Genomic DNA, 72,089 nt, shown 5'->3' on the forward strand with positions numbered 1-72,089 from the left:
TCCATCAGTTTGCGGATGGCTCAACGAGCTAAGGGATTGTTGCACGTCAATCAGTTTCAAAAAGGTGCACCAGAATTTCAAAGTAAATTGGAGGCCGCTGTCTGAGATTACACGAGTGGGACATCCATGGATTTTATAGATGTGAGTGAGGAACATTTTAGCAAGTTGTTAGCCAGTAGGAATTTTAGTGCAAGGGATAAAATGAGCTTGTTTGGAGAACAAGTCAGTGACAGTCGAAATGCCAGTTTTATTCTTGCTTTCTGGTAAATCCCCAATGAAATCCACGGCAATTTCTTTCCATGGGGCATTGGGGGAGGTGACGAGTTGTAAAAGCCCTTGCGGTTTGCCCCCCTTTCATTTAGCTTGAGCACAGGTGTGGCATGATTTGATGTGAGATTGAATGTCAGAGTGCAGGGTGGGCCACCAAAATTGATGCCTCACCAGATGGAGAGTGTTTGTAAATGCAAAGTGCCCTGAAGATTCGCTATCATGGGAATGCTGCAAAATTTTCAGGTGAAGTGATTCTGGTACATAAATCTTGCCGTTGCAATATCAGACCTTGTCAATTTCAGTCAATTGGGCTTTGTTACATTGTAGCCATGGATCATTAAGTAGTGCCTGAAGCAGTTCCTCTTTTAGATCAGGCTGTACTTTCACTGTCTCAGCTGCTGCTTGTTTGCGCATTACACAAGCCAAGCCAAGTTGTGTTTGGGAAAAAGCGGTGTCTACCACAGGAGTGGTATTTGTGTGATACTGAGGGAGCTGAGAAAGTGCATCTGCAAGGAAGTTCTTCCTCCCAAGGAGGAAATTAAGGGTAAAATTAAAGCGGTTAAAAAACTGAGCCCATCAAATTTGTTTCCCATTCAATTTTCTTGGAGTTTGGAGGGCTTGTACATTTCTGTGGTCAGTCCATACCTCAAAAGGATGGGGAGCACCCTCTAGGAGATGGCACCAGTGAGTGAGGGCAGATTTGACAGCAGAAGCCTCTTTCTCCCAAATTGGCCAGTTGCGCTCAGAGTCAGAAAATTTCCTTGAGAGGTAAGTGCAGGGGTGGGGAAAACCAGAGTCATATTTTTGAATCAGAACAGCTCCGATGGCTGCATCAGAAGCATCAGCTTGCACAATGAAAGGGTGTTGTGGATCGGGATGAGCAAGTAGAGGTTCTGTAGTGAAAAGAAATTTCAGCTGGGCAAATGCCTCTTGGCATTTAGGGGACCAATTAAGTTTGGCACCAGGGGAAGTAACTTTATGAGTCTCCCACCTCCCTCTCATTTTCAGTAAATCAGTCAACAGCAAGACGATTTGAGCAAATTGTGGAATGAAATTCCTGTAATAGTTGATAAAGCCTAAAAAACTTTGAAGTTGCCATCTGGTGTGGGGGCGTTCCCAGCCCAAAATGTCTTGTACTTTTGCAGGGTCCATTTCAACTCCCTCTGATGATATGCAGTAGCCCAAGTAGTCAAGCTGAGATGTGTGAAACTCACACCTGGACAATTTGGCATACAGTTTGGCATTTCTTAACTTCTGCAAGACTTTTTAAACAAGATTTACATGATCTCTTAAGTTGTCAGAATATATTAAAATGTCATCCAAATAAACCAACACTCCCTTATACAAATGCTCGTGGAGAACCTCATTAATGTATTCCATGAACACACCAGGGGCACCCGCCAACCCAAAAGGGAGAACCTTATATTGATAAGAACCCAGAGGGCAATTGAAGGCGGTTTTCCATTCATCCCCCTCCCGGATGCGAATGCGAAAATATGCTTCACAAAGGTCCAGTTTTGTAAAAAAAATTCCCATTAGAAAGATGTGCGAGCATATCTTTCATAAGAGGCAAAGGGTATTGATTGTTTATGGAGATGGCATTTATTCCATGGTAATCGGTACATAAACTGAGGGAGCCATCATTTTTAGCCCTGAAAAGGACTGGAGTAGCCAAAGGGGAGCTGGCTGGCTCGATGAAACCCCTTTGCAACTTTTTGTCAATGAACTCCCTTAGGACCTGTTTCTCAGTCTCTGTCATTGCATACATTTTGGGTTTAGCAGCTTTGCTTTTGGGTCAATCTCGATGGCACAATCAGTCTTTCTGTGAGGCAGTAATTGATCGCATTCTTTTTCATCAATCACATCAAGAAAATCAGCATACTCAGCAGGAATGTCTGAGGGTTGATTTGAGTCTTTCTGTTGTTGTTGATTCAGCCATGTGCCAGCTGTGTTAATCCAGTGCCAGGGGGTAATGAACAGGTTGCCGTCTCCTTTTTTAAAAAGCAAGGCACCCGACTTCCAAGCCACTTGTGGTTTTCTATGTTTAAGCCATGGGAGCCCAAAGAAGATGGAGTAGTTGGCAATAGGAGCCACAATAAATTGCAATGTCTCTTTGTGCCCCCCCCCTCTCATCGTTACAGTCTACATTCTAAATTCAACAGGGCCCCCATGAGGTACCGAGCCATCCATCTGTGTGAAAATGATGGGATGGTTTAATTTTTTAGTCTTGAGGCTCAGAGTGTTAATTAATGTGGGGTGTATTAAACATTTGGTGCACCCCGAGTCTAGCATGGCTGTTAAATTTGCTTTATGCTGGATTCTTAATTTTGTTATCTCAACCCTTACTAGCAAGGTGGAACAGTCATCACTCACCAAAGGGTCTTTGAGGTGTTCCTCCTCTGGAGTAGGCACGCTGTGCCCTTTCAAATTCACCTGCTCGTGGGTGCAATTTAGAACAGGTGGAACTCGTTTCCCGCCAGTGTCATCTCCTCTGGGTCAGAATACTCCACAGATTCCACCAGAGGCTGTACATCTGGGTCTTTTCAGGCCATCACAGTCACTCCAGCTGCTTTGCGCTTGATAGGAGGAGTTTTGGTGAGTTTTGCTGGTCCTTTAGTTGCGCCTGGATCTGGGTGTGGGCACGCTGCTGCTCGATGGGTGTATTTCCCACACTTAAAGCAACCCAGTCTCATTAGCTGTCAGTCTCTTGGATCATCCCAGTCCCAGAATAGCTGTCTCTGGGCAAAAGGGAATTGCCCCAATGCTGGAGCACTCCTGCCTTCTCCTTGTGCATGCTGCTGTCTTCTGAATTGGTATTGGATGTTTTCTACCTCTGCTGCCAAACAGATCCACTCCTTTAAGGTAGTGGGATCACCATGGCAGAGGGATATTCCTTTGGAGGTTTGGGTTATGTAATGATTGCAGTAGTCGATCTTGGTGGTCTCTGACCAGTCCAGCACCTTTCCAGCAAGGGCTTTAAACTCCATAGCATATTCTGCCACTGTTTTTCCCTGTTGCTTGAGTTGCTGGATGCCCCCCTTAGCCTTCATTTTTTCCAGCGGGTCCTCAAACCGTTCTCTTAGCACGTGCATGAAGTCTCGCAGGCTTCCCAATTCTGGTACTTGGGCATCATGCAGCTGCATGAACCATTGAGCTGCAAGCCCCATCAATCTGGCTCCCACTTGATTCACCTTCTTGTACACATTTGGAAACATGGACCCATACTCCTTCATGTAGATGGAGATGCTGGTTAAGAAAAATGCCAATTGGTCTGGGTCGCCATCAAATTTGACTTGGACGTCTTTTGGAGACACAGCGGGTGTCATTCCTCCTATGGCAGGTCTTCCCCATGCTCCTTGGCTTTCATTGAAACCCTCACTCCTCCGGTGTCTCAGTCGTAATTCGAAACCACTAAAGGGGCTTATGGTGTGCCGTCTTCCCTGGGAGTCTGGCGAAGCCCCCTTAGACAAGTGGGTAAATATTTCAGCCAGGGGGCATGCCATATTTTTGAGGGTTCAGGACACCTGCTGCAGAATTACTTCCATGGCAGACATTCTTGCCCCCATGGCTCAAATCTCCTGCAGAGTTCCATTCAATTCACGGAAGGTTCCCTGTGACCCTGGGCTCCACACCTTCACTTGAGCTTCCACTGGTAGTGGGGGATTCTGCTTTGATTGCGAGGGACCCATCTGGGGCTCTTTGATGATTATGCTTGGAGTTTGTGGGTCTCCCACAAAGTTGAAGGCCAGTAGGGCACTCTCCAGCTCCATGGTGTCGAGTTTGGGTTCACCCACGCACTCGCTCTCCCTGCTTTCCAAACTCTCCTCCATCTCAAACTTTTATTCCTCTGCTTTTGTGTATAGCACAGTTCTCTCAGGCAATGGCAGAGGTGAAAGTTGCTTGGCTCAAGCTTTCCCATCTTTTGGCATGATATGTGGACTCTCAGCTGAGCAATGTCTCAGGAAGAGTTTTCTCACATATGGATTCACAGCTTAATGTCAGCACCTCAACATTCAAGCGTTCACAAATTCATAGTCAAGAGGCTTGAGTTCCTTTAACTGTTTAATGAAGCATAATGCAAGGTGCAGAGACCAAGCTGCGAATAAAGAGTTCCCGTGCAAACTTAACTTTTAAAACTACATTCCCTTAACCAGTCCCCTTTCCCATGAAACCATACAACCCCCTCCCCCTTTAAACAGGTGGTGTTTTTGCTGTATTGCAACTTTATGTCCTTGATATTCCAGGTAGCCATAATAAATATAACAATGTACTTCACTCTCCATCTTCACACCCCTCCCACCTGGCGACATCCAGTCTATCCCTTAGATAAGGAAATGATGGCAGATGCCTTGACAAAGGATTTCACAAACCTTTGATCGGGGACCCTGACAGGAAGCCTTTGACAATTTAAAGTGACTGTTCACTGCTGAACCAATCTTGTGCCATCCCGATCCCATGAAACCATTTGTCATTCATGCTGATTCTTCTGATGTTGTAATTGGGGTGGTATTGTTCCAAAAAAATGAGAAAGGAGAATTACAGCCATGTGGTTACTTGTTAAAGAAATTTAATGATACAAAACGCAGATGGCATGTTTGGGAGGAAGAAGCATTTGCTGTACACTGGGCTTTGTTGACCTGGAGACATCTGTTAGAGGAGGCTGCAGAGCCTTTCAAAGTCTGGACTGATCATAAGAAACTGGAAGCTTTTAAAACTAGGTGGTGGTTGAACACCAAGCAGATACAATGGGCTCAGTTTTTCAGCAGGTTTAATTTCATTCTAAAGTATTTGCCTGGGGGGGAAACTTTCTGGTGGATGGTCTTTCATGCTTACCTCAACACAATATCCAAAAAGAGGAAGTGGTGGATCCTGTGTTTCCTGAGCAGCAATTAGGTTTAGCAGTGGTTACTTGGATGCAAGTGAAAGAGAAAGCAGAGAAAACAGAAGTGCCTTATGATTTGAAACAGAGCCAACTTACGGAGTGTAAAAGTGACCCATGGCTGTGTGAAGATAAAGCCTCCTTAACAGAAAGAGATGAAATATGTTGGGTAGAGGATAAGATTTACATGCCAGAAAACTTATGAAAGAAAATTTTGCTACACAGTCATGATGCCAAGTCACCTGGGCATTTTGGTCTGGGAAAAACCTTGCATTTACTTCTCAGACAATTTTGATGGCCTAACATGTGGCAAGATGTAAAAGCTTATGTAGCTAGCTGCCCAACTTGTGCTGCCTCAAAAAGGAAGGGAGGACAACCCCAAGGACTGTAGCAGCTGGTAGCTAATCCCACCACATCCTGAAAGGAGATTGCGATGGACTTTGTGGGAGAACTGCCAGAGAGTAGAAAGAAAACTGTGATCTGGGTTGTAACTGAACTTTTTTCCAAGCAAGGACATTTTATTCCGTGCTCAGGCATGTCAACTGCTAAACAATATGCTTTTTATTCAGCATATATATCAACTTCATGGCATACCTTTTAGAATAGTGAGTGACCTCAGCCCTCAGTACACCTCACAGTTTCGGAGATCATTTTTACAATTAGTTGGTGCCACACAAGCCCTGTCATCATCACATCACCCAGAATTGGACGCAGGCTGTGAACAATTGAATACTACTCTAGAGCAATCTTTAAGATGTTACATAAACAATCAACAAGATGACTGGGTGGATTTATGACCCTTTCCTGAGGTCGCTTATAATAATTCTGTCCACCAGAGTATGGGATTGTCTCTGTTTCAAATAGTGTATGGCCAAGAATTTGTCCCTATTCCTGAATTACCTGAACAACCATGTAAATCCCACTCTGCCAGTGCACGGATGAAGCTAATAAGTGCTCAGTGGCCAATAATCCAAAAAACCCTTGCTGCTGCTAAGGAAAACTACAAAAAAAACATGCTGACAGCAAAAGTTCTCCAGAATGGGAGTTTAAGGTGTGAGAGAAAGTGTACTTATCTACAAAAAAACTTATGATCATTGCAACAGTCAAAGAAATTGGGTCTGAATTTTATAGGCCCTTTTGAAATTGAAAGTTATCAACCCAGTGACTGTGAAGTTAAAACTTCCAAAGAATTTAAAAAGGATCCACCCTGTTTTTCATTGCAGCCTGTTAAAACATGTGCAGAGAGCCTCTCAGTGGCATCCTGAACAACCAACTCCTGCTCCCACCATGATCAATGGAGAACAACATTTTGAAGTAAAAGAAATTTAAATGCCAGAAAACATTGTGGCAAATTTCAGTATTTGATCCAATGGAAACATTTCCAGGACCATGAGTGGGTGGATAGTTGTCATGTGAAGTCTTCAGATCTTGTAAAGAAGTTTCTGCCAAATATCCTAACAAACCAAAACCTTATGTGCTATACTTTTATGAATGTATGTATGAATCAATTTGGTTATTTTTCTTTCAGGGGGGGCACTATGTCAGAATCCATGATCAAAAACTGCTGGATCATTGATCATGTTCTCTGCCATTTGAGTCAATGCATCTCAAGCACTGAATGGGAGGGGGATTGTTGCTGAGGGTGAAAAAGAATTACATTTCATCTAATGATGGGGTCATATCAGCTGGAGATGCCTGGGCCTGGAATGCTGGACTGTTGGTGGAAGGGGGAAGGAATGTGGAGGGGGTTATGACATGCCTGTGTGCTTTTAATTAGGTAATTTGCACGGGAAAACCTTAGTTGTGGCTTTTTGTTTCTATTCTATTCTATTCTATTCTATTCTTCAAGAAATCTGAAATCTGCATTTTATATGGATGCATGAGTTAGAACCTTATTGAGACAATTGTGTCAGATCCTTAAAATTGGCTGCTGGAGAGGATGTGTCCTGGTCTTTTTGTTTCTTCCTTAGCTTTTCTACTCTCTCTTTGGAATGGTCTGTAAATGTGGTTTATCTCTAGGTGTCTATTGATAGCTGATTTGTCTGAATGTCAAGCTTCCAGGAATTAATAGACCACACACTCACTTGCACTGATGCTGCTACCTAGTTGGTTAATGAAGGTAAAGGGTAAAGGTTTCCCTTGACGTAAAGTCCAGTCGTGTCCGACTCTAGGGGGCGGTGCTCATCTCCGTTTCTAAGCCTTAGAGCTGGCGTTGTCATAGACACTTCCAGGTCATGTGGCCAGCATGACTCACGGAACGCCGTTACCTTCCCGCCGAAGCGGTACCAATTAATCTACTCACATTTGCATGTTTTCGAACTGCTTGGTGTGCAGGAGCTGGGACTAGCAACGGGAGCTCACCCCGCCGCGCGGTTTTGAACCGCCGACCTTCCGATCGACAGCTCAGCGGTTTAACCCGCAGCGCCACCGGGTCCCAATGAGTTGGTTAATGAAACGTCTGCACAAAGACAGCCAAGCTCAGAGAGCACCAAGGCCTGCACAGTTCAACCCTGATATGCATATATTCCCTTCCATTGGAATGTCCTGAGCATACCTTGTGGTGAAACTGTGGTCAGGCTGTAAAGTCTTCCCTGGAACTGTTGTGGGATCAACACAGGACACAAAGAAAAATAATCAAGGCTGACTGCAGTATTAATTCATTCAGTTGATACAGTGTGCACTGAAAGGGAAATTCACCAAAGAAGGATGGGTGTTTCTCCTGCCAACAAAAGGAATACACTAACATTATACACATTTCTGAAAAGGGGAAGGGAAAGGTAACACATGCATACTAATGAGCAGTAGATCTCTGGGGTTGCCTTTTGCCCCCTCTGCTAACTACTTCAGAGAAAGCAATTGTCTTAGTGAAGAAAACAATCAGGTCATATGGAAGTGGGAGGCAGTAATGTAGGGGTGCCAGATGCAGGAAGGAAGATTCACTCTTCTGGGGCAACTGGAATGGGCTGTCATGGGAATCGATAGATGAACTTGCCATAAATTGAATTCAAAAGATATATTATTATGCTTTTAGTCTATTATTAAAACTGTTGTATTAGTTAGTATAATGTCTGCCCTTATACTAAATAATACAACAGTTTTAATAATCTTTATAAACCCAAAAAAGAAAAAGCATTTTGAAACAATGACCTTAAATTAATTCTAAACACCATCCAAATAAACATCTTTTTTTAAAATACTCTAATAATCTTAATCCATATCCTTAAAAACAAATACCATCAGTCAAACCCCAAAAGTGAACCAGATAAACATTCTTTAACCCTTATCCCACTTCAAAATGGGATGCAAAGCATTAACATACTGTGTCCCCACAATGTGAGCAGAGATTTTCTCTTGAAAAAATCAAAAGGCCCAACTTCTCTTCAGAAAAAAACTTTATTACATAGGGACCTCTTATTTTTCATAACATTTCACCAAAAAGCCAATTTTACTTATGGCTTGCAGATCCCTCTCTCTGTTGAATCTCTCCAACTCCACTATCCAATATTCATCCAGCATCTCAAGTTAAATCCCAATCTCATTGTTAGAAGAAACATTTCTCTCATATCTGAATTCCCCCATTTCATCCACTACATCCCGAACGAAATGACACATTTTAAAACTCATATTTTCCACAATGTCCTCAATATCTTGTATTAAAACGTGATAGGAGTCAGAAATGATCTGTTTAAAATCTTGATGGAAGTCAGAAAAGATCTGCTTAAAATCCTTGATTTCTCACACAGTAGATTAGGGTGCCCGTAGGAGCTTAACCAGTGAAAGTTAAAGACAGGAAGAAGTTGCAGAATGTGTTTACACAAGCAAAAAGGAGATATGCAGACAGTTCCCAAGAGAAAGTAGAAAGAGAAAACTGAAAGTTCAAATCAGCCAATTCAACATGTAGGATCATGTTAAAACCTTCAGATTTAGTACAAAAATAATAACAGGGAGTCTATTACTTACTCTCGATTCTCCTCAATATTTGGAGACAAAATGAAGTCCAAAACATAAAAAGAGTTTTTTTTTAAAAATCCCAAAAATAACAATAAGAACCAAGACATCCCACTACTCCTTGCTGTACACATACTTAAAAACAATATAAATAGGTTGATTTAGAAATGGCGTGGCAACTCTAATTATCCCTTTAAGGCTATAGCTTGGCTTGGAACATAGTGATGTCCCTGCCTGCCAGATAGCTCTTATGAGTGGAAAGGGAACACTGTTTGCAATCTTCTGGCTGCAAGCAGCCATCTGGAGGACAGGTGGATTGATTCCAGGTTCTTTCCTTTTTCCAGGAAACACTCCTAGGCTTAAGGGAAACCTATCTGAGCCCGAAAAAAATACACCATTGTCAGCTCTGCATGCTGTACCAAGGGCACAGCTGTACAGTCTGTCATGTGCCCACTCTATGTCCAGCACATTCTTCACATTTCAGTTTGATTTAGCCTGCTCCATTCATTAGAAAAACTTTCCCCACATTATATTTCAACATGCAACCCAATTGGGTCATTCTAGGACAACATTCAAAGTTAAGCTATACATTGTCTACTGAATGATCAGTTACAGTGTGTTGGCCATATCAGGCAAGGCAGCAGATTTGTTTTGTGGCTTGATTTAAAAGTTACATAGTAAAAGCTACTTGACTTAAACTGTTGTACGGGGAGAAGGAGGACTGATTAAGCACTATTTGAGGAGTTTCTATGGGGGAAACCTAAAAGGAATAATCTCCCTGTTCCAAACAAACTGAACAGTAGAGGATCAGTGAAGATTTCCTTCACGTGTTGTAAGCTAGAATACTTCTTAGACTTTTCTGTTCAACACATACAACACAAAATAACACAGAAGGTACAACTATAAAGAATGGAAATAATGGAAATTGAAAAGAAGAAATGCTGCGCGAGACTAAGAATGGAAATAGGAGTGTTTGTGTTTGTACTATTCACATTTTCTCTTTCTTAATTGTTCCCTGTTGGTTATCTCAGCCCTAAACAAGAGCATTCCAAAAAGAGATCCATATCAGCCATTTTCCACCCTCCCCATTATAGATTATGAACAACCCTTTTTTCCCCATAAATGGAATCAGGACTTTTTAAGCCATTTGATTCTATTGATTTTTTTTTCATCCAAATCCAAGCTAGACCCATGCCCTCTTCATATCTCACACTTTAAATTTTAATTCACTGAGGGCTAATTTGCTCAAACACATGAAAACTCTTTTCTGCCTCCCTAAAATCAGTGACTAAATTAACTAAAAAAGAAGGGGTCTAAAAGAGAGAAATAAGTAAAAGAGGAGTTTGGGTTGTCCATTCTTAATTGTTTCTCTTTATTAGTTGCTCCTTGTTGTTTAGGTCTGGCCTGAGAATAATTATGTAACATTTGGGGAAATATATGCAGCCCAGCAACCCAGCACTAGAGGCCAAAATGGAGAAAACCTCCACAGCCACCATGTATTTCCCTTTGGTGCTCAGGTAGGAGGGAACAAAGGAGAGCCACACACTGCAGAAGATCAGCATGCTGAACGTGAGACATTTGGCCTCGTTGAAACTGCTGGGGAGCTTCCTGGAGAAAAAAGCTACTGTGAAACTGGCAGCAGCCAGAAAGCCCATGTAGCCCAGGACACAGTAGAACATGGTAGCTGAGCCTTCATTGCACTGCAAGATGATTTCCTCAATTTCTGAATGGGTGTCAACATCAGGAAACGGTGGAAATGTGAAGAGCCACACTGTGCAGATGCCTGCCTGAATCAGGGAACAAGAAAGAACAATGGAAGTGGCCAGTCCTTTTCCCACCCATTTCCTCATCCTGGATCCTGGCTTGGTGGCTATGAAAGCCAGAACCACAGTGATGGTTTTTGCTAGCACAGAAGACACAGCCACTGAGAAGATGATGCCAAAGCTAATTTGTCGGAAGAGACATATTATATTTCCAGGTGCAGCCAGGAACTGCAGTGAGCAAAGGAAGCAAAGGAGGAGGGAGATGAGCAGAAGATAGGTGAGATTTCGGTTATTGGCCTTGACAATGGGAGTATGGTGATACTTCAAAAATGTTGCCAGCACCACAACCGTGCAGAAAGAAAAGGAAAGTGCCAGAATGACTAATCCTATTCCCATTGGTTCTTCATAGGTCAAGAAAGATATTTTCTTGGGAATACATGAATCCTGGTCCTTTTTTGGATATTGATCTTCTGGGCATTTGGAGCAGTCATCCTGATCTAGAATTTAAATATATAAACGTACATACATTTGTTCTATAGTCATACTAGTATGTTTTTTGTTTTTTTGTTTTTTCTGGAAACAAGAGATTCCCTGACATTCTCTATCTGACTTCCCACTCTTGCATTTAGTAGGCACAGGAGAACATGGGAATTCTGTGCTAAAGGACAGAATGATAAATACTCATGACTTCATTTAATCATTTTTTTTTTTAAATTTTCTATTCCATGTTTATTATTTTTATAAATAGTTCAAGGTGGTGAATAGAACTAATGGTCTTTCATTTTTATTTTTTCCCCCACAACAACAACCCTTTGTTGTGAGTTGGGCTGAGAGAAAGCAACTGGCCCAAGGACACTGAGCTGGCTTTCATGACTAAGGCAGGACTGGAACTCACAGTCTCTGATTTCTAGCCTGACGCCTTAACCACTAGACCAAATTGGTTCTCATGCCTATTGATTACTTGTGCTTCAAATTGGGGGTCTCTGTGTATTTCTTTAGTTTTACTGATACATCAAACTTCAGCAGGGCCTTCTAGAGAGCATTACTGAAAATAATATAAATAAAAATAAATATAATAGGACTGTCTTCCTAAGAGATAATATATTTGTAATATTCTTCATTTTTTATAGTAGTGCTCATGTCCAAAAATATAAGTTTTGCTGAAGGAAAAGGAGGATAGGCATTCTATATTCAAATCACATTAAACATTTGTGAAGTTTTGTTCATCAAGTGGAATAGATTTTGTAAAAGTTGGAGGTGACATTTTGCTAAGAAAAAACAGGAGAACATAATCCAGATATAAGAGAAATGGAATGCTTTAGCATTTTAATTTAATCAACTTGGTTAATTGTTTGGTGGGTTTGCTTTTGCTTTTGTTTTTGTTTTTGTCTAAACCACATCAAGGTTTTGTTAATGAGAAGTAATATACAAAAACTTTAGTTAGATTCAGAAATAAGGAAAGGTACCCTAGAATGATATTGCTGAGTCACCTAGGCCCCCTGTTCATATGATGCCAGCCAGGTTTAAACCCTTAACTCTGCCTGTAGTCTTCCTTTTAAAATGTTTAGGAACCGTTTGTGGAAAGGGCAAAATATGCTAAGGACAAAGAACATAATTCAACTCCCATATTTACATGTTGATGGATCTGCCTGGGGGCACCTGCAGAACCATCAGTCAACTTGAATCATGATGCCTCTTACCCTTCTGGCTTGACATTTTCTCTTTGGGACACGGAAGGCAATCATAGCAGCAAAACGGCTTCCCCTCCTGCTTTCTCCTGAAATAACCAGGGAGGCAGCTCTCAGTACACTCGGAAACAGGCAGGGTCTGGAACATAAAAGAAAGAAGAAAACGTTTGCATTCAATCATGTATTTTGAAAAAAGAAATGTAAAATCATGGTTGATTGCTATTTTGGCAAATAAAGAATGCTAATTGTAAGGACCTGGGTTTATTTTCATCAACCTCATCATCAAAACTATTCAAAACTGAATTCTGTTTTCAGTTCTACCAATTATAAAGTTAAACTTGTTTCGTCTAAAGAGAGAAATACCTTAGGCTCAGGCCATTCCCCATTGATGAAATTATTTCAGTGGGACTCATCAATGCTTAAGTCTTTTTTCAAGACACTGAAAAGTATCCAGTCTTACTCTTGGGTAATACAGAAATTTAAAATTAAATTAAGGAGGAATAAACTTTTTGAGACTTATATGAATAAGACAGAATCTAATGCAGGATACAATGAAAGCATTTGAAAGAGGTCTTTTGGAAGCTAATAATTCTAAGTAATTTTAATATTATTACTAGTAAATTGATTTATGTAATGCCTTAAGTATATCTGATGAACCTAAGGAACGGGAAATCTGGTAAATCTCCAGGTATTTTTAAATTTCAAAGAATATGCAAAACATTTGATGATTATTAGCTCAATATTCTTTTCTACTTTTTAATATCTTAAGTGGTGGAGAGGTATCAAAATCATGAAAAGAAATTTAAATAACATTTCAAGCCAAAGCAGGTAAAAATCCAGAATGCGTTGACTTACAGAGATCGTTTTCTCTTTTTAATCAGATCAATCTTGCCATAGGCTTTATGTTGATGTAGCCTCTAGGATGGTGTTACCTTTCCCACAGATAATGACTGGAACAAACAATGCAGAAGGAGTTGAAACTACTGCATCACCTAAAGGTTGCAGGCATTGCAGAAGGATAATAGGGTTGATGGCGTCCTTGATAAGTGCCATTTCTCATCTTAGCTACAGAATAAATAATCCATAAGTAACTGCTTGGGCCAAAGGATTAGAACAATATATTTTCATTCAATTTATTTGAAATTCAATGTCTTCGAATAATATGTTTCAAAAAGTTAATTTGAGTTTTTCCCTACACATCTAAGAGAACCAGTATGATTGATTCATTATTATTAGAATATAAAATGAATACTGATAATGCCAGAAAACATTTTATTATTTATTTTATTATTTCTTTATTTAATTACCATCCTTTTTTAAATATATTAATATACTTTATTATTCAAAACCTCATCAAAAGCCAGAGCTGAGGCAGGCATTTTGAGGGAAAAGACAGAGATTGGTCTTTTCTGCTGATAAGGCATATAACCTCCCCCAAATTCGAAAAAGCAGTGGACAATCAATTCCTAACGAACTCTGCTCTACACTTGTAGAGTTGGTTATAAATTAGACCACAGCCTACTTCTTGGTATGATAGAATAATGGGGGATAGAAAGTAACAGTACCAGATGGTTCACAGTGGCTGACCCACTGCTCTCAGTGTGTGGTCCTTAAATGAAATACAGCTATGTGGACAGAAGCATACAGGGGTACCTCAAGGTCCTGTCTTGGGCCCAGTGCTCCTCAACAGCTTCATAAAGGCCCTAGATGAAGGGATTGAGGGGACTCATCAAATTTGCAGATGACACAAAGCTGGGAGGGATTGCTAATACTTCAGAAGGTAGACCCAAGATTCAGAAGGATCTTGACAGACTTGAGCATTGGGCCCTATTCAAGATGAAGTTCAATGGTGAGAAATGTGACATACTACACTTAGGCAGGAAAAACGAGATGCAAAAGTACAAGATGGGTAGAAGCTGGATCAACAGTAGTGCTTATGGGAAGGATCCTGATGTTCTGGTGGACCACCACTTAAGAATGAGTCAGCAGTGTGCTGCAGCTGCCAAAAATGCCAATGCGTCCTGGACTGCTTCAACAGAGGGATAGTATCAAGATCCCAGGAAATGACAGTAGTGCTCTATACCAGCCTGGTGAAACCACAGCGGGAATACTGTGTTCAGTTCTGTCACTACAGTACAGAAAATGGTGCTGAGGCCCTAGAAAGAGTGCAGAGAAGAGGAACAGAAATGATAGGGGTCTGGAGGCTTAATCCTATGAAGACAACTAAAGGAGCCAGCTAAGTTGTGTTTAATGAAAAGAAGACTGAGGGGAGTTGTGATGGAGTCTTCCAATACTACTACAGGGAAGAGGGAAATAATAAAGAATAAACAGAGATTTTGTCTTTTTTTCTGATCAAAGAAGTCAATTTAATCATCTCAGTAAGTTCCATCATCTTTACCAATCATTTCTCAATTGTGGCTAGTGCTGAACCTTTCCATCTTTGTTGATACAGTATTCTTGCTGCAGTTATCATATACAAAAACAAAGTTCCATGCCTTTTTCCAACTCTTTGTCCATCAATCCCAGATGAAAAACTCCTGGTCTCAATTCTTTATTATACCTTAAAAATCTCTGCATTAGTGTGGGTATTGGAATCCAAAATTTTCTAGCTCTTTTACATGTCCAACAAACATGATAAAATGTCCCTTGTTTTTCACATTACCAGCATAAATTTGAAATGCCTTTTGACATTCTAGACAATATCTCTGCTGATATATAGCAATTGCCCCTCATTTTATATAATGCTCTTGAAGATTATCAATAGAATAAATCCCAGTCCTTTCAGCCACATATTTTCCCATTGTTCCATCTGTATATTATAACCCAATTTTTTACCCAACTTTATCATACATTCTTTCACTTGTTCTTCTTTTGTTTCAAATTTCAATAAAGTTTTTACAATTTACCAATTACATTTTCATCCTTGGTACACAATTCTGTTTCAAACTCAGACTTACAAGGTTCAAGAGGATCCACATTAAACGTGACTTATCTTACCACCAATGTCCATGCTACCCAAATCTCAGATCATATCTTTCTAACTGCAAAACTCTTCTCTTTCTCCACAACCCACTATTTGACCCAAACCAAACAGGAAGCTGAAAAACACAATTTCCAACCAGGTAACCCAAGCTTCCTCTTTCCTTTGTGTCTTATAGCACATTACTTTAAGTTTTGTTTTTTTCACCTGCCACATAAATCTAGATATATGCTTCTGCCACTGTTGAAACCATGCATCCGTTGTCAAAACAGGTATTGTCAGAAACAAAAACATTATTTTAGGCATGGATTCAAGCCTTGTGGCTTAACCACTCACCAAACTCGCCCTCATCCTTTACAGTAATTTAGGTGTAGAAACGTTATATATATATTCCTGACATTTTAAGCTTTACAGCAATATATGCTTGGAAAACCAATACTAATATCTGTAATCAATTAGGTATCCCTGCTTTTCAGAAATTTAGAACTCTTCCCTTGCTTACAGTTCCACCCAGTATTTGATATTCCTTCTATGTTAAATGATTTAGAGCTACTCATTGGCTATCATCCCAATCATTTAAACAAAACCACCTACATCCACAACCTACTTCATTGAAAGTGCTGTGCCAGGTGATGGCTTCCTTGTGAATGGTGAACATTTTGTCTTCAGCAGCCCAGGGATCCAGCTTCCCAACTTTCACTCGGTGGAAGGACTGGTTTGGGAATGTGACCCAGTTCTCCATATCCAGTTCTGTAATCAGTTCTCCCTTCTTGTCAAATGAAATTTCATCTCCGACACTATTGTTAAATGAGACTCTTTTTAAGAAGAAGTGAAGCTGAACATGAAAAAGTATACAAAAAGTAATCATCATTAATTTATAGAATTATATGATACCATATAAATATTTTTACTTGTAACACTTTTTATATGTTCTTACTCTAATGTGTTAGTGTTCCTCTCAAGGATGGTTATCTGTGGTCCTTGGTCAAAAATCACTCTCTTACAGTATACTAACACTCAATAATTAAGAATAATCCAGCTCAATAAAACCATACATATTTTATTTAAGTGACTGATTGATCAGATTTATATAGTCACCCAAAAATTCCAAAATTGAAAAAATGCTTAGATATTTGGCAGTTATCTTGTTGAATGTGAACCATATCTTGATTCAGAATAATTTTGTCCAAATCTGTAAATAAGTAAAAAAAAGAAAAAAATATTTCTCAAGGTGGGATAAGTTCCAGTTATCATTACTGAGATGGATTTTTGTGATTAAGATGAAAGTTTTACCTAGGATGTTGTCTTTTTTCAGACAATACCAGTTTTCATAATGGAAATACCTTTTAAACAATGACAAAAGGACGTGTCTCAGTTTATTCGGCAAGGGAAGAAAAGAAGAATAAAGTATAAATTGTATAAATAGTTGTTATAAATGTAAAAAAATAATGTCTCCACATGTACCTTTGTGGTTAGCACAACAGGAAGCCTTTTTTAGAAGAGAGATGATTGGGAAACCGACATTGTTGAGATATACAGAGTTGCTAACTTTTGTGGAAAGAGAACTGAAACTTTAAACAAGGGAACCATTGCACAACTGAAGAAATGATTCAATTAGGATAAAATGACTAACAATTTTGTCAATAAAAAAACTTCAAACTCAGTTTGAAGTACACTAATGTACTAAGGATGAGCATGGCATTACTAAGATGTACAAAATGTTACTGCCAATGAATTTGGAATTTGGGCAAAGAATTTTAGATATAATATTATGCTTGATCAGTGGGAAAATATGTGGAATAAAGGCTTGAAATTCACGTTGAATTATATTTTCAAAGATATTTTTTATAAAATGATGTATTTTTGTTATTTAACACCTTTAGGGATCTTGTCAAAGATGTATAAAGGGGTATCATAGGTTTGTTGGAAATGTTTCCAAGGTGAAGGTACCTTCTGTCACATTTGGTGGACATGTGGGAAAGCTAAGAAATCTTGGGAGCAAATATGTAATATAATCCAAAAGACCCTTAAAGTTGATATACGATTGGAACCAGAACTCTTTCTTTTGCCCTTGATGGACCAAGGACTTGAAAAAAAAATGGAACTTTGCTTCTGTATATGACAAAAACAGCAAGACTTTTGTATGTACAAAGATGGAAGGATATACAAATTCCCACAGAGGAAGAATGGATGGTGCAAGTATCGGAATTGGTGGAGATAGCAAAACTGACAGCACTGATAAGAGAAAACACTGTGCCTGGATTTGTATTTCTAAGTATCTCTGCACCTTTTTAGTTTGTCCTTTTGCTGTTAGTTCTTTCTTCATGCTTTTCTTTAAAAAACGTATTTTATCTGTACTTTGAAACTCTATTAAAGCCTTTTATAAAATAATTTAAAAAACAGTAGATATACAGTATAAAAGAATAATTTAAAAAGATAAACAACAACATTAAAACTAGAGAAGAACTAAAACCAAACTATATACAAACACCAAGCAGAGAGAATGAGTACATCTCCCTCAATAGTGGAGACATCTAGACAAGTCTCCCGTTCATTGGGACCCCCAAGCCAGGTTGCATAACCAGGTCTTGAGGGACCTACAGAACAAGAAAGGGGATTGAGTTGACCCAAGGTTAGGGGGGAAGAATGTTCCACAAGGTGGGCACCACAGCAGAGAAGGCCCACCACCTGGGACCCACCAAATGTAGGTCCCTCGTGGATGGTATCTACCACATGCCTTCTCTGCAACATCTAATGGGCAGGGCTGATATTCTAATATCAGTTAAATATACAATACAAAATATACAATTAATGTACAAATATATAGATATAATCAAGCTTGCCATATTTTTGCAAGAACTTTTAGAAGCTTATCCCCTATTGTTATTAGAGATAATACAACCAGGAAATATCAGATCAATTTAATATCTAAAGTAACTTTTAAAATTAATCAGCTATGGAGACGAATAGGCAGGAGTTGGACTTAATTTTTCGAAATGTCATCATTATCTTTCTCTAATGCTAAATAGTCAGCCATTGATGCTTTTTGATTCAGTAAATAATGAAATCCATAAAAATGAAAGTGTCCATTTTTCCACATTGTATATGATGCCATGATGGGAATTGGAAGATAAAGGATTGTGTTATGGATAGATATCATCTGAAATCAGAAGGATCCTTACAATCAGGTTATTAAATTATACAGGGATGTGTGGGGTGATTAGGAGGGGAAGAAGAGGAGGCAAAAATAGATTGACAGGAGATTCAGTCAGATTGGGAGCCCATAGGAGAACATAGATTTTGGAAAATGCTGCAGATGTTGTCTCAGCAAGTGGTTACTCTGGTCTTCTGACTGAGAGACTGAAAAATAGATTGCAAATTGATACATCTGGGTTTTTTTCCCCCTTCTCTTTTTCCTCTCTCTCTTTCACTGAATATCTCTCCCATTTGCCTTGAAAGAGCAAGAGCCATTTGGCTGGGCTTCACATAGTTGATTTCTGAGTCTTTTTGCTGAATTCTAGAACAGCTTCTAGATGTTATACACAATCTGTGCCACACACATAAAAACTTTTTCTCTCTGCATACTTTCTCCTTCGCAGGCCTTATTCTCTGCACAAACTACTTCAAACTGTCTATTATCATTTAAGACTACTTTTCACTACATTTTATTGGCTCTCATTCTCTTTTCTGACTGTCTTTCCTACCCTGCAGAGGAGACATACAATTTGGATGCAGCCTGCTCAGGTTCTCTGCCATGGTCTTTTGCGGAATATGGGCAAGACTTCATTTCTCATGCATGCACTAGAGTCTCAGAACTTTCTGATAGGGAGTATAGAAGCAGAAGAAAAAAAATATTTTCGTTTATATACTTCTATCCTGTACTGCAAGATGCTTTCTCATTTCTTGCATTTCATTCACAGGCTAAGTACTTTCATCTTCTGTTAGACTCTCATCTCCTAGCCTTCTAAACAGACATGTTTTTTGAAAGCATAGTCCTTTATTCATTGAGTGTGAAAGCAATTTCCAAATATGTGTGGACTGATCTAAATCTCCAAAGGAAAAAAGAGATAAAGAAGAAACATGGAAGACATTTATAACTTTCCTTCTAAATCTCACTGCTCTTTGTGATCAGGAAGCTGTGAGATGTTGGAGAATCTGGGCAATTCAAATCCCATTTCCAACACATTTGATTATTCATAAAATTACCTGCCATGGCTGGAGATCCTGAAGATTGAGTTTTCTACCATTCAACTTTCCCCTGTGCTGTTGTTGGCCCAACTTCATGGCATGTAAAGCATGTGCCACAGCATACACTGCATTGTATATACTGTAACTATCACTGGTCATCCTCATTTCAAAAAAGGCCCCAGGAAGGCTCTCCAGTTTCTCCTTCCCTGTACAAATGTCCTCAGTTTCCTCATTCCCAGATAGTTTTGGAAACACACAGCCAAATGCTTGCTCCCACACATCTTTGAGGAAACCATCCTCTTTTGATGAGAAATGGTTCCTTGTCTGGAGAAAATGCTGGAATCCTGCAACTTCATTTGAGTAAGGTGCAAAGGTCAGAGCACCATGGAGGACCTGGATATCCCAGCTCTTCTGATAAAAGAATGATGCAAGACCCATTTGGGAAGCCACGATCCACACCTTACCTTTTGGCTTTATAGAAACTAATTCCATTTCAGGTAGACGTAATACCCATCTTAAATTTAAAAGATACTTATCATTGATTATGACAGCATTGGCTTTGCTGTTAATAACAAGATGAAAGGTTTCTACAAGCCATTTCAACCCATCAAAAAAATTTGTGATATATACTGCTCTCAGTTGTTCCAAGAAAGCAATGCAGATGCCATGGAGAGAAAACATTGAAAAGATTAGGTGCTCAAATTCTCCTCCAAGTCCTTTCACAAGTACTCCAACCCAAGTCCACCTGAAGTGCAAAAGTAATTGAATAATCCCCTTGTAACGGAGTTCTTCACCTGGAGCCATGTGGTAGTAGAAAGGACTTTTATTTGTAGTAGAGCTTGTTCGGAACTATGGAAAAAAAATATTAGATAGGTAAGTAGAAAAGACAGGGGAAAAACATGACTGACCAAAGAAAATGTATTAGTTGCTGGTCCCAGCTGTGGTTGGTAAGTGAGGAGTATCTGTAGGTGGAGAAAGCGCTACCTTTCCCACACTGAAAGAAAAGCAGGATTTAAATCTAATACTAAAGTAAAATATAAATAAAAAGAACTGCAGAAACATTACATAGTTGTTTTTTTTTTTTTTATCACATTAGCAACTTGCATGAGAACTCTAGAGGAATCAAAAATTCCTGCCTAATAGATAATATTAGGTGCAAAGATTACTGCAGATGCTGACTGCAGTCAGGAAATCAGAAGACGCTTAATCCTTGGGAGAAGAGCAATGACCAATCTCGATAAAATAGTTAAGAGCAGAGACATCACACTGACAACAAAGGCCCGCATAGTTAAAGCAATGGTGTTCCCTGTAGTAACATATGGCTGCGAGAGCTGGACCATAAGGAAGGCTGAGCGAAGGAAGATCGATGCTTTTGAACTGTGGTGTTGGAGGAAAATTCTGAGAGTACCTTGGACTGCAAGAAGATCAAACCAGTCCATCCTCCAGGAAATCAAGCCAGACTGCTCACTTGAGGGAATGATATTAAAGGCAAAACTGAAATACTTTGGCCACATAATGAGAAGACAGGACACCCTGGAGAAGATGCTGATGCTAGGGAGAGTGGAAGGCAAAAGGAAGAGGGGCCGACCAAGGGCAAGATGGATGGATGATATTCTAGAGGTGACGGACTCATCCCTGGGGGAGCTGGGGGTGTTGACGACCGACAGGAAGCTCTGGCGTGGGCTGGTCCATGAAGTCACGAAGAGTCGGAAGCGACTAAACGAATAAACAACAACAATAGATAATATTTAATTGTTGATAATTGTTAATCTTGAAAGTGAATAATAGTCACACCAAATACTGAAATTGAATTTGTTTTATTTTATTATATATTAAATACATTTTCTTAAATATCCTCCACAGAGAAAGGTGCATGACAGTTAATTATATCTTAAGATCCTGCAATCCCCTACATCTGAAAAGACAAAGCCAATGAATCTTACCTGTGGAACTTTGTAAGTGTCTAAAATATCTACCATATCAACAGCATTTCCAGGATCAATAGTTCCGACAACCGATATGTGTTTGTTCAGAATGTGACACTTGTAATTGGGAACAAATTGGCTCTGACTGGAGAAAAGTTCCATTGCAGCATGATATGTCTGTGACCAAGCATAGCTATCAAGGATTCTGAAGCCCAGGCTGATATTAGGTAAAAGCTGGAGGGCTTCATTGATCTTCAACACAGCAAATATCATGGCCAAGATATGCTGATAATACTTAGTCAGGACGCTGCAAAGGGAAAGAGATGTGGAATCAAATGAAACTCTGCACCTGGAAAGGGCAGTGAAAATAAATTCCATCAAGAAAATGTCTCAGAAGGACATTAGCATTTTGTAGCGGGGAAGTAAAATTGGATTAATCACGTTTTCTTACATAAGAGATGGTTTAATTTTAACTTAAGTGACTGGAAAAACTGGCAGAACTGGCAAACATTTAGAATTCCATCTGACTTCCACAAGATATCTGTAGACTACATATATCTTCTTGAAGCACAAGGAACAATGACTTTTATAGGACCACAGATGCTTCTTAAGTAATGCATATATGGTAATTTTTCTCCATTAGGTTAATAGACAATTCAGAACTCTCTGATTAGAAATGACAATATAAGCAAAATTCAGAGTTTTTCTTCATTAACAACATCTGTAGAAACTGGTGATACCGCTATGATGTTTATGGCCTTGGTAGGCTTTGTTGTAGGAACCTGTTGTGATGGAGAAATTGGGAGAAAAATAATTAAAAGGACTAAGAAAGGCAGAATGAGGATTTTTACCTGTAAAAGGACATTGACAGCGTATGGGTCTCATATCTGTTCCTCTCCTCTCAAAAAAAAAAAAAATAAACCCTTGAAAAATAACTCTTTGAGTTAATAAGAAAATTGTTCCAGGAAGAAAACTGCATGTCTCATTGACTGAGGGAAAAGATGCTGTATCTCTGACTCAACATTACTATTCCCATAGTTCAAGGGAATTCCACATCTTCTGCAGAGCCAGATTTAGACACTGATGCTGTAATGCCCATCCAAAGGGATTGGGGGATGGGGATATGGGGGGAGGGATTCCTGTCTTGTCAGAATCTACTAGCCATGATGTATTGAATGGTTTGATCTTTTAAAATTTGACCTAATGAACATAGGTTCTACCTGTTGTTTTACTTTACAAAGAACAAGAAAATAATTTGTAAGCTGAAAAATATCACCTCATTTAAACTTTAGCTGGAAGGATAAATTTTTAATCACTGTAGCTAATTATGACACACAGAATAAGTGTACGAAATTATTTTATCTAGATCGATAGAGTACAGAAAGAAATTATTGTCTTACAGGGATTCACCAACAAGAGAATGATGCGGATCTTCCTCAAAGCTTTCTACGTCTCTAGTTATGAAGACAAAAGAAGTAATGCCACTAATAATTAGGTCACCTGGTTGGAAATATTTCTGAACAATCGGGATAGGATCTTGGATGCTGCATTTTATTGGTTCAGTCTTGCAAGACGTGGGTGGCAATAGCAGCAGGCAAAGAATCAATATCATCATTATAAATATTAATCCCTGTTTGAAAAAGTCCCTCATTTCCATAAAATGCTTATGAGTCCCCAAATGTGGACTAGCTTGGTCTGTATCTCAATCTGTTCCTTACATGACTTCCATTCTGTTCTGAATCTTAGAATATAAATGGTTCAGAGAGATCATTCTGATAATGATCTTACCTGCCTTTAAACTCTAAAAGGTTTAACTGTGCATCAGCAGTTAGTCCGCATTCTTCCAAGTATAATAATTGTCAATCTGGGATTTGAGGAACAGCAAAGTTAATCACCGGGTTTTTGGTTGTGTGTGTTGTTGTTTTGATAATTATAAGGGGAAGAGGAAATTGCAACCTTTAAATTTCATTTTTGGTCCTTTTAAAGAAATAGTAAGGGTGGAATATGTCAATAAGGAATCATATAATGAAGGAAAAAAAATTAAGAAGAGAGGAAGGTAGATGTGGCATAGATGGAGAAATGCATGGTGCGTTCTATTTTCTAATTTTTAGCAAGGAAAACAAAGTTCCGAAGAATGTGATGGCATAAACATAGCAGCTCTTTCCAACAAGGTGCATTTACACCCTGTATCATGGCCTTCACAGCTGCAGTGAAATCCTAGGAAAAGTTCTCTTTGGCTTCATGAGGTGCTTTCCCACTTTCAGGAGTGCAAATGTGCAATATTGTCAGTTTTCATGCAAACAGGATCTTAAAGCAGGAAGTGTAAATTGAGATTTCCATACTCCTTGACTTCCCGCTTCTCTTCCTTCAAATTGAAGGGGTCTTTTTGTTAGTTTAATCCTTCTCTCCATGAACCTATGATCTAATAAGTAACCAGTTCTTAATAAGACCTAGTGGTGACCCTTAGCATGAACTGGAAATGTATTTTCCAGATTCTGAGCGGAATGCGTTCTCAATATCTCAGGGCAGCTTACACTTAAATTTCCACCACTTAAACACATTCAAACAAAGCAAACAAATGAAATTAACATTAATTACTACTGATATTAAAAATGATCTAGAATGATTAAGAAGACTAAAAACGAGGGCTCTTGGGCTCTTTTTTATAACCATTGTTTATTTCATCTTACAATAAAAACAAAATACAAAAACAAATGTATTACACTTACAAAATTACAAACATATAACACTTACATCAAACATTTCTTGGCCTTCTCTCAAGTCCACCATAGGTGACAGAATGTTCCTTTTGCTTGCAAACATTTCTAGCCCTTATTCGAAGTGGTTTTTAAACATTCTCAATAATGTAGCTGGTGTTATGCACCAATGATACATCATTTTGTAGAATTTTTTTTTAAAATTATAATTCAATGTACATTTTAACCCTCTAGTCCACATACTGTCCCATTGATCCAACATAATATTATAGCCAAAACTTTTAGCCCATTTGATCATACAGTCTTTGACTAGTCCATCTTCCAATTTTAACTGTAATAATAGTTTATATAATTTTGCTATAATATGGTCTTCTTTCAAGTTTGCTAGAACTTTCCCATCCATGTTGTTTCCTTTGCAAATTTATACCTCTTTTTGTCTAATTTAAACTGCTCTACTAGTTGTGTGTATGTAAACCAATGACACGTATAGACTTCTGCTTCTAATTCATCCCTTGTCTTAATTGCAAAGTTATCTCCTTCGTAGTTTAATATATCCTTATATCTTAACCATCTTGTTCTTTCAGCACTTTCCCTTCTCACAAAAGCTTCTTGTGGTGAAATCCAGAATGGCATATTTGGTACTAATCTAGATTTGTATCTGTCCCAAGTCTTCAATAGGGCTATTCTAATATAATGATTATTAAATTCTCTATTCCCTTTGACTTTATCATACCAGAAGAATGCATGCCATCCAGATTTTATTTCTTGACCTTCCAATTGTAACAATTTGTAATATTCTAAAGTTATCCAATCTTTCATCCACATAAGACAGCATGCCTCATAATATACTTTTAAATCCGGTAGTCCTAACCCTCCCCTTTCTTTGGCATCTTGTAATAATGTATAGTTCATTCTCAGTTTGTTCCCTTGCCAAATAAATTTTGAGATCTTTTTGCCATTGTTTAAAGTTAGTTTCTGATAATAATATTGGTATCATTTGAAATAGGAATAACATTCAAGGTAAGACATTTGTTTTTATTATGGAAATTTGCCCCATTAGAGATAGGTATAGTTTTTCCCATCTTGCCATGTCTTTTTTTTTTATTTTTCATGCCATATTTTACTAAAATTATTCTGGAACAGATCCCTATTCTTAGTTGATATAACTACCCCTAAGTATTTAATCTTTTTTTCATCTTTAAATTCTGTACTGTTTTCTAATATTTCCTGATCTTTATGTGTCACATTTTAGTCATCATTTTCGTTTTTGGTTTATTTATTTTAAAACCTGCTAACATTCCAAATTCTTTCAACTTTTCCATCAAGTTCTCTACAGAATCTAAAGGGTCCTGTATGATAAGTTAAGGGCATTCGCCAATGATAACTAAATCATTGGCGAATGCCCTTAACTTAAAAATTTCTTGTTTAATCTTTAATCCTTTTATTGACTTATCCTCTCTAATATCTCTATTTAGAACTTCTAAAACCAGTATAAATAACAGTCATGAGAGGGGGCAACCTTGTCTTGTTCCTTTCTCTATTTTACACTCTTGTGTAATTTCTTCATTCAGAATGATTGTCACTTTTTGAGTTGTGTAAATTGATTTGATTGCTTTTATAAATGACTCTTCAAATTCCATATTTTCTAGTACCTTGAACATAAAGCTCCAATTCATCAAATGCTTTTTCTGCATCAAGAAATATCAAGGTTATTTGTTTTTCACTGACATATTGTGCATATTCTATTATATCCAAAATCATCCTTATGTTATTTTTTATTTGTCTTTTGGGTAAAAATTGGATTGATCACAGTGAATAATTTCTTGTATAACTATTTTCAGTCTTTCAGTTAGTATTGAATTAAATAATTCATAATCATAATTTAATAATGATATAGGCCTATAATTTTTACAGATTGTTGGATCTTGTCCCTCTTTAGGAATTAGTATAATATTTGTTTCTTTCCATGAATTAGGTATTGCTTTTTCTATTATAATTGAATTTCATAATTCTTTAAATGATTGAATAATTTTATCTATAAAAGATTTATAGTAACCTGCTATAATATCATCTGGTCCTGGTGTTTTTCCCAGTTTAATTCTCTTTATCGCTTCTAGTATTTCTCGCATTGTAATAGGGCTATTGAGTATAAAATTCTGTCTCTGTGACAGTTTCATTAACCATTGCTTAACCAAATAATTATCAATTTTATCCAAGAAATTTCTTGCTTTTCATATAATTTTGAGAAGAAATTATGAAATGCTTTTTTAATTGTCATATTATCTACAAGGTCTACATTATGTTCCCGGATTTTGGTAATCATTTTTTTCTCTGTATCTTTCCGGTTTTATATGCCAACCATTTGCCTCTTTTGTTGGCATATTCATTTTTTTTTTTGGGTCGGCATATTTCAATTTTAATTCAATTTCATTTACTGTTAGCACCTTTACTTGCTGTTGCAATAATTTGATTTGGTAGATTATTCTGCTATATGAAGGATTTCCCTGTAATTCCTGTTCCTTTATTTTCATTTTATCTAAAAGTGTTTGCATTTTTGTTGAGCACTTTCCTTTAAGACTCAGTTTACGGGGGTAAAAATACCTCTCATATATTCTTTACTAGTATCCCAAATGGTTCCAATATCAACTTCATTATTTAAATTAATCTCAAAAACTTCCTTTAACTTTTTTTTCATTCTTCTACTAACACCCCTTTTTTTCAAAATCGCTACATTCAATCTCCATCTATAACTTCTAGTACTTAACTTTAATATTATACTCACTGGATTGTGGTCTGAAAAAGTTTTTGGTAAAATGTTCACTTTCATAATTTTATTTGCCAGATTTAAAGAACTCCAAATCATATCTATTCTGGAGAATGATTTGAATCTCTCTGAATAATAGGTGTAGTCTCTAGCTAGGCCACTGTTATGTCTCCAGGCATCCACATGTGTCAGATTATCCAGTAATTCAAAAAAAGGTTTAAGTAGTTTCCTATGCAAACATTTAATTTGTTGCTGAGATCTGCTATCTATAATTGGTTCAATGACCCTGTTCCAGTCCCCCATCAAACACCAACTATTATATGAGGAAGCTGATATTTATACTAATAATTCCTTATCAAAGTTAACTTTGTTATCATCTGGGAAATATATACACACCATTATCATTTTAGACCCTTGTATTTCTATTTCAACCACAATATATCTGCCATTGGCATCTGCAAGTAACAAATTGGGTTTTAAATAGGGTTTTACATAAATAACAATTCTGTTTATTTTCTTCTCATTAGCAGATACAAATTCTTTCCCTAGAGTTTTGTTCACCAAATATTTTTTATCCTTTTTTTCTTAATATGAGTTAGTTGAATGCAGATCACATCATGCTTTAATTTGTTTAAGTAATGAAAGATTCTTTCTTTTTTGATGGAGCATTTGCTCCATTTATATTCCACGTTAAACACTTTAAATCATTCATTTATGAGTAATTCCGCAAACTCTTTGGAATTTGATATTATTACCTCTCTTTGTATAGCCTTCTCTTTTCTTTCAATTCTAACTTCATCTTGTTCTAAATCTTTTCCATATTTCCTTAGAAATACTTTGGCTTTTGGAATTGAGGTCAATTTGTGTCTTTTCTGCTGGAAGGTTAAACTTAACCCCTCTAGTCTTTCCCGTCTGAAAGGAACCTTATTTCTTTTCAATATGTCTGTTACACAGGTATATTCTTTCCTTTTTTAAGAATTCTTGTTGGAATTTCCTTTAATACAATAATATCCTCTCCCCCAATATTCATCCTTTTATTAAAGTGTGACTGTAATATCAAATCTCTTGATCTTTTCCTTGAAAATTCTATTAATACATCTCTTGGTTTACAATGTAAAGTAGCATATTTGGAATTTATGAAAAAAACATTTTTTCTCTTTCTTCCTCCATCTTTTCCTCTTCCCAACCTATTAAACTTGCTTACATTTGTATAATCATTCCTTCCATTTCTTCTTCCTTTCCTTATGGAATTCCTCTACGTCTTAACCAATACTCTTTCTCCCTCAATTCCTGTAGTGCTAACTTATCCAACTCATTTTCTTTTTCTGTTTCTAATCTGTTTATCCTCTCCTTGACTTTTTAAATTTCCCCTTCCATTTTCTTTTCCATCTTATCTACTTTCTGTTCCAATCTCTTTTCAAGTCCATCTATTTTTTTTCCAACACTTGATTTACATTTTGAGTAATATTTTGCGAGGTCTTCTGTGTATACTCCTCAAAAATAGCTTTTAACAATCACAGTCAGCTGATCCAGACCCCCTTCTTATTTGCTTCCTAGTATTCATAATAATTTTGTTCTTTTTCTTATACTTGTCCCTACCTAATTAAATCAGCACTGAACAAAGTTAGATAAAAATGGCTGCCTAAAATTAAGAAATAAGTCCTGTTCTTCGTCAAGCCTCGAAATAGTGTGCAAGCTTACCAAGAGTCCCAGTCCTTTCACAATCATAGATAGTCTTTTCTTTTACTTTTCCTTTAATTATTATGGACTCCTTTCAGAGATGAAGAGAGCAGTAGCTATGCCTGGGATTCAGGCTACAGCAAGGCGTCCTACTTTGTGTCACTCAGGCTTCCCAGTTGACTCTGTTCCCAAGATGAAGACGAAACCGCTTCTTTCTGCAGTCTGTCAGCTGTCCGGAAGACCTGGGAGCAGCTTCTCATTCTCATAGCAGCCATCTGTGCACAAAAAGTCACTTAAGACATCCAGCAACTACCACACTGAGAGTTCTGTCAGAGGAGCAACCCCAGAACTCAGCCTATTGTCATCTTCTACAGCTGTTCTCTGCATGGCTGGGCTGTTTGGCTCTTTTGAAGGCCTCTAAGGAATTCAAACTTCTGATATCCCATTCTATAAATTGAGTTAAATGACTGAGAAGGACGGGTCTCAAATCACAGAAAGATGAGCTGGTAGCAACTGAAATTGGACCTAAACTGACAGTCTTCTGTTAGTAGAAATTCACTGAGAAAATCACTCAGATTCCACAATTTAGGGTTTTACAGAAGATACCACATGTTTAAAGCTAGTTATAGTTTTAAGGATGATAACTAACAGTTTCTTTTTTTCATAAGGAAGCCTTTAGAGGGCAGCCTGTGTGATTCTCTAAAAACAAACAAATGTTTTTGGTCACTGCAAAGATTGCTTGTCATGGTTAATCAGTTTGAACTATTACAGCCACCTTTGTCAACCTTTTGACCCTGGAAGAACCTTTGAAATATATTTTAGGCCTTGGGGAACCTCTGTACATTCACGCTGCAATATAGGCCACAAGTTACAAAATTATTATTTTTGTTTCACATGTAGGCCTATATACTTGTGTGTGTCTGTGTGTGTACCTATATAACCTCTTTAATGTGTAATTGCCCAAATATGAAACTTTTTAAAAATAAATTGTGATCTCCCTGGGAAGCCCTACTGTCGTCTTGTGGAACCCTAAGGTTACAGGGAACACTGGCTGAGAAACCCTGTCCTATAGAATCTTCTGAATTGTGGAGCTGTTGTGGTCTCTGAGTATGGTTGCTTCTGTGCAAATTTTTCATTAACCAACCAGGTTACATCATTAGTGTGAGTGAGTGAGAGATTTGCTCCCTGTATAATAAATACAACAGCCTGCCCTGCCATTTTTGGTAGTGGTATACTTTTCTCCTTGATTGGTCTATTGTTTTCTACCTGATTGTTTTCCTGGTGTTACTCACTGATTATCTGGGTTTTGGCTGGTGGCGAGGATGTATTCTGGCCTTTTTGTTTCCCTCTTAGCTTTTTTATTCTCTCTTTTGACCGGTGTGTAAATGTGGTTTATCTCAATGGGACTATTGATAATGGATTGTTAAACATTTATTTGGACTGATGCTGTTACCTAGTTCACTAATGAAATGTCTGCCCAAAAACAGCTAAAGTCACAGAGCACCAAGGACTACACAGTTCAAACTTCAACTACGTATATGCTCTTTGACTGGAATATTCTGAATGTATAATGCGGCGAAAGAGTGGTCAGACTGTGAAGTCTTCTCTAAAAGTGTATTTCAACATTCAACCCATTTTGTGCCATTTTGGCACACTGCTAAATGTTGAGCTAAACTTTGTCTTTAAGCTAAACTTAAAGTGGGTTGGCCATATCAGGCAAGGCAACATTTTTGTTTTTTGGTTTCATTTCAGATACACAGTAAAAGCTAGTTGACTTACCCTGCTGAAAGAGCATGGGGGAGGTTGAGCGACTGTGGACTTTTTGAAGAGTATGTATGGGGAAAACCCAAAGTGAAAAATATCCCTTTTCAAAACCAACTGAATATTATATGATTGGAGAAGTCTTCCTACACTTATTGTAATCTAGAATACTTCCTGGAATTTTCTGTTCAAGACATACATCACAAAGTAACCCACAAGGTACATAAGGGATGAAAATAATGGAAATTTAAAAGAAGGAATGCTTCATGTGACAAATAATGGAAATAGGAAGAATTTTGTTTGTACTTTTAATATGTTCTCTTAATTTTTCCCTGTTGGTTATCTCAGGCATAAACAAGAGCATTCCAAAAAGTGATCAGTTTCAGGTATTTTCTCCCAAATTGAATCCTAATTCTTTAAGCAACTAGAATATATTTTTTTAATTTCAAATCCAAGCTAGACTCATGCACACTTCATTTCTCAGACATTCAATTTTAATTTACAGAGGGCTAATTTGCTCCTATACCTGAAAACTCTATTCTGCCTCCCAAAAATCAGTGAATAAAGTATTATAAATGAAGGGGTCTAAAAGAGAGTAATAGGTAAAAGATGACTTTGGGTTGCCTGTTATTAATTGTTTCTCTTTATTAGTTGATCCTTGCTGTTTAGGTCTGGCCTGAGAATAATTATGTAACATTTGGGGAAATATAAGCAGCCTAGCAACCCAGCACTAGAGGCCAAAATGGAGAACACCTCCACAGCCACCATGTATTTTCCTTTGGTGCTCAGGTAGGAGGGAACAAAGGAGAGCCACACACTGCAGAAGATCAGCATGCTGAATGTGAGACATTTGGCCTCGTTGAAACTGCTTGGGAGCTTCCTGGAGAAAAAAGCTACTATAAAACTGGCAGCTGCCAGAAAGCCCATGTAGCCCAGGACACAGTAGAACATGGTAGCTGAGCCTTCATTGCACTGCAGGATGATTTCTTCAATTTCTGAATGGGTATCAATGTCGGGAAATGGCGGAAATGTGAAGAGCCACACTGTGCAGATGCCTGCCTGAATCAGGCAACAAGAAAGAACAATGGAAGTGGCCAGTCCTCTTCCCATCCATTTCCTCATCCTGGATCCTGGCTTGGTGGCTATGAAAGCCAGAACCACAGTGATGGTTTTTGCCAGCACAGAAGACACAGCCACGGAGAAGATGATGCCAAAACTAATTTGTCGGAGGAGACATATTATATTGCCAGGTGCAATGAAGAACTGCAGTGAGCAAAGGAAGCAGAGGAGGAGGGAGATGAGTAGAAGATAGGTGAGACTTCGGTTATTGGCCTTGACAATGGGAGTATGGTGATACTTCAAAAATGTTGCCAGCACCACAACTGTGCAGAACGAAAAGGAAAGTGCCAGAATGACTAAACCTATTCCCATTGGTTCTTCATAGGTCAAGAAAGATATTTTCTTGGGAATACATGAATCTTGGTCCTTATTTGGATATTGATCTTCTGGACATTTGGAGCAGTCATCCAGATCTAGAATTTAAATATATAAATTTATATACATTTGTTCTATAGTCACACCATTATTAGCATCATTGCACAGTTGTTGTAGTTTTGTTTTTGTTTTCCTGGAAACAAGAGATACCCTGACTTTCTCCATCTGACTTCCTACTCTTGGATTTGGTACATAGTGGACAGAGCAGAACATGGGAATTCTGTTTTGCAGGGGGGAATGTTACTTAGGTAAAGGTAAAGGTTTCCCTTGACGTAAAGTCCAGTCGAGTCCGACTCTAGGGGGCGGTGCTCATCTCCGTTTCAAAGCCTTGGAGCCGGCGTTGTCATAGACACTTCCGGGTCATGTGGCCAGCATGACTCACGGAACGCCGTTACCTTCCCGCCGAAGCGGTACCAATTAATCTACTCACATTTGCATGTTTTCGAACTGCTTGGTGTGCAGGAGCTGGGACGAGCAACGGGAGCTCACCCCGCCGCGCGGTTTCGAACCGCCGACCTTCCGATCGACAGCTCAGCGGTTTAACCCGCAGCGCCACCGCGTCCCACTTACTTATGTCTTAATTTCATCTTGTTTATCTCTTACTTGTGCTTCAAATTGGGTGTCTCTGTGTATTTCTTTAGTTTGATTGCTACATCAACCTTCAACAGGGCCTTCTAGAAAGCATTGTTGAAAATAATATAAATAAAAATACATATAATAGGATTGTCTTCCTATCAGATAATTTATTTGCAATATTGTTCATTTTTTATATTTCTCTATGATAAAAGTAATTCTCACATCCATAAATATAAGTTTTGCTGAAGGACAAGGGGGATAGGTGTTCTCTATTTTTCTTACATTAAAATTTTCTGAAGGTCTTTTTAAAAAATAGAACAGATTTTGTGAATGTTGGAGTGATATATTCTTTAGAAAAAGGAGAACATAATCCAGATATAATAGAAATGAAATGCTTTAATACTATTTTTATCAACTCTCTTAATTGCTTGGTGGGTTGGGTTTTGTTTTCATTTTTTCTAAACCACATCAAGATTTTGTTAATGAGAAGTAATATAGAAAAAAATTAAGTAGATTGAAAAATAAGTAAATGTACCCTAGAATGATATGTGCAGAGTCACCTAGGCCCCCTGTTCATGTGAGGCCAGGCTCGTTTAAACCCTTAACTTTGACTGAATTCTTCCTTTTCAAATGTTTAGGAACCCTTTGTGGAAAGGGCAAAATATGTGAACAGAGAAAGAATATAATTCAGCTCCCATATTTACATGTTGATGGATGTGCCTCGGGCGACCTGCAGAACCATAAGTCAACTTGGTTCCTGATGCCTCTTACCCTTCTGGCTTGACATTTTCTCTTTGGGACACGGAATGCAATCATAGCAGCAAAACGGCTTCCCCTCCTGCTTTCTCCTGAAATAACCAGGGAGGCAGCTCTTGGTACACACCGAAACAGGCAGTGTCTGGAAAATAAAAGAAAGAAGGAAAACAGTAGCATTCGATCATGTTTTTTGTTTTTGTTTTTTTCTTTTGGTGGGGGAATGGAAAATCATGATTGATCAATATTCGGCATATAAAGAAAGCTAATTATAAGGATTTGAGGGTTTTTTTATTTTTTTTTATCAACCTCATCATCAAAATTACTTCAGTGATTTTTTTTTCATTTCTACCAATTATATAAGTAACTTTCTTTCTTCTCACATGGGAAATAAGTTAGGCTCAGGCCATTCCCCAGTGATAAAATTATTTTTATCACTGAAGTCTCTTTTCAAGACACTGAAAACTATCCACTCTTATTGTTGGATAATACAGAAATTTTAAATTAAATTAAAGGGGCAGAAACTTTTTCAGAGTTATTTAACTAAGACAGAATCTAATGCAGAATACAATGAAAGCATTTGAAGGAGGTCTTTTAGAAGGTGATGTTTCTAGAGATAAAAAGCATATTGAAAAGTGATCACACATGCTGAATGAAACTTCAGATATGTAGAGTAATTATAGTCACCTGTCATGATTACTGTTTCAATGTTATCTCAAACATGGTATCCGTTTCCCATGTCATGGCGCTGATGTGTGTTTTTGTCTGGGAGGGCACTGCTTTGATACCTTGTGCCAGGTTGTACTGTGTAGACTCAGTGAGAAGGAATGTGTGTTTGGGTTATTATGCCTGTTCAAGGACTTTTCCTGCAGACCAACAAGAATCATTAGGAGCACCTGTGGACATGGACTTTTGATGAGTTAAGGGGGAGGGGTCTGGTTCCATAGTTTGAATTTGCCTGTGCTTTTACTTTCTCAGCTTTCTTTGTGATCCTGCATACTGTTCTTCATTAAATCAGATATCCCTGAAATCATACTTGTGAGTCTGATGGTGATTTAGAATAGGCAATCATTACATCACCTGATGTTGATCAAATTTATAGGTAATGGTGAGCAATTAAAAGTACCTTCACATCCTACATTTTCAGGCAGGAATTCTAAGGTATTAGCCAACAAAATGAATAAAAAGGAAAGAATGGGTAATTAGATTCTTTTTAAAATATCGCCTAATGACGCCTAAAGTTTTTAGTATTTATAGAAAACAAAGAAATTAGTTTTGTCATTGTAGTTTTAAGTTTTAAGATTTTAGATAATAGAGAGATAGGGAAAAATATCCTTCAAAGTTAAATAAATTATATTTAACTCCACTGATGAATTTGAATACATTTAACTACTATTAATACTAAATTGAATTGCCTTAATTATATCTGATGAACTTAAGGAAGAGGAAATCTTGTAAATCTCCTGGTATCATTAAATTTCAAAAGAATGTATAAAACATTTGATAATTATTAGCTCAATATTCATTTCTACTTTTTAATATTGAATTAAAATTATTAATATTGAATTGTAAATGACCCAGAGTCACTTGGCAAGATGAATGATGAAGAAATGAGAGAAATAAATAAATAGATAAAATCTTTAATGGTGGAGAGGTATCAGAATCATGGAAAGAACTGTAAATAGCACTGTTGGCAATGCAGGTAAACAACCAGATGGCATGGACTTATATAGACCCCTTTATCTAATTAATCACATCAATCTTTGTAAGAGTCTTAGAAAACAGATTGGCAATATTGGCTCCTGAATATATTAATGAAAAACAAACAGGTTTCACTAGATGTAAGTATCTAAGAGAACCATTATAGAAACTCATTAATTCATTTTACTAGAGTAAAAAAAAAAGAAAATAAGTTTTCAATGCTTCGAACTTATTCCGTTAGAGATTGCAAAATGCCTTTGATAAACTTGACCTATCTAACATATTTTCTTCCTGAAAGCATATGAATTTTGGAAGCAAATTTTTACAAACAAATTATAATTTGTATTAAGATACAAAAATATCCTTTCTGATGAAATAATAGAGAAAATAGTGATTTTGTCTCTCTTAGTAAAAGTAACATTGCATGAGAGAGAAAACAAAGATACCTTCTCTCCCTGTTACTTTTTGCTTTTGCTATTGACACTTAGCTCTGGGATATATGGAACCTCCTGCAATTAAAGGCATACAGTTTAACAATTTTTTCTGCTTATGATGTAGCTCTAGTTATTTCAAGCCCTAACAACTCCCTGACCAAATTAATGAATGTTGCTGAGAAATCTTGTGCTTTGTCAGGCAATTTCACATGCCTTCTACCTAAGTTGGAAATCATGGGTTATAATAAAGAAAAACAATTGCAAAAAGATTTATAGAATTTATCAATCATAAAAATTAGCATAAAATACCTCAGGTTTAGGGCAGCGATCAGACCCCAAACCTGGGAAACTATACTAAAAATAGGGTCAGAATCCCTAAAATTTACAAGAGTTTTTACTTACAGACCCTTTTGATGATTTGAAAATTTAATTAGAACTTATGTAAATATTATCATAGAGAGTAATTTTGGGACAGCTGCATGGGAAAAAAAAAACTGTTTTAAGTAGCAGCTGAATGTAGGGAAATCTTCATAAATGGCATTTAACAGCTAGAAGATTTAGTGTAGTCATAGCATGAACAAGTCCAAAGGGTTGGTGCTCTGCCCTTTCACGCAAGATTAAATCATGGATAAGGACAGAGTTATGACAGGGAGGTCTGGCTTTGAGGAGCCACAGCCGGAAACCAAGGCTTCTGATCACCTGGCGGTTTGGTTCTCAGGTTATTGATGACAGCTGAAACAAAAGCTCTGAATGACCTCACTCAGAGGCTTTATCTAGGTGTTAAGTAATGGGTGGAGAGAACCAAACCACGGGCACCCCTCAGGGGAGCAGCCTCTAGGATGATCTTGCCTCTCCCACAGCTGAAGACTGGAACAACTGATGCAGAAGGGGATGAAACTACTGCAGAGCCTGAGCCTTGCGGTCATTGCAGAAGGATAATAGGGTTGATGACATCCTTGACGAGTGCCATATCTCATCTTAGCTACACAATAAATATTCCATTAGTAATTGCTTGAGCCAAAAGATTAGAAAAATATATTTCCATCCAGCTTTATTTGAAACTCATTTTTTCAGAATAATTTGTTTCAAAAAGTTAGTTTGTGTTTTCCCCCCACAAATCTAAGAAAAACTGTATGGTTCATTCTGTATTCATTATTCTCAGAATACAAAATGAATACTGAGAGATGTTGGAGAACATTTAATAAATAAATAAATAAATAGATTCAATTTCTTATAGCCACCCAACTTTGATAGACTTTAAGTGTCATACAAAGCTATTTAGAATGCAATAAAACAAAAAGATTTCTAAAGCATGCTTTAAAAAGGGCCTAGATCAATTCATTTTGTCAGCCTTAAAAAAAAAACACTTATTATATTTCATTATTTTAAACTTTATCAAGAGCCAGACCTGAGGCAGGCTTTTTGAGAGAAAAAGAGAAGGGGAGTTGTCTTTTGTGCTGATAAGGCATATTACCTCCCCCAAATTCCAAAAGCAGTGGACAATCGTTTCCTAATTTTTTTCTCCATATCAGTTGTTTTAACAATCTCTATCATGCAACATAAAAGGACACAGACATCCCATTCGCCATCAGTCAACATCGTAAAATGACCCTAGAAACAGCATTAGAAACATTGAATATGTGAAGCATTTTGTAGTTCTCTGATCTCATTAGCTTTTTTAAAAAAGAAGGGTTCATTATGATTTATGAATCTTTATGAACCTACTACAGGTTCATAAAGATTTGGTGAAAACTTCATCAGACCAAAGAATCCCTTTTAAGATTTACATGTTCTTAATAGTTATGTGAAATATTGGAGCAAAAGAAATTAACACAATTTTCCAATATATATTTTCATACTTAATCCTAGGTGCATAAGCTTAGAAGTAAAATATAAGTCCATTACCATTCTGTTTGTTTGTGTGTGTATGTGTATAAGCCTCCTTAACTCCTGGCAACTACCTGGACTACTCCCTGAAAACGTCTTGGTAATATTTTTGGAATTCTTTTGCCATTGCCTTCTTCCTAGGGCTGAGAGAAAGTGCTTGGCCCAAACTCACCAGTTGGCTTCATGCCTAATGCAGGACTCTACCCTTTTGGCTTAACTACTACATCAAACTGGCCCTCATCCTTTACATTAATGTGGGTCTAAAAACTTATCTTCCTTGACTTTTTGAGCATTAGAGCAACATATGCTTTGAAAACCAATTCTCATTTATGTAATTGACTAGATATCCCTGTTGTTCCAAAATTTTGAATTCTTAGCTTGCTTACAATTCCTGCCAGTATGATATACTTTCTGGGCTAAAGGATATAGAGCTACTCTTTGGATATCAACCCAATCATTTAAACAAAATGGACTACATCCAGAACCTACCTGGTTGAAAGTGCTGGGCCAGGTGATGGCTTCCTCATGAATGGTGAACATTTTGTCTTCAGCTGCCCAGGGATCCAGCTTCCCTACTTTCACACGATGGAAGGACTGGTTTGGGAATGTGACCCAGTTCTCAATATCCAGTCCTGTGACCAGTTGTCCCTTGTCGAAGGAAATTTTGTCTCCAACACTATTGTTAAAGGAGACTCTTTTTAAGAAGAAGTGAAGCTGAACATGAAGATATATGCAAAATAACATATGGTTAATGTATAGGACTATGTGATACCATATAAATCTTTTTACTTGGAACAATTTACCTATGTTCCTACTGTAATGTGCTAGTCTTCCTCGGAGGATGGTTATTTGTGGTCCTTGATCAAAACTCACTCTTACAGTATACTAACTTTCAATAATTAAAAATAATCCAGCTCAAGGAAACCATGCATATTTTATTTATTTATGTACTTATATATTAGTCAGATTTATATAGTCATTCATCTCACAAAATTGACTCTAGTTGCCATGCAACAATCAATAAAAACAGTAGATATATATAAAATATTTAATTTTGGCTGTCAGATTAAAGAAGCTTTTACTGGTTGTTTTTCTTTCAGACAGTGCCAGTTTTGACAAAGTTTAAGATAAAGATAAAGCATTTGAAGATTTTAAAAAAGAAGTTTATAAATTGAGAGCTTTTGCTGATAACTTAGCTTTGACTCTCCAAGAACCCTTGAATGATATTGACTATCTGATGAAGTAAAAAAAAGACGTATCAAGGTGGGATAAGTTACAATTATCATTATTGTGATGGATTTTGATGATTAAGGATGTTGTTTTTCTTGCAGACAGTGCCAGGTTTGACAGTGGAGATATCTTTTAAACAATGGCAAAAGGACATGTCTAAGTTATTTGGTAAGGGAAGAAACCAAGAGTTAGGTATAAATTGTTAAAAGATGCTAAAGAACAAAGGGGGTTAGGATTACCAGATTTGAAGTTAGATTTTGATGCTTGTTGTTCATGCTTTGGGTGATGGAGTAGGTGACTTGATGAATATGAAATTATTAGAACTGGAGGGCCATAACTTGAGATTTGGGTGGCATGCCTACTGGTGGTACTTTAAAGTTAATAAGATTTTAAAAATCATTTTGTTAGGTGTGCCATACTTAGGGTTTGGAATAAATGTAAAATAAGACTGTCTGCAAATGTACCTTTTTGGTGATCACCTTTTTTAGTATAGAGATGATTGGGAAACCAAAATTGCTTGAGATATACAGCGTTGCTAAATTTTGTGGAAGGAGAACCCAAACTTTAAACAAGGGAAAAATTCATATCCGAAGGTCATATTTGCCATTGGTTTACTTTTGCTCAACTGACAAAATGATTCAATTAGGATAAAAAGGCTTACAATTTTGTCAATAAAAAAACCTCAAACTCAGTTTGAAGTAGACTAATATACTAAGGATGAACATGGTATTACTAAGACGTACAAAAGGTTATTGCAAATGAATTTGGAAGATGAATGATCAAATGGGCAAAGAATTTTGGATATCATATTATGCTTGATCAGTGGGAGTAAATGTGGAACAAAGGCTTGAAATTCACACTGAATTATAATTTGAAAGATTTTTTTTATAAAATGATGTACTGTGGGTATTTAACACCCAATAAGTTGCCAACAATGTACTGTATAAAGGGGTATCATATATGTGTTGGAAATGCTCCCAGGGTGAAGGTACGTTCTATCAACTTTGGCAGACTTGTGGGAAAGCTAAGAAATGTTGGGATCAAATATGTATTATAATCCAAAATGTTCTGAAAATGAATATACAAATAGAACCAGAACTCTTTCTTTTGGGCTTGACGGACCAACAACTAGGAAAAAATAATTGGAACTTTGTTTCTGTATATGACAACAGCAGCAAGACTTTTGTATGCACAAAGATGGAAAGATACAAATTCCCACAGCAAACGAATGGATGGTAAATTTATTGGAATTGACAAGTGTCCAGTTCACTGGGGCCCCGCAAGCCTGGCGGCATAACTAGGTTTTGAGTGAATTCCAGAGCAACAAAAGGGATGAAGCTGACCAAAGGTTGGGGAGGGAGAATGTTTCATAATGCGGACACCACAGCAGAGAAGGCCTGCCACCTGGGACAACCAAATGTAGGTCCCTACCAGATGGTATCTGCAACATGCTTTCTCTGCCACATCTAATGGGTGGGGCTCATATTTTAATATCAATTAAATATACAATACAACATATACAATTACTACACAAATAAATATCATCAAGCTATGGAAAGGAACAGTCAAGGGTTGGACTTAATTCTTCAATATGTCAATGTTATATTTTTCTAATGCTAAAAGTCGACCATTGATGCTTTTAGATTCAGTAAATAATGAAATCCATAAAAATGGATGTTTCCAATTTTTATTGCTTCTATTAGATGCCATGAGGGGAATTGGAAGATAAAGGATTGTGTTATGGATAGATATCATCTGAAATCAGAAGGATCCTTACAATCAGGTTGTTAAATTATACAGGGATGTGTGGAGTGCTTAGGAGGGGAAGTAAAGGAGGCAAAAGTAGCTTTAGAACAGTTTCAATCAGATTGAGAGCACATAGGAGAACATAGGTTCTGGAGAATGATGCAGATGTGGTCCGATCAAGTGGTTACTCTGCTCTTCCAACAGAGAGACTGAAAAATAGAGACATTACCAAATGTCATATCTGGTTTTCTTCCCCCACATTCTCTTCTATCTTCCTCTCTCTCTTTCAATGAATGTCTCCTCCATTTGCCTTCAAACAGCAAGAGCCATTTGGTTGTGCTTCACACAGTTGATTTCTGAGTCTTTTTGCTAAATTCTAGAACAGCTTCTAGATTTTATGGACAATCTGTCTGTGCTGCACACATAAAAACTTCTTGTGTCTGCATACTTTCTCCTCCTCTGGCCTTCTTCTCTGCACAATCTACTTTAACAGCCCATTATCTTTTAAGACCACTTTTCATTACATTTACAAGTGGGGGTCGTCTCATACATGGGGGCGTCTTATAGACGGAAAAATACGGTACGCTTTTTGGCCCATATCTGCATTGAGTGAAATACTTCTGACTGTGTTTCTCAAAAGAGGGACTTAGCTTGCGAAGCAGCTCTTGTACCTCTAATAGAAATAAAGCTTGTTACCAGAAATAGTTCCTGTGGGGGGGTTGGGGAGTGGAGGGATAGGCAGAGCATAAATCTCAACTGGTTACAGCCAGCAGGAAGAGGGTTACAGGGTAACGGAGCAGGAAAGATCAGAACTGGAAGAAGGTAAAATGAGATTAACAATTCCAAAAAAAGGAAAGAATGAGATAAAGAAGAAAACTAGAAGACATTACAAACTTTAAATCCACATCTCACTTCTCTTTGTGAGCTGGAGGCTGTGAGATGCTGGAGAATCTGTGCAATTCAAATCCCATTTCCAACGTATTTGATTATTCATAAAATTACCTGCCATGACTGGAGATCCTGAAGATTGAGTTTCCTGCCATTCAACTTTCCCCTGTGCTGTTGTGAGCCCAACCTCATGGCGTGTAAAGCATGTGCCACAGCATACACAGCATTGTATACACTGTAACTATCACTGGTCATCCTCATTTCAAAAAAGGCCCCAGGAAGGCTCTCCAGTTTCTCCTTCCCTGTACAGACAGCCTCGGTTTCGTCATTCCCAGATGGATTTGGAAAGACACAGCCAAATGCTTGCTCCCACACATCTTTGAGGAAACCATCCTCTTTTGATGAGAAATGGTTCCTTGTCTGGAGAAAATGCTGGAATCCTGCAACTTCATTTGAGTAAGGTGCAAAGTTCAGAGCACCGTGGAGAACTTGAATATCCAAAGTCCTCTGATAAAAGAATGATGCAAGATCCTTTTGGGAAGCCACGATCCACACCTTACCTTTTGGATTTATAGAAACCAGTTCCATTGCAGGTAGATGTAACAACCATCTTAAGTTTAAAAGATAGTTATCATTGATTATGACAGCATTGGCTTTGCTGTTAATAAAAAGATGAAAGGTTTGCACAAGTGATTTCATCCCATCAAAAACATTGGTGATATAAAATGCTCTGAATTGTTCCAAGAAGGCAGAGCAGATGCCATGTTGAGAAAACATTGAAAAGATTAGGTGCTCAAATTTTCTTCCACCAACTCCTTTCACAAGTACCCCAACCCAAGTCCACCTGAAGTGCAAAAGTAGTCGAATAATCCCCCTGTAATGAAGTTCTTCACCTGGAGCCATGCGGTAGTAGAAAGGGCTTTCATTTGGAGAAGAGCCAGTTGGGAACTAAGGAAATAAAAATTAGATGGGTAGATAGAAAACCCAGAGAGGGAAAAAGCATGACAGACAAACAAAAAATGTGTATCCTCTATAAATTAAGTGTTCTGAAATACCTCAGCATATGCCTTCACGTAATTTTTTTCCACAAGATACTTATCAGACTATGGTTCGACTAGATGATCATTTTTTCCCTTCCAAATCTACAATTCTACGATAACCTGAATTCTCAAGGCCAAAATTGCTTCCATAAAGACTCTGACATCTGAACCCCTGCTTTGGGTTGTTATTCATATATTTATTTACTTTCCTGCTTACTGTACTTACTTATTTACTTAAAGTACTTTTACCTTGCCCCAGGTTCAACGGCCTGCAAAAATGAAGCAAAACACAATATCAGTCAAATAAAAAATAACTAATACAGTCTCAAGTAAGAGGAAGCAACTAAAATGTTTCATGAGAATTATATATATATATATATATATATATATATATATATATATATATATATATATATTCAAGTATATATAAAGAAATTTACCTCTCTTAATTGCTTTACTGAAAGTTTTAAATAGGTTATCCAACTGCCTTTCTAAAAAACTTTGCTATTAAAATTTTGCTTTACACTATTTCAGACTTTTTTGAACTCTATCTGCTTATGTGCTTGTTGGCTTATGATGTTGAATTTGCCAGCTGTCAGACTGCTTCTCCAGGGAGAATCCTGTCCATTACTCTTCAAGTAACTCTTCAGCTCAAGTTAATATGAGATATTGGGGAAAGGGACAAAACATTAAGGAGGTCTTACAAGGGAATGAAGCATTTTTCTGCTGCATTGTAAAGAGTAATGAGACTTCAGACTCATAACATTTCATTTGCTGTAATGATTCCCTATGGTTCTAAATTCAAAGATATATTTTCCTTTCACTAAAAAAAAAATATTGTTCACTAAGATTTAGTATTTGAATACCTTTCCATTATGCATTATTTCTTTCTTCATATATCACAACAACCTTCTCCCTTGTTGAGAGACAAACTCTTTATTAACCTCCAATATTTTATCTTATGATATAGTCAATAAAATTTCTTAAATATGCTCCATAGGGAAATGTACCTGAAAGTTAATTATATCTTAAGGTCTTGCAATCCCCTACATCTCAAACAACAAAGCCAATCCATCTTACCTGTGGAACTTTGTAAGTGTCTAAAATATGCACCATATCAAAAGCGATTCCAGGATCAATGGTCCCGACAACCGATATGTGTTTGTTCAGAATGCCACTCTGGTAATTGGGAACAAATTGGCTCTGACTGGAGAAAAGTTCCATTGCAGCATGATATGTCTGTGCCCCAGCATAGCTATCAAGGATTCTGAAGCCCAAGGTGATATTAGGTAAGAGCTGGAAGTCTCCATTGATCTTCTTCACAGCAAATATCATAGCCAAGATATGCTGGTAATACTTAGTCAGGGTACTGAAAAGAGAAATAGATGCTGTATCAAATGAAATTCTGCACCGGAAAAGGGGAATGAAACTATATACCATGAAAAAAAAATCTTAAAAGCCAATAATCGTTCTTTCATGTTAGCTGATTAATAGATTAAGCTTCAAGAAAAATATTTAGAAGGTAATAATCATGGTTTCGTGTTAATTGGTTTTTATATTATTACTCAGTTTAAAAATTGTGGAATTATTTTTAGAGGAATGATCACAGGCTTTTTTTTTTTTTTATCTCTATGCTACTTTTGGCAGTTCTAATTATGTGAAGCTGACCAGAATCATTCCTGAGCTTGTAACACGGACCTTAGCATTGTACACTTGGGAAGTGAAATTGGATTAATTGCTTTTTTTCCTGCCCTAGATATGGTTTCATTTTAATTTAAATGACTGCAAAAATTAGCAAACCTGGCATACATTTAGAATTTTGTCTGGCTTCCACATTACAGTATATACATAGAAGACTGCCTATATCTAGCTGAAGTACAAGCAACAATGACTTTTATACCACCACAAATGCTTATTTTATTTATTTATTTATTTTTATCCCACCTTTATTATTTTTATAAATAACTCAAGGCAGTGAACACACCTAACACTTCTTCCTCCTCCTATAATCCATAAATTGTAGTGTTTTCTATTCTAATAAGCAGTTCAAGTCTCTGACTATTAGAAACAAAAATTTGAAAAAAAAAAATCGAAGAGTTTTTCTTCCCTAACAACAACTATAAAAATTGGTGGTACTTCTCTGATGTTTATGGCCTTGTTAAGCTTCATTATAAGAACCTGTTGCGATTGAGAAATTGGGAGAAAAATAATTAAGAGGACTAAGAGAGGCAGAATGAGGATCTTTCCAATAAGAGTACACTGAGACCCTGCTCTTCCAGCACCACCCCCAAAAGAAACTCTTTCAGTTCATAAGAAAATTATTCCTGAAAGAAAACTGTGTGTCTCATTTACTGAGATAAAATATGCTGTATCTCTGACTCAACATTATTACTCCTACCGTTCAATGCAATTTCACATCTTCTGCAGAGGCCATTTTAGAGGCAGATGCTCTAATCCCCATCCCAAGAGAAGGGACTGGGGGAATGAGGATATAGGGCGAGGGATTCCTGTCTTGTCAGCATCTACTAGCCATGATGAATTATTTGATTTTTTAAAATTTGATTTAAGGAACATAGGTTCTAGGTTCCTAAAATTTATTTGAAGGAATGTAGGTTTTCCTTTAGAAAGCAGAAGAAAAAAAAACTATAAGATTAAAAATATCATTTCATTTTATTATTAGCTGGGAAATATATATTTTTTTATCACTGTCATTAATAGTGACACATAGAATAGGTGTATGAAAGAATTTTATCTAGATTGATAATGTCTTACAGGGATTCACCAAAAAGAGAATGATGGGGATCTTCCTCAAAGCTTTCTACATCTCTACTTATGAAGAAGAAAGAAGTAATGCCACCAATGACTAGGTCACCTGGTTGGAAATATTTGTGAACAATCGGGATAGGATCTTGGATGCTGCATTTTATTGGTTGAGTCTTGCAAGTCATGGCTGGCAATAGCAGCAGGAGAAGAATCAATATCTTCATAATAAATAATAGTCCCAGTTTGAAAAAGTCCCTCATTTCCATGTTATGCTTAAGAGTCTGGAAAAGTGGACTAGCTTGAACTGAATCTCAATCTTTTCCTCTGTTCTGAGTCTAAGAATATGAATGGTTCCAAGAGGTCATTATGTTAATGATCTTGCCCGCCCCTAAACTCTAACATGTTTAACTGTCCATCAGCACTTAGTCCACATTCTTCCAAGTATAATAATTTTTTTCAATCAGGGATGTGAGGAACAACAAAGTTAATAATAGTGTTTTAGATAATTATAAAGGGAAGAGCAAGTTGCATCCTTTAAATTTCCATTCTCTTAATTAAATAGAAAGGGTAGAATGAGTCAAAAATGAATCATATAATGAAGAAAAAAGTTTCTGAGATGAGGAGAAGTTAGATGTGGCAAAGATGAAGAAATTCATGGTTCCTTATAATTTCTAATTTTTAGAAAGGAAAAAAAAAAGGTTTCAGAGAATTTGAAGACACAAACAAACCACCACTTTGCAACCTGATGCATTTTTTTCTACTTGCAGTTACCATCACAGGTGGACTGATTTCTTAGGAAAAGTTCTCTTTGGTTTAATGATTTGAAGACCCCCTCACCCGAACAAAAGCTAAAACCAGTCTGCAGTTTCTAAAGCAAGGGAATCAGTTGGTGACAGAGGTTACCATGGACAAAATTCTAAATGTATGCCAGGTTTGCTAGTTTTTGCAGTCACTTAAATTAAAATGACCCCATATCTAGGGTAGGAAAAAAAGCGATTAATCCAATTTCACTTCCCAAGTGTACAATGCTACGGTCCTTGTTACATGCTCAGGAATGATTCTGGTCAGCTTCACATAATTTGAACTGCCAAAAGTAGAAAAGAGATTAAAAAAAAAAAGCCTGTGATCATTCCTCTAAAAATAGTTCCACAATTTTTAAACTGAGTAATATTATAAAAACCAAATAACATGAAAACATCATTATTACCTTATAAATATTTTTCCTGAAGCTTAATCTATTAATCAGCTAACATGAAAGAATGACTATTGGCTTTCAAGATATTTTTTTTCATGGTATATAGTTTCATTGCCCTTTTCCGGTGCAGAATTTCATTTGATACAGCATCTATTTCTCTTTTCAGTACCCTGACTAAGTATTACCAGCATATCTTGACTATGATATTTGCTGTGAAGAAGATCAATGAAGACTTCCAGCTCTTACCTAATATCACCTTGGGCTTCAGAATCCTTGATAGCTATGCTGGGGCACAGACATATCATGCTGCAATGGAACTTTTCTCCAGTCAGAGCCAATTTGTTCCCAATTACCACTGTGGCATTCTGAACAAACACATATCGGTTGTCGGGACCATTGATCCTGGAATCGCTTTTGATATGGTGCATATTTTAGACACTTACAAAGTTCCACAGGTAAGATGGATTGGCTTTGTTGTTTGAGATGTAGGGGATTGCAAGACCTTAAGATATAATTAACTTTCAGGTACATTTCCCTATGGAGCATATTTAAGAAATTTTATTGACTATATCATAAGATAAAATATTGGAGGTTAATAAAGAGTTTGTCTCTCAACAAAGGAGAAGGTTGTTGTGATATATGAAGAAAGAAATAATGCATAATGGAAAGGTATTCAAATACTAAATCTTAGTGAACAATATTTTTTTTAGTGAAAGGAAATATATCTTTGAATTTAGAACCATAGGGAATCATTACAGCAAATGCAATGTTATGAGTCTGAAGTCTCATTACTCTTTACAATGCAGCAGAAAAATGCTTCATTCCCTTGTAAGACCTCCTTGATGTTTTGTCCCTTTCCCCAATATCTCATATTAACTTGAGCTGAAGAGCTACTTGAAGAGTAATGGACAGGATTCTCCCTGGAGAAGCAGTCTGACAGCTGGCAAATTCAACATCATAAGCCAACAAGCACATAAGCAGATAGAGTTCAAAAAAGTCTGAAATAGTGTAAAGCAAAATTTTAATAGTGAAGTTTTTTTAGAAAGGCAGTTGGATAACCTCTTTAAAACTTTCAGTAAAGCAGTTAAGAGAGGGAAGTTTCTTTATATATACTTGAATGTATGTGTATAAAATTCTCATGAAACATTTTAGTTGCTTCCTCTTACTTGAGACTGTATTATTTATTTTTTATTTGACTGATATTGTGCTTTGCTTCATTTTTGCAGGTAGTTGAACCTGGGGCAAGGTAAAAGTACTCTAAGTAAATAAGTAAGTACAGTAAGCAGGAAAGTAAATAAATATATGAATACCAACCCAACGCAGGGGTCCAGATGTCAGGGTCTTTATGGAAGCAACTTTAGGCCATGGGAATTCAGGTAATTGTATAATTGTAGATTTGGAAGGGAACAGAAGGATCATCTAGTCCAACCATAGTCTGATAAGTATCTTGTGGAAAAAATTATGTGGATGTATATGCTGAGGTATTTCAGAACTCTTAATTCAGAGAGAATATACAGATTTATGTTCCTCTGTCATGCTTTACCCCTCTCAGGTTTTCTATTTACCTATCTAATTTTTATTTCCATAGTTTCCAACTGGCTCTTCTCCAAATGAAAGCCCTTTCTACTACCGCATGGCTCCAGGTGAAGAATTTCATTACAGGGGGATTATTTGACTCCTTTTGGACTTCAGGTGGACTTGGGTTGGGGTGCTTGTGAAAGGAGGTGGTGGAAGAAAATTTGAGCACCTAATCTTTTCAGTGTTTTCTCTCCATGGCATCTGCATTGCCTTCTTAGAACGATTCTGACCAGTTTATATCACCAATGTGTTTGATGGGATGAAATCGCTTGTGCAAACCTTTCATCTTTTCATTAACAGCAAAGCCAATGCTGTCATAATCAATGATAACTATCTTTTAAACTTAAGATGGTTGTTACATCTACCTGCAATGGAACTGGTTTCTATAAATCCAAAAGGTAAGGTGTCGATCGTGGCTTCCCAAAGGATCTTGCATCATTCTTTTATCAGAGGACTTTGGATATTCAAGTTCTCCATGGTGCTCTGACCTTTGCACCTTACTCAAATGAAGTTGCAGGATTCCAGCATTTTCTCCAGACAAGGAAACATTTTTCCTCAAAAGGAGATGGTTTTCTCAAAGATGTGTGGGAGCAAGCATTTGGCTGTGTGTTTCCAAATCCATCTGGGAATGACGAAACCGAGGCTGTCTGTACAGGGAAGGAGAAATTGGAGAGCCTTCCTGGAGCCTTTTTTGAAATGAGGATGACCAGTGATAGTTACAGTATATGCAATGCAGTGTATGCTGTGGCACATGCTTTACACGCCATGAGGTTGGGCCCACAACAGCACAGGGGAAAGTTGAATGGCAGGAAACTCAATCTTCAGGATCTCCAGTCATGGCAGGTAATTTTATGAATAATCAAATATATTGGAAATGGGATTTGAATTGCACAGATTCTCCAGCATCTCACAGCATCCAGCTCACAAAGAGAAGTGAGATGGGGACTGAAAGTTTGTAATGTCTTCTAGGTTTCTTCTTTATCTCATTATTTCCTTTTTTTGGAATTGTTAATCTCAATTTACCTTCTTCCAGTTCTGATCTTGCCAGCTCTGTTATACTCTAACTCTCTTCCTGATGGCTGTAGCTAGTTGAGATATATGCTTTGCCTATCCCTCCCCTCCCCAACCCTAACCCCACCACAGGAATTATTTCCGGTAACAAGCTTTATTTCTGTTACAGTTACAAGAGCTGCTTGGCAAGCTAAGTCCCTCTTTTGAGAAACACAGTCAGAGGTATTTCACTCAATGCAGATATGGGCCAAAAAGAGTACTGTATTTTTCCATCTTTAAGACGCCGCCATGTATAAGATGACCCCCACTTTTCCAACCCAAAATTAAGAAATCAATATTCTGAGTCACTGTCTATAGATGAGATTTATGAGATGATTGGAGGAATCCTGTGTGCAGAGACAAGGTATGGGCAGTTTCACAACCACGTGGTTCTCTCCTCGGCTTACTTCCATGTATAAGACAACCCTCCATTTTTAGTCTAACAATTTTAGAAAAAAGTATTGTCTTATACACAGAAAAATATGGTAACTACATTTGTTCTCTGTGTGAGAGAGAATATTCTGGCAGCTGAAGACTAGAAACAAAAAGGCAACCTCTTTCAGAAGAGCAATGAGAAAGCTTTAATCTATGCAGAGGTTGGAAGAACTTGAAGTTTCTATTTGGTCTTTGAAGATGAAAGTACTTCTGAGGTCACAAGGAATTGCCTTTGTACTAGACAAAGAAAGACCCCTGAATGCAGAGTGGGATCAAAAAACCCTGGACACTTCAAATGACAAAGCAGCAGGAATGAACTGCCTGGGGATGCATGATTCGATCTTTATTCATCTATGAGATTTAGATCAGTCCACACATATCTGGAAATCCCTTTCACACTTTATGAGGAAAGGACTATGTCTGTTTAGAAGACTAGGAAATGAGAGTCTAAGAGAAGATGAACATGTGAATGAAATGCAAGAAATGAGAAGGTGTCTTGCAGGTAGGATAGAAGTATATAAACAGAAATATTTCTTTTTCTTCTGCTTCAAAACTCCCTACCAGAAACATCTGAGATGCTAGTGAACGCATGAGAAAGGACAGATGGCGCAGGTCTTGCCCATAGTCCTCAGAAGACTATGGCAGAGAAACTAAGCAGGCTGCATCCAAATTGTATGCCTCCTCTGCAGAGTAGGAAAGATAGTCAGAAAAGAGAATGAGAGCCAATAAAATGTAATGAAAAGTGGTCTAAAAAAATAATGGACTGTTGAAGTACATTGTGCAGAGAAGAAGGCCAGAGGAGGAGAAAGTATGCAGACACAAGAAGTTTTTATGTGTGCGGCACAGACAGATTGTCCTTAAAATCTAGAAGCTGTTCTAGAATTTAGCAAAAAGACTCAGAAATCAGCTGTGTGAAGCACAACCAAATGGCTCTTGCTGTTTGAAGGCAAATGGTGAAGACATTCATGGAAAGAGAGAGAGGAAGATAGAAGAGAATGTGGGGGAAGAAAACCAGATATGACATCTGGTAATGTCTCTATTTTTCAGTCTCTCAGTTGGAAGAGCAGAGTAACCACTTGATCGGACCACATCTGTATCATTCTCCAGAATCTATGATCTCCTATGTGCTCTCAATCTGATTGAAACTGATCTAGAGCTATTTTTTGCCTCCTTTACTTCCCCTCCATATCACTCCACACATCCCTGTATAATTTAACAACCTGATTGTAAGGATCCTTCTGATTTCAGATGATATCTATCCATAACACAATCCTTTATCTTCCAATTCCCCTCATGGCATCTAATAGAAGCAATAAAAATTGGAAACATCCATTTTTATGGATTTCATTATTTACTGAATCTAAAAGCATCAATGGTCGACTTTTAGCATTAGAAAAATATAACATTGACATATTGAAGAATTAAGTCCAACCCTTGACTGTTCCTTTCCATAGCTGGATGATATTTATTTGTGTAGTAATTGTATATGTTGTATTGTATATTTAATTGATATTAAAATATCTGCCCCACCCATTAGATGTGGCAGAGAAAGCATGTTGCAGACACCAGGTGGTAGGGACCTACATTTTGTTTTCCCAGGTGGCAGGCCTTCTCTGCTGTGGTGTCCGCATTATGAAACATTCTCCCTCCCCAACCTTTGGTCAGCTTCATCCCTTTTGTTGCTCTGGAATTCACTCAACACCTAGTTATGCCGCCAGGCTTGCGGGGCCCCAATGAACTGGACACTTGTCAATTCCAATAATTTTACCATCCATTCGTTTGCTGTGGGAATTTGTATCTTTCCATCTTTGTGCATACAAAAGTCTTGCTGCTGTTGTCATATACAGAAACAAAGTTCCAATTATTTTTTCCTAGTTGTTGGTCCGTCACGCCCAAAAGAAAGAGTTCTGGTTCTATTTGTATATTCATTTTCAGAATCTTTTGGATTATAATACATATTTGATCCCAACATTTCTTAGCTTTCCCACAAGTCTGCCAAAGTTGATAGAACGTACCTTCACCCTGGGAGCATTTCCAACACATATATGATACCCCTTTATACAGTACATTGTTGGCAACTTATTGGGTGTTAAATACCCACAGTACATCATTTTATAAAAAAAATCTTTCAAATTATAATTCAGTGTGAATTTCAAGCCTTTGTTCCACATTTACTCCCACTGATCAAGCATAATATGATATCCAAAATTCTTTGCCCATTTGATCATTCATCTTCCAAATTCATTTGCAATAACCTGTTGTACATCTTAGTAATACCATGCTCATCCTTAGTACATTAGTGTACTTCAAACTGAGTTTGAGGTTTTTTTATTGACAAAATTGTAAGCCTTTTTATCCTAATTGAATCATTTTATCAGTTGACCAAAAGTAAACCAATGACAAATATGACCATCGGATACTAATTATTCCCTTGTTTAAAGTTTGGGTTCTCCTTCCACAAAATTTAGCAACTCTGTATATCTCAAGCAAGTTGGTTTCCCAATCATCTCTATACTAAAAAAGGTGATCACCAAAAAGGTACATTTGCAGACAGTCTTATTTTACATTTATTCCAAACCCTAAGTATGGCACACCTAACAAAATGATTTTTAAAATCTTATTAACTTTAAAGTGCCACCAGTAGACATGCCACCCAAATCTCAAGTTATGGCCCTCCAGTTCTAATAATTTCATATTCATCAAGTCACCTACTCCATCACCCAAAGCATGAACAACAAGCATCAAAATCTAACTTCAAATCTGGTAATCCTAACCCCCTTTGTTCTTTAGCATCTTTTAACAATTTATACTTAACTCTTGGTTTCTTCCCTTACCAAATAACTTAGACATGTCCTTTTGCCATTGTTTAAAAGATATCTCCACTGTCAAACCTGGCACTGTCTGCAAGAAAAACAACATCCTTAATCATCAAAATCCATCACAATAATGATAATTGTAACTTATCCCACCTTGATACGTCTTTTTTTTACTTCATCAGATAGTCAATATCATTCAAGGGTTCTTGGAGAGTCAAAGCTAAGTTATCAGCAAAAGCCCTCAATTTATAAACTTCTTTTTTTAAAATCTTCAAATGCTTTATCTTTTCATATTGTCTAATATCTCTCTTTCACACTTCCAAAACCAAAATAAAAAGTAAAGGAGACAGAGGACATTCTTGCCTTGCTCCTTTCTGGATCTCACATGGTTTAGTTAGGTCACCATTAACAGTAACACATGCCTGTTGTGGTGTATATATCAACTTAATTCCTTGAATAAAATTGTCTCTGAAGTCCCAATCTTCCAGACTTCAAACATAAAACACCAATTCAAATCATCAAGAGCTTTTTTGGCATCTAAAAAGACCAACACCACTTGCTTCTCATTACGTTGTTGTAAGTATTCTCTTATTTCCAATGCTATTCTCACATTGTCTCTTAATAGTGTTTTGGGTAAAAACCCAAATCTTGGAGAAAATCCAGTAAAAGCTTCTTTAATCTGACAGCCAAAATTAAATATTTTATATATATCTACTGTTTTTATTGATTGTTGTATGGCACCTAGAAGGGACGCGGTGGTGCTGCGGGTTAAACTGCTGAGCTGCTGAGCTTGCCGATTGGAAGGTTGGCGGTTCGAATCCACATGACGGGGTGAGCTCCCGTTGCTAGTCCCAGCTCCTGCACACCTAGCAGTTCGAAAACATGCAAATGCGAGTAGATTAATAGGTACCGCTTCGGCGGGAAGGTAATGGCGTTCCATGTAGTCATGCCTGCCACATGACCATGGACGGTTCTACGGACAACGCTGGCTCTGCGGCTTTGAAACGGAGATGTGCACCCTAGAATTGGACACCACTGGACTTTATGTCAAGGGAAACCTTTACCTTTACTATGGCAGCTAGAGTCAATTTTTTGAGATGAGTGACTATATAAATCTGACTAATAAATAAGTACATAAATAAATAAAATATGCATGGTTTCCTTGAGCTGGATTATTTTTAATTATTGAAAGTTAGTATACTGTAAGAGTGAGTTTTGATCAAGGACCACAAATAACCATCCTTGCGAGGAAGACTAGCACAATACAGTAGGAACATAGGTAAAATGTTCCAAGAAAAAAGATTTATATGGTATCACATAGTTCTATACATTAACCATACTTTCTTTTTGCATATTTTTTGATGTTCAGCTTCACTTCTTCTTAAAAAGAGTCTCCTTTAACAAATTTCCTTCGACAAGGGACAACTGGTCACAGGACTGGATATTGAGAACTGGGTCACATTCCCAAACCAGTCCTTCCATCGTGTGAGAGTTGGGAAGCTGGATCCCTGGGCAGCTGAAGACAAAATGTTCGCCATTCACAAGGAAGCCACCAGCTGGCCCAGCACTTTCAATCAAGTAAGTTATGAATCTAGGTTTAAATGATTTGGACTATATCCAAAGGGTAGCTCTATTATCATTTAACACAGAAGGAAGATCAAGTACTGTGAGGAATTGTGAGCAGGGTAATAGTTCAAAATTACTGAAAGGCAGAAATATCTAATTGATTACATACAATATATTAATATTGGTTTTCCAAGCATATGTTGCTCTATAGCTTAAAATGTCAAGTAAGATATATAAAGCTTTTACGCCTACATTATTTTAAAGGATGAGGGTGAGTTTGGTGAGTGGTTAAACCACATGGATAGAGTCCATGCCTAAAATTATGTTTTTCTTTCTGACAATACCTGTTTTTACAGTGGATGGAACATTTAAACAGTGGCGTAAGCATACTGTATACCTAAATTTATGTGGCAGGTGAAAAAACAAACAAACCATGACTTAAAGTAAGGTGTTATAAGATGCCAAGGAAAGAGGAGGATTGGGTTTACCTGATTGGAAAGTGCATTTTGCAGCTTCCTGTTTGGCTTGGGTCAAAGAGAGGATTGTGGAGAAAGAGAAGAGTTTTGGAGTTAGAAAGATATGATCTGAGATTTGGGTGGCATGGATATTTATGGCATGACAAACTTTAATCTGGATTTTAAAAACCATTATGTTAGACATGTCATTTTGAGAATATGGAAGAGATACAACCCAGGTTGTGCCTCAAAACACCTTGGTGGCTCTTAGTAAAGGAAGCATTTTATAGGTGAAAATCATAGACCGACATAAATGGCTAACTTATTGTGAGATACCAGAATTTTGTCAAGGGGATGTAAAATAAAATTCAGAGAAGAAGTGGTGGCAGAGGGATATAGTTGTCAACGGTTCTTGCATTTACAATTATTAGAAAGATTTAAAGTAGGCAAAGGGATTTATGTTTTTGAACCTTGTAAGTCTGAGTTTGAAATAGAATTGTGTAGCAACGATGAACATGTAATTGGTGAATTGTAAAAACTTTTATTGAAATCTGAAACAAAAGAAGAACAAGTGAAAGAGTGTATGATAAAGGTGGCTAAAAAAATTGGTTAGAAAATACAGATGGAACAATGGGAAAGTATGTGGCTGAAAGGACTGGGATTTATTCTATTGATAATCTTCAAGAGCATTTTTATAAAATGAGATGCAATTGCTATATGTCAGCAGAGAAATTGCCTAGGATGTAAAAAGGTATTTCAAATTTATGCTGGTAATGTGAAAAAGAAGAAGGGACATTTTGTCATGTTTGGTGGACATGTAAAAGAGCTAGAAAACTTTGGATTCAAATACCCACACTAATGCAGAGATTTTAAAGGTATAATAAAGAATTGGGACCAGGAGTTTTTTGTCTGGGATTGATAGACAAAGAGTTGGAAAAAATAATGGGACTCTGTTTTTGTACATGATAACTGCAGCAAGAATACTGTGTCCACAAAGATGGAAAGATTCAGCACAGCCACTATGGAGGAATTGTTGGTGAATGTGAAGGAAGTTGCTGAGATGATTAAATTGACTTCTTTGATCAGAGAAAAGACAATTATCTCTCTCTATTGCTTATTATTGCCCCCTTCCATGTGGTAGCCCTTCAAGTATTGGAAGACTGCCATCACTACTCCCCTCAGTCTTCTTTTCATTAAGCTAAACATACCTGGTCCCTTTAGCCATTCTTCATAGGATTTAGCCACCAGACCCCTTTTCGTTTTTGTTGCTCTTCTCTCTTCTCCTTTTGGGCCTTAGCATATTTTTGTATTGTGGTGACCAGAAATGATGTGAGGAATGCCTAAGTATAAATAGAAAAACTCAGACGCTAAATCAGGTTTAGGTTCTGGCTTTATTTAGAATGGGAACATGCCAGTAAAAAGCTGAGAGTAACGGAGGCGCACCAAAAGTTGAAATAAATAGCCTCGTGCCAAACAGCGCTCCACTCCTACATTCCCCGGATGTGCTCCACGAGTTCTACAGGGTGACATTTCACCCAGTCTTGATGGGTGAGAGGTCGTCTGGCCCCATTCGCCCTGGGCATCCCCGCTTATCTCCCATTGAGGTATTAGTCCATTGCCGGGCAATTTAATCTTGCGATTATCGAAGGTCCGGGTGCGCCGCTCCCAACCTCGCCCTGCTCCTATTTTAAACAATGGCATCAATGGGCGAATACCGGGCGATGATACTTTCCTGACAAGTCATCTCCGAAACCCATACTCTCCTTTTGTTCCGACTAATGCCCACACCTCTCCAGTATTTGCTATGCATACACGCAATTGATATGTGAGCCATTGTGATGATGCAAACATCACCACGGCGATCATGACATACCGCCCCCCTAAAGAAAATCAAGCCGAGGGCTTGGAGGGGTATGCAACATGGAAGTTGCGGACTAACTCGGGGGCCTGAATGTCGTGAGTGGCAACCCACTCATGGTGGGGAAAGTGTTTCCACCTTACCAAGTATTGGAGGGAGCCACGAAGCTTGCGGGAGTCGAGCACTTCCCTAACTTCAAAGTGCTGCTGTCCATCGATCATGACGGGTGGCGGGGGGGGGAGTGCGTGGATGCCACTGGGACGGGTCACTGTCCGGCTTGAGTAAGCTGCAGTGGAACACCAGGTGCAGCCGCTTCAAATTGTGCGGTATATCCAACCGCACCGTGACTGGGTTCACAATTTGTGTCACCGGAAAGGGGCCAATAAATTTGGGAGCCAGTTTTTTGGAAGGCTGAGGTGACTTGATGAACTTAGTGGAGAGATAAACCAAGTCCCCTACTCGTAAAGGCGGCTGTTGGCATTGGTGCTTGTCAGCCTGCAGTTTGTATGAGGTCTGTGCCTCATTGAGAGCATCCTTTATGACGGGCCAGGAGTCTGTGAGTTTTCCATCCCAATCGCTGGCTGCCACTCCTGGGGATGGGGGCTGCAGGAGCTCAGGAATAGGGATGAAGTCCCGACCTGACACCACTGCGAAGGGGGTTTGTCCTGTGCCTTGATGCACAGTGTTATTGTACGCAACCTCCACAAAGGGAAGCAAGTCCACCCAGTTGTCCTGATGATAGTTTATGTAGGAATGGAGGAATTGTTCTAGGGTGGCATTAAGAAACTCAGTATTTCCATCCATCTGGGGGTTCCAGGAGGTTGACAGCACCTGCTCCGTGCCAATTAGTTTCAAAACAGCCTGCCAAAACCGTGAGGTACATTGTGTGCCCCTGTTGGTCACCAAACGGGAGGGACATCTGTGTAGGCGGTACATGTGAACTAAAAACAGCTTCGCAAGCTGTTGCACCATCAGGATAGAGGCACAGGGGACAAAATGGGCCTGTTTAGAAAAATAGTCCTTAACAACCCAAATGACCGTTTTCTTTTGGCTGGGCAGCAAATCCACGATGAAATCCATCGAGATTTCCTCCCAAGGACGTGAAGGGTTAGCCACAGGCTGCAGCAGCCCCTGGGGTTTGCCAGGCGATCGCTTTGCCATTGCGCCAACAGGGCAGGATGTCACATACATTTTTACATCCTTCCTCAGCGAGGGCCACCAAAATTGGCGTTGGGTCAGGTGGAGGGTTTTGAGAAACCCAAAATGCCCAGCCTGTTTGCTGTCATGTGACCGGCTGAGGATATCTGATCGTTGCGAGTCCGGGACGTATAAACGCCCCTCCACCCAAGTGAGGTCTTGTTCCATGGCCATCTTGTCAGGGTTTGCAAGGAGCTAGGGGTCAGACTTTAATGTAAGGGCAAAATCTGCACGTAACCCACCCAGCATCTGTGGTTGCAACCCCCCCAGTACCTGTTGTCACCTGCGGCTTGGGGCAGGCTGCGCCAGCATCGCTCGCAAGGCGGGGGGGGACTGTTCCCGAGCGCGGCTCCGGGTGACAGCAGCCAAGCCCAATTGCGAGTCAGAGAGCATAGTTCCCATGATGTCAGGGGCAGGCTCCGCATCCTGGGGCAGTCGGGAGAGTGCATCTGCCAAGAATTTTTTCTTTCCTGGAATGAACTTCAGCTGGAAGTTAAACCTGCTGAAAAATTGCGCCCAGCGAATCTGCTTGGGGCTAAGGCGCCGGGGCGTGTGGAGCACTTCGAGGTTGCAGTGGTCTGTCCAGACCTCAAAAGGGCAAGTCAACCCTTCCAAAAGGTGACGTCAAGCCTTCAGTGCTGCTTTTACTGTGAATGCCTTTCTCCCAGACGTGCCAGCATCTCTCCTTCTCGGACAACTTCCGGGAGAGATAGGCACAGGGCTTCAAGAGGCCGCCAGAATCTTTTTGCAATAGGATCGCCCCAATTGAAAAATCAGAGGCATCCACCTGCATGACAAAAGGCCGTTCAGGATTGGGATGGGATAAAATTGGCTCCACTGTAAAGAGAGCTTTCAACTGGTCAAAAGCAGCCTGACAGGCAGAAGTCCAATTTAGTACGGCCCCTGGATTCTTCACCTTGCGCGTTTCTCCTACCCCTTTGGTGCGCAACAAACCCATCAAGGGCAGCGCAATTTCCACGAACCCCTGGACGAAAGACCTGTAGAAATTGGCGAATCCCAGAAAACTTTGAAGCTGGCACCTAGTGCGCAGGTGCTCCCAGCTAAGAGCAGCCGTAACCTTTTCCGGGTCCATTTCCATGCCCTTATCAGAAATTCTGTAGCCCAAGTAATATAGGTGGCACTTGTGAAACTCGCACTTAGAAAGCTTAGCATAAAGCTTAGCATGCTGGAGCTTGGTGAGGACTTGTCTCACCAGTCTAACATGCTCCTTCTCAGTCTTTGAATAGATAAGGACATCATCCAAATACACCAACACCCCTTTAAACAAGTGGTCATGAAGGACCTCATTAATTAGTTGCATGAAAACCCCTGGGGCCCCTGCAAGACCAAAAGGCAGTACCTTATACTGGAAGGAGCCCAAGAGACAGTTAAAAGCTGTTTTCCATTCGTCCCCCTCCCTGATGCGAATGTGGTAATATGCCTCGCAGAGGTCCAGTTTGGAAAAAAAATTTCCCGTGGCCAAGTGTCCCAACATATCTTTGACGAGAGGGATTGGGTACTTGTTGGAGCAGGAAATTGAATATAACCCCCAATAATCTTTACAGAGTCTTAGGGTACCGTCCTTCTTTTCTCGGAAGAGAACTGGCACCCCAACTGGCGAGTTTGCCGGTTCGATGAAACCTCGCGCAAGGTTTTTGTCAATGAAGTCCCGCAACGCTGCCAATTCCTTCTGCATCATAGCATAGATTTTTGGCTTAGGCAATGGGACATGAGGGAACAGTTCAATGGCACAGTCCGTCTTGCGATGGGGGGGTAACTGGTCTGCCTCCTCCTCCCCAAAAATGTCTGTGAAGTTGACGTATTGTTCTGGCAGCCCCTCCATGGGGGAAGCATGCACTTGAGGGTCGACAATCTCAGCCCTCCTCACAGTCAGTGTGAGGGATTTCCCCTCAGTAGGCGCCTGGTAGAACCCATTCTCGAACACGATCGTCCGGGTCCTCCAGTTGATGTGGGGATTATGGTGAGTTAGCTAGGTGATTCCCAGAACTACTATCGGCTTGCCCACTGGGGTGACCACAAATTGTATGGCTTCCCTTTGTGTGCTGAGTTGTAGGGTAACCTTCCCGGTACCCTGGGTAGCCGCCCCCCCCCTGCCGTGGAACCATTGAGTTGCTGAAAAATCAGTGGCTTTGGGAGAGGGAAACAGGGCAATTCTAGCACAGCGACTAGTTAGGGGTGGATCAGGCATCTAGAACACCCAGAGTCCACCAATGCCCCGATTTTGATTGTCCTGGAGCCATAGCTCAGTTCAATATTTACGCCCAGGAAGGGACAGTCTGCACCCACCCTGGCGGTATCATGCCGATTCTCTACCACCTGTCCCGCAGCGCCATTTAGGACAGGTGGAAAGCATTTCCCGCTGGGTGCTCTGGGCGGCCAACCCGTCCACCGCAAGGTAGACATCTTCCTCTTCTTCCGGGGTCGCTAGCGCCCCTGTTAGTCATTGTGGAGGGTTGGGTGGTTTCTGCAGTGCCTTCTGTGTCGGTCTAGGTGGGCGATCCACTGTCCTAGACTTGTGGCATTCTTCTGTGTGATGACCCACCTTGCCGCACTTGACACATTGCCCACGGGCGAAGCAACATTGTCTTTCACCGTCCCATGTTGGCCCTGGCTCTGGCGCTGGCCCTTTCTCACTGGCAGGACATCCATCTCTCTTTGCCGCCAGCATGAAGGTACGTTGGGCATGTTCAGCCTTCCCGGCCAGACGGATCCATTCATTTAATGAATCCGGGTCGTCTCTATACAACGCCCATTGCAATACCTCTCGATTGAGGCCATCCTTAAACCTATCGGTCAGGGGGCCCTCCGACCATTCAGGGAGCTTCCCCGCCAAGGCTTTGAATTCTAGGGCATAATCCGCAACCGATTTCTGCCCTTGATGGAGTTCTTTGAGAGTGCCTTTCGCCCTCTCCTTCGCCAGGGGGTCTTCAAAGTTCTGCTTCAAGGCTGCCAGGAAGGTGTGGCAGGTAGTCAGGGCTGGAGCTCCGGACTCTGACAATTGGACGTACTAGTCCGCAGCTCTACCCTTCAGCTTTGCGGCAATTGCTGAGATTTTCACCCCTTCTGACGCAAAGCAATGTCCATAGTGCTGCAGGTAATTCAAAGTGTTGTTGAGGAAAAAGGACAAGTTTGTGGGGTCACCCTCGAATCCTACGGGAAAATCCCTTGTGACTCCACCAACCAGAGGAGCCCCAGGCGGTGGATGAGTAGGTGCACCCCCCACTACCGTAGAACCCCAGAGCCCCAGGGTAAAATCTCGCACTTGGCTCCTTCTCCCCAGAGCTGGCATTGGGGTGTGTGGGGCGCTGAGACTCCCCAGTGCCCCCTGAGGAGGCACGTCCATCCCCCAGTCCGCTACGACACTGATGAGGTATCATGTTCTACCATGTTCTACTGTGTCCTGGGCTACATGGGCTTTCTGGCTGCTGCCAGTTTCACAGTATATTTTTTCTCCAGGAAGCTCCCCAGCAGTTTCAATGAGGCCGAATGTCTCACGTTCAGCATGCTGATATTCTGCAGCATGTGGCTCTCCTTTGTTCCCTCCTACCTGAGCACCAAAGGGAAATACATGGTGGCTGTGGAGTTTTTCTCCATTTTGGCCTCTAGTGCTGGGCTGCTGGGCTGCATATATTTTACCAAATGTTACATAATTATTCTTAGGCCAGACCTAAATAAGAAGGAGCAACTAATAAAAAGAAACAATTAATGATAGGGAACCCAAACTCCTCTTTTACTTATCATTCACTTTTAGACCCCTTGTTTTAGGATATTTTAATCACTAATTTTGGGGAGGCAGAGGAGAGTACATGAGCAAATTAGCCCTCAGTTAATTAAAATTGAAAGTGTGAGAAATGAAGAGGACATTTGTCTAGCTTGGACTTGGAAGAAATATTGAGTTGATTCAAGTTGCTTAAAGAAGCATGATTAAGTTTGGGGAAAAAAAACAGGTTGTCCTGATCAATACTGTAATGGGGAGGGATGAAAATGGCTGACATGGATCACTCTTTGGAATGCTCTTGTTTAGGCCTGAGATAGACAACAGTCCCTCCTTGTGGGGGAGATTGTAATAATTGCCTATTCTGAAAAATCATCAGATTCACAAGTATGATTTCAAGGATATCTGATTTACTGAAAAATAGCATGCAGGTTCACAAGCAAAGCTGAGAATACCAAAAGCACGGGCAAATTCAAAACAATAACCCAAACGAAACCAAACCCCTCCCCCTTAGATCATCACAAGTCCATATCCACAGGTTCTCCTAACGAATCTTGCCGGTCTGTGGGAAAAATCCTTGAACAGGCATAATAACCCAAACACACATTCCCTCTCACTGACTCCATCCAGTACAGCAAGGTAAAAGATATCAAAGCAGCACCCTTCCAGACAATAACACACATCAGCACCATGGCATGGGAAACAGTTACGATGTTTGAGATAACATTGAAACAGAGACCATGACAGATGGTCAGTGATAAATTTGATAAAGAAATAGAAAGAAATAAAGAAATAGAAAGAAATAGAAAATATTAAGAGTGCAAACACCAACACTCCTCTTTCCATTATTAGTCTCATGCAGCATTCCTTCTTTTAAATTTCCATTATTTTCATTTTTTATATTTGTACCTTCTGGTTTATTTTGTGATGTATTTGTTGAACAGAAAATTCTAAGAAGTATTCTAGCTTAGAATATGTGAAGGAAATCTTCACCAATCATTCACTATTCAGCTTATTTCGAAGAGGGAGATGATTCAATTTAGGTTTCTCCCATACAAACCCTTCAAAAAAGTCTGTATTCATTCAAAGCTTTTTTTATGTAACTTTGAATCAAAACCAGGAAACAAAAATGCTGCCTTGCCTGATATGATCAACATACTATAACTGATCATTCAACAGACGAAGTATAACTTAACTTTGAACGTTGTGCCAGAATGGCACAAATTGGGTTGAATGTTGAAATACAGTGGGAGGAAGATTTTTCTAATGAATGGAGCAGGCTAAATGAATTTAAACATAAGCAATGTGGTGGACATCCTGTGGGGCCATGACAGACTGCACAGCTGTGACCGTGGGCTCAGCGGTGCGGAGCAGACAACGTGGCAGTTTTTTCAGGCTCAGGCAGGTTTTCCTGAAGCCCAAGAGCCTTTTCCAGAAAAAGTAAAAGACCTGAAATCACTCGGTCTGTCCACCAGATGGCTGCTTGCAGTGAGCAGATCTCAAACAGCATTTGTGTTTGACTGGTAAGAGCTACCTAAGAGGCAGGGGTGTCACCAATTTCCAAGCCATGCTGTACCCTTCAAGGGACACGAAGACCAGCCACCCTATTTCTAAATCACTCAGTTTATATGCATTTTTTAAGTACAGGTACCCTAAGAGAGGCTTTGTACAGCAAGGAGAAGTGGAATGTCTTGCTGCTTATGTTATTTTGGGGATTTAAAAAAATCTTTTAAAGTTTTGGACTTCATTTTCCCTCCAAATATTAAGGAGGATTGAGAGTAAATAATTGGCTCCCTGTTATTATTTCTGTACTAAATTTCAAGATATTACCATTTTCCTACACACTGAACCAGCTGATTTGAACCTTCAGATTTCTACTTTCTCTTGGGAACTATCTGCATATCTCACTTTTGCCTTTGTAAACGCATTCTGGATTTTTTCATATCTTCAACTTTTACTGGTTAAGCTCTGAGGGGGCACCATAAACTACTGCCTGAGACATGGAAGATTTGAAACAGAAGTTTTCTGACTTCATCAAGATTTTAAAGACATCTTTTAGGATTCCTATCAAATTTTAATACAAGATATTCAGGGCATTGTGGAAAATGTGAATTTTAAAATGTGTCATCCGCTTCGGGATGTAGTGGATGAACATGAAGAATTCAAAAGTGATAGAAATGTTTCTTCTAAGAATAGGATTGAGATTTCTGTTTAGATGCCGGATGAAGACTTGATACGGGAGTTGGAGAAATTCAGCGGAGAGAGGATTTGCTAGTAATAAGTAAAATTGATTTTTTGGTGAAATGTTATGAAAAAGAAAGGGTCCTTACGTAAGAGGGGCAGTTGGGCTGTTTGATTTTTTCAAGGGAAAATCTCTCTTCACGTTGTGGGGATACAGTATGTTAATGCTTTGCTTTATTTTGAAGCGGGATAAGGGTTAAAGAATGTTCATCTGGATCACTTTTGGGCTTTGACTGATGGTATTTGTTTTTAAGGATATGGATTAAGGTTATTAGAGTATTAAAAAAAGATGTTTATTTGAATGGTTTTTCGATTTAATTTAAGGTCATTGTTTTGAAATGCTTTTCTTTTTGAGGTTTACTAAGATTAAGATTATTAAAACTGTTGTATTATTTAGTATAAAGGCAGACATTATACTAACTAATACAACAGTTTTAATAATCTTAATCATTAAAACTGTTGTATTAGTCAGTATAATATATTAGTTAGTATGATTACTAAAAGTACAATAATATATCTTTTCATTTGACATTTTTAGAGTAGACAGAGTTTTTTTTTTAACACAATTACCCAGGCAGTCCTCCAAAGGCTTCTGGATGAAAAAGAAAATGCTAGTTATCATCCTTAAAACCATAAGTAGCTTTAAACATGTGATATCATCTTTAAAACCCTAAATTGTGGTATCTGAGTGATTTTTCTCAGTTAATTTCTAGGTAACCTTAGACTGTCAGGATAGGTCCCTTTTTAGGTGCTATCAGCTCATCTTGCAGTGATTTGAGATCTGTTCTTGTCAGGCATTTGCTTCAATTTACAGAATGGGATATCAGAAATCTCCATTCCTTAGAAGCCTTCAAGAGAGCCAAAGAGCCCTTCTTTTCACTCTTTTTAATAATGATCATTCTTGATCATTTTTGATATCAGTTATTATTAATGTTAATGTCATTTATTTGCTTTCATTGAAAGTGTTTAAGTAGTAGAAATTCTAATGTAAGCTGCTGGGAGACATTTAGGAAGCATTCTGCTCAGAATCTTAAAATTAAATTTCAAGTTCATCCTAAGGGTCACCACTAGGTCTTATGAAGTACTGGTTACTTATTAGATCATAGTGCCATGGAGGCAAAGATTAAAGAAACAATAAAACCTCTTCAATCAAAAAGAAGAGAAGCTGGAAGTCAAGGACTATGGAAATCCTGCTTTAAGATCCTGTTTGTATGAACATTGACAATATTGTGCATTTGCACTCCTGGTAATGGGCAAGCACCTCAATAAGCCAAAGGGAACTTTTTCTAGGAACTCAGTGCAGCTGTGAAGGCAACTGCAAGTAGAAAAAGTGCATCATGTCGGAATGCAGTGCAAGGAGGTGCTATGTTTATGCCCCCACATTTTTGGAAATTTGTTCGTTTGTTTTGCTAAAGATTTTGGCCTGCTTTTAGAATGCTGCATGAATTTCTCCATCTTTACCACATCTAACTTCCTTTTAGCTCAATAAGTTTTCCTTCACTATATGATGACTTATCAATGCATTCAACCCCTCCTATTACATTAAAAGGATGGAAATTAAAATTTAATGGTTGCAATTTCCTTTTCTCCTTACAATTATCCAAAAGACTGTTATTAACTTTGCTGTTCCTCACATCCTTGATTGACAAATTATTATACTTTGGAGAATTATGACTAAGTGCTGATGGACAGTTAAACATTTGAGTTTAAGGGCAGGTAAGATCATTATCAGAAAGGTCTCTCAGAACCATTTGTATTCTGAGGCTCAGAACAGAATGGATGTCATGTGAGGAATAGACTGAGATTCAGTTCAAGCTAGTCCAACTTTGGAAATCTCAAGCATTATATGGGAATGAGAGAATTTTTCAAACTGGTATTATTATTTCTTATGATGATATTGATTCTTCTCCTACAGCTATTGCCAGCTATGGCTTGCAAGACTCAACCAATAAAATGCAGCATCCAAGATCCTATCCCGATCGTTCACAAATATTTCCAACCAGGTGACCTAGTCATTGGTGGCATTACTTCTTTCGTCTTCATGAATAGAGATGTAGAAACCTTTGAGGAAGTTCCCCATCATTCTCTTTTTGGTGAATCCCTGTAAGAGATTATTAATCTAGATAAAATTCATTAGTATACCTATTCCATGTGTCATAATTAACTACAGTGATTAAAAAAATAATCCTAGCTAAAGTTAAAGTGAAATGATATTCTTCATCTTAGAAGTTGTATTTTTCTTTTACTTTCCTAAGGAAAACAACAGCTGAAACATGCTGTATGTTCCTTAAATAATATTTTTAAAAAATCAAACAAGTCAATACATCATGGCTAGTAGATTTCCTCCCCGCATATCCCCATCCCCCAGTCCCTTCCCTTGGGGTGGGGATTAGAGCATCTGCCTCTAAAATGGACTCTGCAGAAGACATGAAATTGCATTGAACTGTAGGAGTAATAATGTTGAGTCAGAGATACAGCATATTTTATCTCAATAAATGAGACATGCAGTTTTCTTCCAGGAATAATTTTCTTATGAACTGAAAGAGTTTCTTTTTTTTGGGGGGGGGGGTGTGGAGGAGCAGTCAGGACCATACACTCTCAGTGTTCTTTTATTGGTTAAATCCTCATTCTGACTTTCTTAGTCCTCTTAATTATTTTTCTCCCAATTTCTCCATCAAATCAGGTGCTTACAATGAAGCTTATCAAGGCCATAAACATCACAGCAGTACCACCATTTTTTACAGATGTGCTTAGGGAAGAAAAAAGTATTTGAATTTTTGTTAAATTGTTGTTGCTAATAGTCATAGAGTTTTGAATTGCTTACTAATGTAACAGTAAAGCTACAATGTATGCATTACTTAAGAAGCATTTGTGGTGCTGTAAAAGTCATTGTTGCTTATGATTCAACAAGATATATGTATTCTGCTACATACATATTGTGGAAGCCAGAAGAAATTCTAAATACATGCCAGGTTTGCTATTTTTTGCAGTCACTTAAAGTAAAATATTACCATCTCTAGTGTAAGAAAAAAAGTGATTAATCCAATTTTACTCCCAGCTGTACAATGCTAATATCCATGTTACATGCTTGGGAATTATTCTGGTCAGCCTCACATAATTAGAATTGCTAAAAGTTGCAAAGAGATTAAAACGAAAAACAAAAAACAACCCTGTGATTATTCCCCTCAAAATTTTTTCCACAATATTGATACTGAGTAATAATATAAAAATCATTTAACATGAAACAGTGACTATTACCTTCTTAGTAATTTTTCTGAAGCTTAATCAGCTAACATGAAAGAATGTTTACTGGATTTTAAGATATTTTATTTCATGGTGTATATTTACACTAGCCTTTTATAGGGGCAGAATCTCATTTGATACAGCATCTCTTTCCCTCTGCAGAATCCTGACTAAGTATTATCAGCATATCTTGGCCATGATATTTACTGTGGAGAAGATCAATGAAGACCTCCAGCTCTTACCTAATATCACATTGGGCTTCAGAATCTATGATAGCTATGCTGGGGCAGAGATGTATCATGCCACAATGGAAGTTTTCTCCAGTCAGAACAGATTCATTCCCAATTACAATTGTGGCATTCTGAACAAACACATATCGGTTGTCAGGACTATAGATCCTGGAATCTCTTTGGTAGATATTTTAGACACTTACAAAGTTCCACAGGTAAGATGGATTGCCTTTGCTTTTAGTATCTGGGGGATTGCAGGACCTTAAGATATAATTAACTTTCATGTACATTTCCCTAAGGAGCATATTTAAGAAAATGTATTGAATATATCATAAAATAAAATGATGAAATTTAATAAGGAGTATGCCTGTCAATCAGGGAGAAGGTTGTTGTGAGATATGAACAAGGAAAGAATCCACACTGGAAAGGTATTCAAATACTCAATCTTAGTGAACAATCTATTTTAGTAATAGGAAAAGATATCCTTGAAGTTAGAACCATAAGGAATCATTAGAGCAAATGCAATGAGAATTCTCAGTTCTATTTACAGCTCAGCAGAAAAATGCTTCCTTCCCTATTAAGTCCTCCTTGATGTTTTCCCCCTTTCCCCCAGTATCTCATCTTAACTTGAGAAGAACAAATACTTGAAGAGGAATTAACAGGACCATCCTTAGGGATGCAGTCTGACAGCTAGCAAACTCAACATGCTAAACCAACAAGCACATAGACAGTAACAGTTCATAAAAGACTGTAATAGTGCAAAGCAAATTTTAAAGCTTTTTGGGAAGGCAGTTGGATAACCGATTTAAAACTTTCAGTAAAGCAATTAAGACAGGGAAATTTCTTTATATATACTTGAATATATGTTTATAAACTTCTCATGAAATATTTTAGTTGCTTCCTCGTATTTGAGATTGTATTATTTATATACTGTTTCCTTGTTATTGTGCTTTGTTTCATTGTTCATGTAGTATGCTCCCCAGAGTCATTGGAGCCAGGGGCAATGTAAAAGTAAGTAAGCAAGCAAGAAAGTAAATACATATATGAATAATAATCTAAAGCGGTGGTTCAGATGTCAGGGTCTTTATGAAAGCAGATGTAGGCCATGAGAATTCAGGTAATTGTAGAGTTGTAGATTAGGAAGGGAACACAAGGATCATCTAGTCCAACCGTAGTCTGATATGTATCTCGTGCACAGAAATTACGTGAAGGCATAAGCTGAGATATTTCAGAACACTAAATTTAGAGAGGATACACATTTTTGTTTGTCAATCAAGCTTTTCCCCTCTCTAGGTTTCCTATATACTTATGTAACATTTATTTCCATAGTTCCCAACTGGTTCTTCTCCAAATGAAAGCCCTTTCTACTACCGTATGGCTCCAGGTGAAGAATTTCATTACAGGGGAATTATTCAACTACTCTTGCACTTCAGCTGGACTTGGGTTGGGGTCCTTGTGAAAGGAGTTGGTGGAAGAAAATTTGAGCACCTAATCTTTTCAATGTTTTCTCTCCATGGCATCTGCACTGCCTTCTTGGAACAATTCAGACCAGTTTATATCACAAATGTTTTTGATGGGATGAAATCACTTGTGGAAACTTTTCATCTTTTCATGAACAGCAAAGCCAATGCTATCATAATTAATGATAACTATCTTTTAAACTTAAGATGGTTGTTACATCTACCTGAAATGGAACTGGTTTCTATAAATCCAAAAGGTAAGGTGTGGATTGTGGCTTCCCAAAAGGGTCTTGCATCATTCTTTTACCAGAGGAGCTTGGATATTCAAGTCCTCCATGGTGCTCTGACCTTTGCACCTTACTCAAATGAAGTTGCAGGATTCCAGCATTTTCTCCAGACAAGGAACCATTTCTCCTCAAAAGGAGATGGTTTTCTCAAAGATGTGTGGGAGCAAGCATTTGGCTGTGTGTTTCCAAATCCATCTGGGAATGACGAAACCGAGGCTGTCTGTACAGGGAAGGAGAAACTGGAGAGCCTTCCTGGGGCCTTTTTTGAAATGAGGATGACCAGTGATAGTTACAGTATATACAATGCAGTGTATGCTGTGGCACATGCTTTACAAGCCATGAGGTTGGGCCAACAACAGCACAGGGGAAAGTTGAATGGCAGAAAATCTAATCTTCAGAATCTCCAGCCATGGCAGGTAATTTTATGAATAATCAAATATGTTGGAATGGGATTTCAGTTGCAAGGACTCTCCAGGATCTCATAGCCTCCTGATCACAAAGAGCAGTGAGATGGGGATTGAAAGTTTGTAATGTCTTCTAGGTTTCTTCTTAATCACATCCTCTCCTTTTGTGGAATTGTTAATCTCAATGAACTTTCTTCCCATTCTGATCTTCCCAGCTCACTTGCACTCTAACCCTCTTCCTGATGGCGGTAGCTAGTTGAGATATATGCTTTACCTCCCCACCCCACATACACGGGAACTATTTCCTGTAACAAGCTTTATTTCTGTTAGAGTTACAAGAGCTGCTTGCTCAAGTTAAGTCCTCCAGTTTAGAAATACACTCAGAAGCATTTCAGTCAGTAGAGGTATGGGCCAAAAAGAATGAATACAATGGGAAAGTTTTAATCTGAGTAGGAGCTGGAAGCACTTGTAGATTCTATCTGGTCTTTCAAAATGAAAATACTTCTGAGGCCACAATGAACTGCCTTTGTGCTAGACAAAGAAAGACCCCTGAATGCAGAGTGGTATCAAAGAACCCTGGACACTTCAAATGACAGAGCAGCAGGAATGATCTGCCTGGGGGTGCATGATTTGATTGTTATTCATCTATGAGATTTAGATTAGTCCACACATATTTGGAAATCCCTTTCACACTTTATGAGGAAAGGACTATGCTTTCAATAACATGTCTGTTAGAAATGAGATTTTATGAGAAGGTAAAAGTAATTAGCATGTGAATGAAACGCAAGAAATGATAAAGCGTCTTGCAGGGCACGATAGAAGTATATAAACAATTTTTTTTTCTTCTGCTTCTAAACTGCCCACCAGAAAGTTCTGAGACTCCAGTGCATGCATGAGAAATGGGAGATGAAGCAGATCTTGCCCATTGTCAGAAGACTATGGTAGAGAATTTAAGCAGGCCGCATCCAAATTGTATGTCTCCTCTGCAGAGTAGGAAAGACAGTCAGAGAAGAGAATGAGAACCAATAAAATGTAGTGAAAAACAGTCTTGAAGATAATGGACTGTTTGACAGAGAATAAGACCAGAGAAGGAAAATGAATGCAGTCACCAGAGCTGTTTAGGCATGGGGCACAGATTGTGCATGAGATATAGAAGCTGTTCTAAAATTAGCAAAAAGACTCAGAAGTCAACTATGTGAAGCCCAGCCAAATGGCTCTTGCTATTTCAAGGCAAAAGGGGGAGACAGTCATTGAAAGAGAGAGAGCAGGACAGAAGAGAAAGAGGGGAAAAAAAAACAGATACGGCAAATGGCAATCTCTCTATTTGTCAGTCTCTCGGTCTGAAGAACAGAACAGCCACTTGCTCAGACCGCATCTGCAGCATTTTCCAAAATCTATGTTGTCCTATGTGCTCTCAGTCTGATTAAACCTGCTCTCAATCTCTTTTTGTCTCCTGTACTTCCCCTCCTAATCACCCCACACATCCCTGTATAGTTTAATAACCTGATTGTAAAGATCATTTTGATTACTTAAGCTATCAATCCATAACACAATTCTTTATCTTCCATTTCCCATCATGGCATCCTATAGAATGAGGAAAAATGGACACTTTCATTTTTTTGGATTTCATTATTTACTGAATCTAAAAGCATGAATGGCTGACTATTTAGCGTTAGAGAAAGATAATGTTGACATTTTGAAAAATTAAGTCCAACCCTTGACTATTCCTGTCCATAGCTGATTAATTTTAAAAAGTTTCCCTAGATATTAAATTGATCTCCAGAAAACTGGAGACTTGTCTATATGTCTCTACAGTTGAGGTGGATGTACTCATTGTCTCTCTGCTTGGGGTTTGTATACTGTGTATTGTTGTTTTAATTGTTCTCTAATTTTAATGTTGATGTTTATATTTTTAAATGCTTCTTTTATATACCTACTCATTTTTAATTTTCTTTTTTGAGAAAAACCTTATTAGAGTTTCAAAGCACAGATAAAATACAACATATAGAAAAGTATGAAGAAAGAACTAAAAGAAAAAGAAAACAAACTAAAAAGGTTCAGAAATACTAGAAAGAAATAAAAAGAAAGTGACTTCTGACCTTCTTCAACAGAGACATGAAAACAAATTTATAATACCTTAATCTCATATCCTAAATAAACCTTAATAAACATTATTTCTATAAACAGTGACACTTTAATCATCAAAACCCAATATCAAATCTTCATTTTTTTCAGATACAAGCAAATAGTCCAGAAACAGGTTCCACATAGAAACAAATCCAGTCTCAGTGTTTTCTCTTAGCGGTGCTGTCAGTTTTGCTATCACCGCCAATTCCAATACTTGCACCATCCATTCTTCCTCTGTGGGAATTTGTATACCTTTCCATCTTTGTGCATACCAACGTCTTGCTGTTTTTGTTGGATACAGAAACAAAGCTCCATTTTTCTTTGCAAGTTTTTGGTCCATCAAGCCCAAAAGAAAGAGTACATGTTCCAACTGTATATTCATTGTAAGAATCTTTTGCATTATAATATATATTTGCTCCCAAATATGTATTCAATCAACTTAATTCCTGGAATAATTAATTCTCTGAAGTCCATATCTTCCAAAATTTAAACATAAAACACCAATTCAAATTATCAAAAGCTTTTTCTGCGTATAAAAAAACCAACACCACTTGCTTCTCATCATGGTGTTGTACATATTCTATAATTTCCAATACTATTCTTACATTGTCTCCTCATTGTCTTTTGGATAAAAACCCACATTGATCATCCTGGAGAAAATCCTGTAAAATCTTCTTTAATCTGAGAGCAAATATTGAAGCAAATATTTAAATGAATCTACTGTTTTTATGATTACTGGATCCCACCTAGAGTCGATTCTTGTGAGATGAGTGACTATATAAATCTGATTAATAAATAAGTACATAAATAAATATAATATGCATGGTTTCCTTGAGCTGGATTATTTTTAATTATTGAAAGTTAGTCTAACGTAAGAGTGATTTTTGATCAAGGACCACAAATAACCATCCTTGCAAGGAAGACTAGCACATTACAGTAGGAACATAGGTAAATTGTTCCAAGAAAAAAGGTTTATATGGTATCACATAGTCCTATACATTAACCATACTTTCTTTTTGCATATTTTTTGATGTTCAGCTTCACTTCTTCTTAAGAAGAGTCTCATTTAACAATAGTGTCGGAGATGAAATTTCTTTTGACAAGAAGGGTGAACTGGTTACAGGACTGGATGTTGA

The sequence above is a fragment of the Candoia aspera genome, chromosome 4 (assembly GCF_035149785.1).
Source record: "Candoia aspera isolate rCanAsp1 chromosome 4, rCanAsp1.hap2, whole genome shotgun sequence".
Taxonomy (NCBI): Eukaryota; Metazoa; Chordata; class Lepidosauria; order Squamata; family Boidae; genus Candoia; species Candoia aspera.